Below are 58,087 nucleotides of genomic sequence, written 5' to 3'. Positions count from 1 at the left end.
CCCAATGCGCTAAAAAAATCCACGCGTTCCGGTGCTGTGTAGTCAATACACATCTCAAAATAAACGATTTAATATCTGAAAAATATTCATAGCTAATCGCTTATTTTTAATACATATATATATTATATTAAAAGTGATAATAATTGTAATTTAATTGCTGAAAACATGAAAAAACCATCGGCAGATGCTAAACAAACGTGCGAGGGATCCACATCTAACGACGGTCCGCGACCGTTTGGCTAGCGGCTGGCACACACACAGCTATGCGGTCGTAGGTATCGATGGTCTAAATCAAAATACAACTGCGGACGTGTGGATTTCTCATGTTCCCACATATCGAGCTGGACATCAATAGCGTGTTGATTGTATTGGTGTATTTGTTCCCGATTTTTAACAAAAATCTCTGATTTTTAATTGCATTTGAAAACTATGTAAAATATTATTTTGTAAGTCAGTGCATAAATGTATAACGGAGGAATACCTAAAATCTGAAGCCAGAATTTATTATATTTTTAAAGTTATTAAAGTTATTAGAAGCAATGTGTAGTAAATACACACCACAGATAAGGAAAGGTTAAAGTTTTTAAGTTCCTAAACAAATATATGTTATTTTTAAAGGTTATATTCATACATTGTAATACCGAAACGGTAATTGTATGAAATTCCCTCGGTAAAAAAATGCAAAGTAAGCTCCGAAAATTAATAAAACTCGTCTTGTTCTGTTATTTAACGTGTTGTAGATATAAAAAAATACAGTGTATCTTTAAATACAACTTAAGGATTTACCAAGAGATTTTTGCTCTATTTCAAATTAGAAAAAAAAAAAAAAAAACCATAGTTCTTATTTGTTACATTTACCACTGGATGTGTGTTGTATTTTCATTAATAAAATTTCAAATGATGGCCTGAAAACCTTTCAAGAAAACTGGGAAACTGGAATTAAGATTTCCATAAAGATTTGAAACGACGTCCCTAGATCTTCAACAAGTTTTAGCCATCATAAAAATCAACTTTACGACTGACTAGCTAAAGTCCCCGGCGTTGCCCAGGCTTTAGTTTTTTAATCCAGATGTCGACAGTGACCTTCCTCTTGTTTTGTAGGTCAAGTGTGCAAATTTCATCAGTCTTTATATAAAACTGTAGATATGTATAAAAATCAAATTTCCCGGTGTCCAACCGCCGGCCGCAGACACTCTTCTTTATATAAAGAGATAGATAAATTAACTCTTCGATTTTCTTCATAATATTCTGAATGATTTCAAAGGGATTTGAATTCCTTTATTGGCTTCCGCGTTACAGGGAATTATCGTATTATCGTATCATGAAGAAATTATTTATTAAGAATCTATCATTGAAAGAAATATGAAACAGAACAAGACACAGAAAAAAAAGAAAACGGTTACAACTTGGTATCGAACCAATGATCTCTTGTATTTATTTATTTATTTAAACGCCCATAGGGCTTTTACAGATATTAATGTACATCTTTATTTATTATATATTATATAATTTTTTTTAAATTATACAGATCTTATATCTTATATGATAAATATAGGTTATATAAAAAAATATCCGAGTTAACAAAATATAGGTACAAATAATTGAGATGAAAAATAGAGAATCTGCCAAAATCCTCCAAATCAATGATAATTATTATAGGAAAGTATAAAAATAGTTTGCAGAGTAGTAGAAATAGTTCGCACATATTCATATACACTATACATATACATATACTCATATACATACTCATTACCCACACAGCCGTCTTAAACCACTCGACCATTGGTATAACCTTCAAAATAAGTTAAAAATAAAAAGTTGTTCCGGAATATTAAGAATCTCTTCAAATTATTGGTGATCCACTTAAAAACGGGATTGCAGACCTTAACAAATGAATTAATAGGTTTCCTAATAAACTTTTAGTAAAATAAGAATATATATCACGATGTCGGAACATTTCATAATCATATATTATCAAGACAGATTCGGGTGCATGTACGTGCAGGAACACAAAATTTGATAAGTACAATTATATGTTGATTTCCGAGTACTGTGTCGTCAATGTGTACCATTTTCACAGCATCCCCAAAGCTGACGTACTATGCCTCAAGGAACTTATTTCCTATCTGGGCCTCCTGTGTGGAGTTAATGCCGTGCATGACAATAATATTATTGAGATAACGTGTTATGTTTCATGTTATCTTTTAATTTATTGCAGATCTGTACCTTAATAATAATTTGGTTTTCTTAAAAATAAAATATCTCATCTTTAAGTATTAGGTAAGTACCTACTGAGATTGCTTGGGCACCGGGCACGATGATGTATACATCCCTGAACCCACTCTCGCCGGCCCCGTCTGTACGCATGAGTTCCGGGACACTGAGTTCTCTCATGGGCTCTGGTCTGGTGCCTCCCGTAACAATAGGTTAAAGACGGATCTGCAGGGGGGATTTGCTGAAATGCTGACCGTTAGATCCGCCCTCTGATCTCAGCGTAGGTCTAGCAAAAAACTGGCAAACAACGCTCGTATATTTCATTATTCGACTGTCCGCAGAAGATAGCAAAATGATAACATTATACGGAAGTTTACCTCTCGATTATCGGTGATGTCTCACCATAATATTAGAAAATCTAATACCACATCCTTTCCTCTCCGGGAAAGAATAATATCGTCGATTCCAAACACCCGATCATGCCAAAGGGGATCGAAATGACAATTTAGTGTCATTCAACGGAAGTAATCTGCCCAGTAAGCCTTCCATTGATATGCTCGATGTAACCTTAAGTGACGCTTAAGACACGGGGGCTCCATCGAAGCTAGAGATCAATTAACCCTTCATCAGGCCTCTGCCATATTGACTTCTTTTCTTGCAGATACTGTCATAAAGTCGGATATTTTGAGTGCATTTCCTCTTCTTAATAAAATCCAAACAAATTGGATATTTCAGAACATATCCGGAAACTGTTTTTGGGAGGTGATGAAATACGCCTTTTTATTTTTATAAATAAAAATATAATTTTGTTAAATATTCAAATTTTTAAATCAAACGGTAAAATTTTTTTTAAATTCTTCACTTTAGGTTATTTCATCTAAACACTGAACTAAAATTAATGATAAAAAAATACAAATTTTAGTAGATAAATGTATTTTGTATTTTGAGTTTCGTAATTTTTTCTCAAATTGCGGCCGGAACCTTTGGTTTCATAGAGGTGTACATTTAAATTATTCTCTGGTTAATTTCTATATTTTAATGTAACCTTTGGTATTTTTTCTTTCTAACACCGTTTAGTTGATATTTCTAACATTCACGGTAAAGAAGATTTCTATGAGACCATTTGAGCTGTTCTGAAAAGCGAACAAATTGACTATACGTATAATAACTGTTTATTAAAAAAAACCGAACAAATTAGCCCGAAGAGTTAAGTACTTAGAAGCAGGGCATATTATACAGACTCGTGGAAACTAAACGCTTACAAAAGACAATAAAAGCACCACCTGTGCCGAAGCTGGGACACGGTCCAGTACCGTCCGCATCCCTAACGTAGCAGTGAAAGAGAAGGTTCCCTTCGACCCTGATCTCCAGTTATCTTGTGGTCCTGTAAGCTGGAGTGAGTTACTTAGTCCCCAGGGTTCTTCAGAAATCTCTTCTCCACTCTCCCATCACTCGAAGGACCGCCTTCCCGTCCTTCTGCCCACAGTCTCTCGTCGGGACTGCCTGTGATGCGCCAGAAGCTGTAGTTGCTAGTCCTGTGTTGGAACCATGGACGAACTAACGAGCCAACAAACTATTTTTTAAATCCATAGTATTTTTATTTAAAAAAAGTACAGAAATCTACACTAACATATCATCGACTACAAAGATAAGTGTATTGTCGATCCGTAGTTAGGTACTTTAAAGCTGGGTCCAGACATGTTCTTTTGTCCGTGCCGTACCTCCGTTTCGTACCAGCGTCGCGATCCAAAAACTCTGGACGCATCATCTTTTGTCCGTACCGTACCTCCGTTTCGTATCCGCGTCGCGATCAAGAGCCCGTATCTCCGTAACGTCGCTGCGATCATCGCGTGTTCATTTCCTCCCACCATGTCGTCGACTGCGGAAGTGTTTGAGAATTTGACGATTGCTTGCGCGTCCTTCATTGTTATTCACAATAATATAGCGAAAAAAAAACAAAAAAGGCGACGTTGGTGGGAGTTAGAATTGTTCAAAAACAGAGAAAGATGTCGCACGCCGCGAACACGTCCAGACTGGCGCAGACCCGTACCGTATCGCCTTTGAACGGGTCGAAAAACCGACTCGCGATGGATCGGAGCGTACCTCTATCCGTATCGAGACGCCGTACCACCGTACCGTACCGAACGGGCGTCCAAACTAGCGTTCTTGATCGCGACGCTGATACGAAACGGAGGTACGGCACGGACAAAAGAACATGTCTGGACCCAGCTTAGGGCGATGCCATACGTAGTAATGTAAAATCATGTGTTTTTGGTTTGAAAATTTAATCGCCTAGAAATGTTTCAGACGCTTTAATTAAATACTGTGAGTAAAATACATCTTGGCCTTTGAAATAATCGAGTATTTTTTAGATAAGTCTTTTTATAAGCCCAGAAAAAATAATGTATAAGTCCTATGAAAACTGCTTTAAAGTTCAAAATCTCCTACTTACAAACCCATTTTCGGTTATGATTTTGTTTTATAGTGTGGCAAATTAAGTTATTTATAAAATGATCAAAAAAAAATATTTATGCCTGAACATCCACAAAATAAAACAAAAGGCACTTTTTGGCCATGTTTTTTTCTTGCATAAATCAAAACAGGCGGATGGTGTTAAGCGGGAAATTAAACCTTATCGTTATCTACGTAAGGGTTGTTATTGATAGCGGCTCAATTTAAAATATTACACTACGTAGTGCATCGCCTTAATTTATTGATCAGCATACTAAATGGTAAGTGCGCACCTTGCTAAAATTATATTTTTTTTTTTAAACAAAAAAACTTTAAAAAAATATATTATTACATGAACATACTAAGTAGTGTTCGAATATTAAAATGATTTTTCCGAAACAGTCAATTGTTTTCAGTTTCGATTTTTACCAGTCAATTTATTGATTTTGATAAAATAATAATTTAGCATTGTCTTGGTGATAAAATGAGTGAATATTTCTGTTACCTGGACGTTGAAGACGATGACGTTTTGGTAAACAGTGAGTTTTCGAGTCCGTTGAATCCTTCCAGTCCTGGAAATCCATTTAGTTCTCTCAGTCCTTCTTCAAGTCCTTCAAGTTGTAATGAGATTGTCATTGAATATTATGAAGGTAAGACAATATTTTGTGAACGAAGTATAAAGGGTAATTTCATTTCGAATATTTAAATTAATGGTAAACTTGTCGAATTCCTCTACATGCAAAGGCTCTTTAAAAAAACAACGCTCGATTTCAACTTAAATAACTAATGGAGACAAACTATTTAAATCGGGGGTTTTAGTAAACAGGCACAAAATAGAATCGTAGGGTGTTGGTTTGGGTTATTTTAATAATTTACGTGTATTTCCTAACCTTAAAACATAACTTTGATTGAGAAAAATGAGACTTCAATGAATCTTTTACCATCTCCACCGACATACATAGTTATTTCTTGTAGTAATTAAGTTGATACCAAGTGCTATTTATTTCTATTTCGTGCAGCGGAATCCGACAAGCTTATCAAATTAATAAATATTATGATTTACTTACTATTCATGATTTTTACAAAATAATTAACAGACCTATTTGCTTTCATTTTGATTTTTGGGGTATTAGCCGTATTGCACTGTTTCCTCTTTTAGCCAACCTTTCGGACAACCTATAATTTCAACCGTTCCAATTATTGCAATTATTATTAAGTTGAAAAATAATCATTGTTTTCCATCCCACAATATAAATGTGTACCTATTATAATATTGGATAAAGTTTCCGAATTCCTTGTCACGCTTAGTACGCAAAAAAATAGTACTTGGTATAAAACATAATTATTTTACAATATATTCACCTCACCCCAGCCCCGGGTACCTCTTCCTTAATTTTGTCAGAATCGTTTCTCTTCGGGGCCTGCGATAAAAGAAGATATTCAAAATAAAAAATTCATGTTAACTTTACAGTTGGTGGCATCTGGCTAGTTAAGATTTTGTAGATATACAAAAAAATCAATGGATTTAAAAATAGACATTTGGTCGTTAGTTCCTCCTTTGACCACCTGCGAAGTTAACCGTGTCATGTGTGAGCTATTTCGAATTTTATAGAATTTATGAATATTCCGAATCGGACGGGACCCCTTATGTTGTATGATAATAAGGCATGAACGATTAATTTATACATTCACTTACAGATCTGATATTATTATTATATTTTTTTACGTTAACTCCACACAGGAGACCCTGAGGAAAATATTTTCCTCGGGGTAGTTTTATGGGAAGGAAGGAGAGGACGTTCTGGGAAGGAAAATGGTATGAGGGATGAATAGGAATCCGGGGGTCAGTATGTCCAGGAGTGACGGAGGTATGAATCATTCCTTCCACTGCGGTGCAAGGCGATGGGACGATAGGGTCCGGCTGGAGAAGTCAAAGGGTCTCCCACAACCGACCTCTCCTGAACCGGCCCGCCACGCAAATGGTGGGCCGACGCATCCGCAGCCGAGACCCAGACAACCTCACCCCATGAACCCAGTGCATGGCAGTGGGCAACTTTGCTAAGTCACTTATAAATTGTTGAATAATACTTATGTTTACATAATGTATAACATTTATTTATGAATTTATCATTATTGAATTATGTTCACGCTCTGGTGTTAAGATATTATACAACCGAGGCAAACAAAAATTCCTATTTCTAAAACCGATATCTCCATTAAAAAGGCGTATTATTTTATTCGATTGTGATTTGGAATTATAAAAGACATTTTACTTTTTGCATTAAATTTGTGTTATTGGTTCAATGTTAGAGATTTTGACAAAAATAAATTATAAGCAAGTATTTGAACCAGGAAGAACAGAACACGGAGCATTTGAAGTTGGCGCGCATGCGTCGCCGGGCGAGCGTCGGCCATTAGACGGTAGCCTAGGCGACTGGCGTAGCAACGAGTCAACAACTTGGGTACATGTTGGGTACATTACACATTTTTAATAAATTTAACCAAGAAAATTTGCTGTTAAATACTCGTTTTCCAGTCAAATAATAATGAAATGAACTAAAAGCCCGCCTTTGCATTGTGTCTTAACCAACTGTACTAGTTTTTGTGCCGTTTTCGTATTTTGTCGTGTTATTTTTGTGATTTGACGTACGGGATCATCTAATAAAATGGCTGACAGGTATATTTATTCGTCAATTTTATGTTTATTCCACTTTCTTATCAATGCAAAACAATTAGCCATGACTATCCTTCCAATATCTGTCGATATTTTATGTGTATTAGTATTTTAATCAGCGTGACATTGTCGCCTAATTAATTTCTCGTTGTGGCTTAGTTCTGGTGCTTTTGAAGATTTAAATAAAAATGTTGTCGCTGTCTAATTATGAAAAATGCGGCAGGGCATGGAATTTGTCGTCACTTAATTTAATAATTTGTACAAGTGTTAGATTAACCCTCTTTGGGTTCAAATAGTCTAATGTAATATTGGAGGTCATTGCTATAAGATTGATTTATGAATGCCTACCTACTCAAAATGTTAAAATTTTAAATAAATCTTTCAAATGAACTATAATATTTTTACAATGATCAATTTATTTCCTTCTAATTTTACAAAATAATGCATGCCATTGTTGATTTGTATGTGTACATATTTAAGTAGTAGACATATGCTCCTATGTACATGAACACACTTATATAACTGAACACTGGAGCTAATCAATCAATAATTAAGTCTACCTGTTGGTGCTCTCTCTTTAGTTTAATAAACGCCACACAATGATTCTTTGTTTAATTTATAACTGTACCTATGCCTACTTCTACACTGACCTCCTCCATCATTAAATCTGTAACTTTCTTTTTAATACAATACAATTCTTTAAAAATGCATGATGTAGTAGTTCTTTTACACATTCTCAATATATAATAATGAATACTTCTGCTAGTTTTCCCTATAATGTAACGGATTTGCACCCTCAGCTCTTTACTTAGGACACGTCGATGTAAATAGAGCATGACCAACAGCACGCTATAGGTTTTATTAGTTAAGGCGAAGCACTCGGAAGTATTGCAAAATTATGTGTTTCTTGTTGAAAATTTAGTCGCTTGCAAATATTTTAGATGCTTTAATTTAATGCTGTGAGCAGAATACATCTTGACCTCTGAATTAATAGAGAATTTTTTTTGATGTGTTTTTTTATAAAATTGCTAAAAAGTTCAAAATCTCCTACTTACGAACCCCCTTTCGGTTATGATTTTATTGCATAACTAGCTGTACTCCGCCACGCGTTGCTGTGGCTCAGTCTGTCTGTGCAGATAGAGAAACAATAACGCATTTTTCTTTTACGTCCAACAGATAGTGCTGTTTTTCAAAAAATGTTCATCTTCTATTGAGTATTTGGTTATATTTAAGGTCATTTCGAGAAATTTATCTTTTATTTAGTATTTGGTTATATTTAAAGATCATTTCGAAATGTCAGTTGATAAACAAATAAAATGATGCAAGCATGTCAAAATTGTGTTTTTCTCTAAAAATTAAATGTATATATTTTCTCTAAAAAATTTATGTTATTTATTTTTTTGAATTAGGCAATTCACCCCAAACAGAGTGCTTTGTAATCTATATTATTTTTGACCATTGAAGAACCGATAGAAGTATGTTGTGGGTTTGCCGGGTGTGTCTAAAGTAAGGTCAAATTCCCTTACTTTGGATGAAATTGATGTTTCCTTTGAAATCAGTAAAGATAGCACCTCTATAGATTTTCTGTTCAGTTTTTTGTAACCTGTCTCTTATTTTTTTAAATTTAACTCCTCAGGCTTATTTGTTCAGTTTTGGGAACAATCAGCTATTACTCGTAGAGTCAATTTGTTTGCTTTTCAGAACAGCTCATAATGGTCTCATAGAAATTGTTGTGTCTCCCTTGCCGTCAAAGTTAGAAATAGACAACACCAAGCTTTGTGTTAAAATAAAGAAGTTAAACACAGAATAATTAAAATGTACACTTCTATGAAACCTAAGGTTCTGACCTCAATTTGAGAAAAAATATGAAATTTTTTTTTTTAATTATTTTAACATGAAACAACAGAAAAGTGATGTGGCAATAATATTTATAATACATTTGTCTAAAAAAAAATGTGTTTTTTTTTATTATGATAATGAGTAATTTTAGTTCAGCATTTAGACAAAAGACGTTTTTATATTTGATTTCAAAATTTAATATTAAAAAAAATTATATGTTTATTTCTAATAATAAAATATGAAAGTATATTTTATCACCTTTCAATTTAGTTTTCGGAGACGTTCAGAAATATCCCATTTATTTGGATTTAATTGAGAAGCGGACATGCACTCAAATTATCTGACTCTTTGACAGCATCTTTAAGAAAGTTTAATGCTAAATCACTATTTTGATTAATCTTTGTAACGAATTGGTGTACATTATGAATACCAAAAAATATGCTTTAGATAAATTGAAGGTTTTCCTATCGTTTCGCTTTAGTAGAATACAAATTAAATAATAAATTACTCAATAAAAAATATAAATGTAAACTGCTAAAAAAAAATTTTTTCAATAGTAATGTACGAACGCGTAAAGGAGACAACTTTTTAAAAATACAGTATTATAGCCAAGATTATATGTGACAGTTTCACTTGATTAACTTTTTTGCTTTCTTATAAAATTATTTACAAAATAAATAAAAAAAAACAGTTTTGTTCTTGAAATTGAATGTTTCTAGACACCGTTTGTCAAGCGATTTTAATGCCTATTACCTACAATATAAGGTAAACCAAGAATATACACATTTTTGCTTTGTAGCTTCCTCTTAATAATATTTATTTGTAATATAAATAAACAATGCTTAATCAAGTCAAACTCGCTTTGGCATTTTCTGCACAAAACTCATTACAAATAAAAAGAGCCCTCCAACATGAAATGTAATGCCCTGTAGCCTCTAAAGGTAGGTAGGTTTTACCTGTCTGGTCTAGTTGTATCTTGTATATGAAATCTGTCAACCTGCGCCAGTATAATAGATGGGGATAAATATTAGATTGGGGTGTCTACCCCTCGTGCCAGGTCGTCCCATCCCTCGGTTCAATTGAGATTTTCACTAAGCATTTGAATGAATCACTTATTTAAGCTTCTCAAATGTTTAATAATTCACTTTGATTTTAACCCCATATCCTTTTTTGATTAACTAAATATTGGACTAAAAAAAATTACATTAACACACACGGAAATACTAGTCTTTTGGAAATGAAACTTCAAATACCAACCACGTTTATTTCATTTGCCTACCTACTTAAATGAAATTTTAAAAAATCTAACCTTTTCTCGATTCCTCTTTTTTTCTAGCATTTAGGACAGGTTGTTTCACAGAATTTGAACAATCCATCAAATTTCAGAGTTAAAATGTTTTTATTTGAAATTTTTAGTTCTGTTATTATTTCATAACTGAACAGTTTGGATAGTAATATTACTTGACAAAACATGAATTTTAATTTTGATGAATTGTTCAAATTATGTGAAGCAACCCATCCTTAGTTTATTAACACTTAGCATATTATGTAGATCCAGAGTGAAAGTTACTCTATAGAGTATCATTGCCCCAGTGAGAAACTACCGTTCAGAATAGAAAAATTAGTTGAAAGTTCAGCTAGGTTTAGCGACCAGATCTAATAGCACAATGCTCTTCTAACCTTCATCTTAATCTTCTCCACATACCACTGATTCCAGGCAGTTTGTGCCGGTATTACATAGATATTGACATTAGGGGTGTATTCTGCCTTGATAACTTCAGTCTGCTAGCTGGTTTTATTATTTATTATTCATCCCTTTTAACTACATTATATCCATATCCCGAAACTATAAAAAGATGAAATTTTAATAATGTTGTATTTTTTGATAAAAGATGAATTTGATAATATATATTTTTTAATTAACAGTTTAAACTCTTTGTCAATTCTTTACTTACTTTATTATATCAATTTTTTTACTGTTTTCTCAATAAACACTAATTTCAGTTGTAAGTGCGTGATTTGACATAGTCCAGCAAATGATTTTAAAAATTGGGACTGACTACCGCCATCTTTTATTAATACAGTCAGTCCTGTAGAAAAGATCTGTTTTCAAACTTTTGAACTGGTTAGTATATATAGTATAGGTTACTATCAGAGATTAGTAGCAAACCAAACTCTGCTAAACCCAGTGCAAAATTCTGAAAACGTAATCCGATAATTGTCAGATCATTTTCTTTAGCACAGTTTGTATTAATTCAGACAAGCGATAAAGTAGGTACTCAAAAAAATGGTTTTATTTTAATAATTATTCTATACTAGCTATACCCCGCCACGCATTGCTGTGGCTTAGTCTGTCTGTGCAGATCGAGAAACAATAGCGTGTTTTTGTTTTACGTCCAACAGATGGCCTTGTTTTAAAAAAGAAACATGTTTTTACCTGTCACAGGTGACATCTGCATATAATATAGGTATATAAAAACAAACACGTATTTGAATGCAATTGTTCTAATTTCAAAGTTAATTTTCAAGTTCTGTTATTATTTCAGTTCTATCAAGCAACTAGCCTATAATGATATAATAACAGAACTTGAATAGGATTTTTACAGAAACCGAAAATGAATGTTGAAATTTGATGAATTTTTAAAATTCTCCGAAACAACCCGTCCTAATGATTTTTAAAGTTTACTAATGGTGATCATTCGAAAGGTAATTCAGAATGTCTATATTTATTTGTCAAAAAAAAAAAAAATTATAAAGAAAATTGACAATATTATTTATTTTTGATAGGAATCCTGGGCCAAATATTTTATAAATACTTTTGAGCTTCACAAATCCTGCAATTTTAACATCCCGTGATTTTTCACAGGTCTGCGCTACTTTTTTAAACTTGTACACTCCATTGTGTGCGTGAGTGTTTCTTATGCAAAATATAGGTAAACAATGGTTGGTCACTTCTTTTTTTAGATAGTACACCAAGAGCAGGATGCTTTAAAATATATTTTATCTAAAGAAATTATGCATACATAATTATAATTTGAAAAGTACTATCATATAAAATGAAGTAATAAAAATATTTTAAAAAAATTTTTAGCTTTAAAAATGTGTAATGAATTAAAAAAGTCTAAAAGTCATATACCGTCATACATATTATTTGAAAGCAGGTGTGTGGTAGTTTGGTAATGGTGGGGGACCCTTATGAATGTGCCATGCCACTGCACACCCATGCAAGACCATCCACCCACCCCCATATATCTACAGCCAACAGCTTGCCACTAGCTAGTTGCCGGTTACCTATGACGAGGCAATTATACCTCAGATAGTTAAATGTCAGGGATGCACAACCATCTTATATTGTTACTTAATGAAATTATTCATCACTACTATTCATCAGATTATTATTAAATATATAACTATTCATCAGATTATTTTTTTATGTTTCTTTTTGATAATCAAAATAAAGGCTCATATAAACAAAGAATCAATGACAATTTCTGTTTATATTTATCTTTACTTAGCCCACTGGTTTTCTAAGCCAACAATTAACTAAAGCAGATGTTTTCCCTCGTCTTACTGGTTGGTTAAGAAACCTGTCCGGGTAAGACGAGAGTCTGGATTCGATTCCTAGTTGTGACCGTTATCTGTGTCTTGTACTGTTTCATGTTTCGTTTAAATTTATTAATATTATCTTCTTCTTCAATAAGAAAATAATTGACTGAACGTATTTAAGTTCTGTTTTAACTGGACACTTCATCTGAATTTTCATTGGAATTTCATCTTTCTGTAAATTTGTTTGTTACTTTCCGGTTCCGGTTGAAGATGGTAGCCGTTTTAATGGTTCAGTAATGATCCTTTTTTCAAATGTGAAATTGTCATGTTTATTTATAAAGTAGTTTGGTATTTAAGTACCTACTTACAATTCTTATGATTTCAGAGGAAATTTTGGTTTTTATAACAAGAGAAAATTAAGTAACATACTTATTTGGACGTGACGCCTGCTGTTCACGGAAACACCTAGTTAATAGCAACTTTGATTAAGCAAATGAAAACTAACTTATTAAAAGGTGAACATGAAAACTTTGAACATTAACGATTTGCTTCATTAAAAAAACAAATCATTTTTCTAACTATCAAAAGGGGTTTGTTACCCCTGCAGGACAGGTGCGTAGCCAGGAACAATTCGGTACCCTTTGCTTTGCTGCAGCCCCTGGCATACATTATTGTTTAGTTGCAAACGCTATCAGGTCCGTGAAATGAATACAGTTCTAATCATAAAGATTATTTGATCAATACGGGGCGGGTAGGTGCACTTCGATAGGTAGGTCTCACTCCCTAGCTCTGTGAGATGACTGCCTTTACTATCAGTGGGCTGTGTTGGCCGGCGTGAGTTCATTGTTGTACGGGCCTATATGGGAAACGAAAACATGAAGCTAGAAAATATTTTTTATCTAGAGAGTGAGTTTTTATTTTGGGTTTTCTATATGTGTAATTATGTGTTTTTGCACTTTTATCATTTGATGTGATGTATGTAATATTTGTTTATTTATCTATTTGACTTGTCTTTTGAATGGCTTGAGCCATGTTTGGGGACTAGATCTGAATACCCCGCCTCACCTTTCTCTTCTCTGTCTTCTTCTCCTCACCACTCCCTGGAGTCTCACAACATACCCCGATTGGCGATGCCGTAGTCCCACTCGCTCCGCTTAGTAGGGAGCAGATGGGACTCTTGTGCCGTATTCACACAAATAATATTTTAAAAAAACAGCTGTAAAGCCAACATTTTGTTACTCTGTGAAAACAATAATTACATATTTCTGTTGTCTGAATATTCTCAGCCAGTGTATTTACAGACATATTGTGTCACTGAGTTAACTAATATGATATTCATTTATACAATGAATAATGGTATGTGCTTAGTTACAATGTGAATTTGAATCTCAACCCGTTGACTTGTTTTGCTTTGTGTTAAGCGAGCGTTTTAACGTTAAACAGTTTGCTCGCGTATAGTACAGTGGTATAGCGGCGCCTGTCTGTGTTGGTTGGGAGACTGAGCGAGGAGGGGTTTCCATGGAGACCAGCCTGCTCCGGGGGCTGCCATGGTTACCCCACCCCATCTTCTCAACCCTGGGGCGGTTATCTTGCGCAGTGCCGCATTCTGACTAATCTCACTTCGATAATCTTCAGCTACTGTTCAGACATACTTTATATATTAATGAAATTTTTCCCGATTTTTGGGCAAGATGTTTTTTTCTGTTGCATTCGATAAATACTTATATATTTTTATTATTTAATCCTTAATATAATAATGCATGAAAGAGACCAACAGACCTAACATACTGAACTATGTCAACCGGGCAAGTTCTGACCCACAACTAAATGCTCCAAAAGACTACTTACTGTCTCGAAAGATCGAAAACAAGGAATATTAACACCAACCAAAATTAACAACCAAAACCAACCAACAAAAAGTCTCCCAATTCGGCTGGTCCCCGCGGGAGTTATAGACCACAACCCTCTAACAACAAGAAGAAACAAAATACTCAATATTGCAACTTTAAATACGAGAACCTTTAGAACCGAAGAAAGCCTACACGAGCTAGAGATAGCTCTCGAAGAAATAAAATGGGATATCCTGGGCATTAGTGAGATGCAAAGAAAAAAAGTTAGAGGAGGCCTATGCCAAGAGGCAAACTGAGCTTCGGGATATATTATAACAAACAAAACATTTATAATATTAATATACCTAACAGAGGTTCAGAATAAAAGGCTTATTATTATTATTATTATTATTATATAAATGTACTACTGAGGAACACCTAAAATATGAATTCAGTGTTTAGCATATTTACAGACATTTTGAAATTATTATGACATGTCAAATAAGTTAACAGCACCGGCAAGGAAAGGTTAATACATATTTGATTTCCAAAGAAAATTTGTTCCTTCAGCATACCCCAAGAATTTTTAAGTTCACTAGAAAAATTCTCAGTCACTTACCACTGTTTGTCTTTTAAAATGATCATTCTCATAAATATTTGTCCAATTCAAGCCTGTTTTATCCTAACCTCTTCCGATGTACACAATGAAGTGGCTCACCTCTTATTATACAGGATTACCGATCCGCCAAATGATTTGTCTACTCGGGAAACCAACTCAGAATCATTGATTTTTCCACTGAAATATAACTCTCACATTTTATTAATGCTTTTAATATAACACACATTAAGGAGGTATATTTAATAACACCTTTCTTAATTAATGTCATGAATTATTTAATTATTGGTCTCACGGAAAAAGATTTTATTTTTAAGACTGTCTTTGAGTATGTGTATTATTTTGTATAGAATCGTGAACTCTCATATTGTTACTAAATGTCAGCATAGCAAAAAATAATCTAATGATTATTGATACTTGGTTGTATACGGTACAAAACAATGATCCGCAAATGGTTTGCAGATCAGAGACGGAAACATAAACAAGAGAAGCTTATAGTAAGCAAAATATAAGAGTGGTGCTAGGATTTGTGCTTAGTAGTAGTAAAGATCGAAGATTTCAAACATGGCTTGGCCTATGTTGATTGTTTGGAAAGCGGATATTTCTTCTAATGAATATGTTTTTGTCTTGGTACTGATATAGGTTATTTTAATTGCAGATTTTGACTGTCCTACGGACGAGATAATCGTGAAGTCCTCGTCGTGCACCGTGGTGCGGCGGCGGGATGGGGGGCCGCCGCCCTCCCCTCCCTCCCCACCCCCCCTCGCCGCGGCACAGGACGAAGTCATCGTCATCCCCGCCAACGCTGACAGTCTGCAGCAGGCCATCCAGCAGGTAACCCTCCCTCAATCAGTCACTCGTGCTTCTCTTCCAATCCAGTCCCTCTTGTTTCTTCTCAATGGAGGGCTGCCTCCCTCCAAACCCCCTCGCCAAGTCATTGTAATCCCCGCCAACATTGACTGATTGCAGCGGGCCACCCACCAGGTAACTCTCCCTCAATCAGTCACTCTTGCTTCTCTTCCAAATCCAGTCCCTCTTCTCAATGAAGGGCCGCCTCCCTCCAAACCCCCTCACCAAGTCATTGTAATCCCCGCTAACATTGACTGATTGCAGCAGGCCGTCCAGCAGGTAACCCTCCCTCAATCGGTCACTCTTGCTTCTCCTCGTGAAATGGAAGGCCGCCTCCCTCCCAACCTCCTTTGGAATGTTTTTTCCGGAAGAGTCAGTCAGAGGTCAGTTAAGCAGAATCACCCAATGATACAATGACTGACAAAGATCCCCAATATTGGGGAATTGAGACACCACCATTATTATTTATTAGTCACTTCTGTTTGAGTACTCAACGATGGTTTGTTATCTTATCTTGAAATACAGCCATCTAGTAACTGGCTATTGAAAAATCAATATTTTCACACTGGATACACTGCTTATCTTGTTTTATGAATAAATTATTAATTTTGTCAAATATTCAGTAATTAGTGTTAAAAATAAATTATTAAGGCCTGTTTTCTTTCTAGATTCAAGCCAGTTCATTTTTATCTGAATGCATTCAGTCATAATAAACTTTTGAAATTAATATGTTAATTGTTGTTTGTGCTGATTTGAAACATCCTGTAAAATGCACGATTATCTCGTCTGTAGGACAGTCAAAATATGCAACTAAAATCACCTATATCAGTACCTACATAAAAACATATACATTAGAAGAAATATCCGCTTTCCAAACAATGAACATATGCCATCGCCACTATTTGTATTTTTTATCATTTTACGAATAGATTCAGATACATATATGCTAAAAACATGGCTCATAAGTAGAAATATGTTATACATACTAGTAATCACTATCAATAAATAGTTGTTATTCATTGTGCCATTAATAATAATAAGTAGTAACAATATTATGTATATTGATAATTAGTAATAATGTTATGTATACATATTTACATTATAATTGAACATGTACATCCTGTTGAAAAACTGCTTAATTTTAGTTTAATGGGATAGTACTTTTATAAAAGGGATTGAAAAATTCATATACATGTGCATTTTTTAACCACCAAAAAGATGTGTTTTCGCACATTATTTATTTATTTTTACAAGTTTTGCACTGAATAATTTTTTTAACATACAACACATAACGACACTGGTTCCTCCTTTGAAATTTGACATTTAAAATCAACAAATGGCGCTTTGGCAGTGTTTGCTATTAAAATAACTTTTAATGAAATTGTAAACTAATCATTGATTATTTCTACGATTTAGGACCCTATAAACGTTGGTCATATTAAAAATAAATATAACTTATTTTTATTTACATCTCTCGACAATTCACCGACTAAGTAATTTCTAGGTGTGAGTCTTCGCTGTATTGCGTACAAGAATGTTACAGAGCCGAAATTCATTTGTAAAAACTGCCCAACCGAGTGGCGATGTAGTTCTCCTATCTTTGCACTGGGCGTTCTTATGCGGTGAATCATAAAAATATATTAGTTTACCTTGGGTAAGGTTAGAAAGCGACCGACTTGTCTATGAACATAAATAACAAGGGAAAAACAATACAATTATACTATTGCCAATATTACGAAATGAAAGCTTCATTATATACCTATATGAGCGATTGGCAATTAAAATTTTATTCTTAGGTGTCACTCATATGACTGTTTTTCATTTTAGGCTGACCTGCTACTGGGCGTCCCAGAGCCAGGGTTTGTGGATATGCACTTGATAAACGCACCCGTCTCTTAGCCGTGGTTTTGGGGGCCAGTGGGTTAACTATCTCATTAAATAAATAGAATAAACATAAATATTTTATTATTTTTTTTGATAAATTAATGTTTTAAAGACAAGATTTTATTTATGCATAGCACAAAGGATAACAATTATTTTTATAAGCAATAATTGTTCGCCTGAAACACTCATCCACATTGAAAAAATCTCCTGATAAAAAATACATGACGACACGGGTTCGAGTCCCGTTGGCGTCATGTATTTTTTATCAGGAGATTTTTTCAATGTGGATGAGTGTTTCAGGCGAACAATTATTGCTTATAAAAATAAATATTTTGTTAGAATGTTTGATGTACAAAAACCCATTGCTTGTTAACCTAAAAATGATATTTCGCTTTTGAGATTTGCGTCCAGTTATGTTGCACTGTATTTTGTATGCATTGTGTTTTAGAGAATTTATTTGCTGATGCACAATGTGTTTTATTTTCAATATAATTTAAATTGACAGTGTCAAAAAAACATTATTTTAAATTTATTAATATATTTTTTAAATCATTTTTCGAAGAGAAAAAGTACCATCTTTATTTTTTAAGTTTAACATTCGAACACGCCTTTCATAAACATATATTATAAAGATGTTAACTGTGACAGGTAAAAACATGCTTTTCAGAAAAACAGCACCATCTGTTGAGCATAAAGCAACATGCGCTATTGTTTCTCTATCTGCACAGATAGACTTAACCACAACTACGCTAATATAGTATGTGGATGTCACCTGTGAGAGGTAAAAAGATCCAGTTTCTTTAAAACAGCGTAATCTGTTTGATAAACATTTTTTTTTAAACCGCCAACTCCTGAACGCAAAAGCAACACGCGCTATTGTTTTTCTATCTGCACAGACGGACTGAGCCACAGCAACTCGTGGCGGGGTACAGCTAGTTATAAATATAAAATATAATTTTAGATATTTTAAAATTTGTAATGCGAATATAAAAATAAATTAAGAATGGGTCACCTTACATTTTTGTAACTAATGTTACTGATATTGAAATAATATATAAAAATGCGCATTTTATTAGACAAAATTACAAAAGTTATTGTCACCTCATTTTTTTGCGGTTTAATGCAAAAATAATTGCTAAAAATTCATAAAAAATTTTTTTTCAAATTGCCTTCGGTACCTTTTGTTTCATAAAGGTGCACATTTGAATTCTTCTGTGGTTAACTTCTAGATTTGAATATAAAACATGTTGTTTTCTATTTCTAACACCGTTTAGATCTTATTTTTTACCATGACAGTAAGGAAGATACAAGGATTTCTATGAGACCATATGAGTTGTTCCCAAAAGCGAAAAAATTAGCATGAAGGGTTAAAAATAAAAATATAATATTAATATCAGGTGTCCGGGGGTGCACTAACGTCGGAGGGTGATTTATACATGATATTACACGTAAAAAACGTGAATAACTTTTTTAGAAATTCCAACATTGTAAGGTAGTTTTTACTTAAAATAGTTGAACTGTTTGGAAAATAAATATTCTTCAATGAGAAAAAAAATGGGAAATTTCATAAAACATTATTTATCTTTTTTACTTCTACCATTATGTAGAATCGACTCCCAAAGTTAGCGCACTTTACCCCCGGACACCTGTATTTACTGGTTTCACGGTCTATGTCAATAAAAACATCCAATATTCAATAAGGGAAGGTTATATCACGCATTGCGAAGTTCAAAATCTCCGCCATTGGCTGTTGGGATTGGGACCGCCTCTTCCGAAAAAAATGTAACAAGCAGTAATTGTTGAATGAAACACTAGTATATATTGAATTATTTCGCGGATAAGAGATAAGCCGCCATAGCTCAGTGGTCAGAGCTGTCGACCAGAAATCGAAAGGACACGGGTTCAAGTCCCGTTGGCGTCATGTATCTTTTATCAGGAGATTTTTCAATGTGGATGAGTGTTTCAGGCTAATAATTATTGCTTATAAAATAATTGGTAAAAGGATCATGTTATCGATGCACAGATCAAAAAATCTGATACAAGCAGATGTTACAGTTAAGTACATCTCATACCGCTAAGTTGTATTTTTTTCTGTTGGGTAATATTTAATTTTGTTTATATTAACATTGTCCCAAAACAGTTATTTTGAGTTATTTATGAATAGTTAAGATATGGATGCTTATTTGAGCAAGGTTTACACAAATAATGATCATGTAAAATATGTTTGAGCATAGCTTTAAAAAGTATTAATGATCGGACAGATGAGATGAAAAAATGCACTGTGTGGAGCTGATATCACCCACACATTTGGATACAGCCTGAAGGTTAATGGGGCTGATACATTGGTCAGGAATTGATATACTGATTGTAGGTTGTTTGTTTGTGTTTGCAGGTGACAGCCAACGGGGTGACGGTGGTGGATATGCGCAGCCTGGGGGGCGACTCGGGGCGCTCCAGCCCGGGCTCAGGGGAGCAGCAGGTGGCCGTGGTGCAGTCAGGGGAGGGCCAGCACTATATCGCCGTCACTGGTAACAACACTCATCCATTTACCTACAACAATGTACAAAGTTCCCCTGACCTAACCTAAAATATTATTCTCATTTTTAATATGATGAACGAGGTGTATTGATTGTTGATGTTTTTCACATAATATGATTGGAATGTGATGGATATTGAAATTCCAACACCCATATTTAAACAGGTTAGAAAACCTAATCCGGGTAGAAGGCCTAAAAGGCTTATGAAGTGCTAACCGAATCCTAAGATTGAAGAACTGTAAATCTCCATGCTTCACATTCAAAAAATTCTTAAAAATATATAAATTTTATTTATTTAATTACAAAATATTATAATTGTTAGTACATAATACTTTTTTTTTCCAAATACAGTAGAACCCCACTAATTTTAACCCCGATAATTCAATTTTATTTTTGTCCACCCACAAAAATTTGTTTGTGTAATTCGAAAAAATTCGATTTTTGCGAAAATAAATCACAAAATTACGTAAATCTGAATCTGAAAGACAGCAGCGGCGATAAAATGCCGAAAATGTATTTTTACATGGTTATACATCGTCCTAATTAGTATCATTATTTTGAAAATCTGAATCATTTTACACTGTAAATTCGTATTTTTAGAATTTATTTCGAATATCCGAGTTTGAAGGGCTGAGAAAATTCGTTTTACGCATGTAATATTATGACAGTATGTTTCATGAATTATGTGAATGTGGCTTTATTGGTCAAACTTAATGCAACATTCCAACGTAAAAAAGGTTCTCTACCCCCGGTCTAGACACTGATCACTTTGTACAAGAAACACTGAGTGGTTTATTTTGAGTCCGCATTACTTATTACTGGCAGTTGATTGATTGTTTATGCAATAATTTCATTTGTAATTTTTTGTGACTTATCTTTATGAATGAAATGCTGGTATTATAATGTCTGATTTAATGCTGCAAAGGAACTGTTTCTCCATCTTACGCTCCTCTTACAACTGCCCTTTCAGTAGGTGAGTAAAAATCAAACAAAAAATTGCTATTAAATATTCCTTATATATTCTGAGTCGAGGTATCTCTGATATAAGTAGGTAAGTAGTATAGTATAATGTATGTGCACAGGTATTATCTCCGTAATATGAGTTTATTTGGTATTCAGAAGAACCTTATTAATACTGACAGCCGTCAGCAGTAATCATCCCCTATCAGTGTGATCTCAGTGTTTAGTGGTGCAACATGATACCTGGCACCCTCCGCCGTTGAAATGGAGCTGCAACAGGTTGTATGAGGCCTGGAGGATGGCACGTGAGATACATAATATCCGCTTGGGGGGATGCCTTTTACAATGGCTAGCTGGTGGCATACACCTGTAATATTAAATCAGGGACCCCCTTGCATTGTACCCCTACTGCCCTGTAGATACCCACCCCATGGGGAGATTTAATAATGTAATGTAGAAGCCCTACGCTAATTAATTGCCGCATCACTTACCTATCCTGTTTGATGTGCACTACACTTGCAACATGCTTGATGGATTATCTCAATTATATTCTTTGGTATCAGGAAGGAATCCATAAATTTATTTCATTTGAAAGCATGTCTGATTTGAAGTTGGCTTATTATGAGATTGTTTGCCGGTGAACCTGAGCACCGTACCACTGTAATTTATCTATTTCCAGTTGTTAAGTGATTTCAAAACATACACTAACATCTTTTGTTTTTCCTGATACCACCCCTTATTTATGAGCTTTTTTGAAAAATATATTTTATTTAGTTACAAAATTTAACATTTTATATCTAGTTTACTTCTATTCTAAAACTACTAAGTATAAAAATATTCTATTACCTATGTACTAATATTTGGACTTCAAAACATTGAGACATAATCCACGAAAAACTGCAAGACTTTAGTCTTTTTTAACATTTTAAGGGAAGTTCATTGATCATTTTGAAACCTTTGTAATAAATATTGTTTTTTGTTACCGATAAATTTGTCTCGGGAAGTAGATAATATATGCAGTATGTAATGTACTTCTCCATAGATTAGAAATGTTTTTTTGTGTGTACGTACAAAAATTTTAATACTGTAAAAAATGTAATTTCATATTCAAAAAAATAAATAATTATTTGAGTATAATATTACATGATGGACATTGATCTGATAAAAGTGCACCCTTATTTCCAAACTAGTTGTATGCAAGGGGAGGGCATTGGGTGTATTTCATTAATAAAGGATTTTTTCACCTGAGTTGGCAGAGGGGTTATACCTCATCTCCCCACGGCCACCTGCAGGGGGGGGGGGCTTATTTGTTGCTAAGGATTATCTCCTCCAAATTGAGAGCAACAATACACACCCCTATTTAGTGCCAACCAAAAAGCATTCGACATAATACATCTTTATTGAGTATTCAACATTTTTTATCATCCCATATACAAGGTAGACTGTGCCGGTTTTCAAAAGGCTAAACTTGCTTTGAAGTTATATTCTCTTTGATCTGATGTTTATAAGGAGAAAATACTTCTCATATATTTGTTATCTGTTAAATAATTCTTTTTTACATTGACCAAAATTGTTAACCATAAATGACCGAAATTACATATGTAGTAGGTACACCGAGTGTATAAAATATATTTAAATTAGTATTTTTTTACATTGAAGTATTTAAAAAAATCTAATTGTGTTTTATTTTTAAAACTTGCTATATTCCGCCACGTGTTGCTGTGGCTCAGACTGTCTGTATCGATAGAGAAACAATAGCGCATGTTGCTTTTACGTCCTAGAGATGGTGCTGTTTTTCAAAAATGCATGTCCAACAGATGGCGCTTTTTTTTTCAAAGAAGGCATGTTTTTACCTGTCACAAAAAAGCATGGTTTTATCTGTCGCAGGCAGGTGACGTTTTTATAAATAGGTATATAAAAACACGTGTATATTTGAATGCGACGTTGTGTCAAAATTTCAAAGCAATCGGTGTAGAACTTTGGGAGATTTATGATTTTAAACAAATGAACACTTACATTTTTATTAATATAGATTATTAACCTTTTAATGAAAGATTTATTCTGAAAACTTGGTATGAATAGAGAGTTATTGGATTATCAAATTTAAAAAAAAAAATGATCCAATAAGTGCATTTTACAGTAAAAATGTCTAGCATTTACAATAATTCATTGTAAATGCTAGACATTTGCTAGACATAATGCGTTGACGGCCGGCATAGTCCAGTGGTAACGCATTGGACTGCCATTCCGAAGGTTGCGGGTTCGAACCCGGCGTGCGCAAATAAATTTTATTTGATTAATTTGTGTTATTTCACAATTAATTAATTAAAATAATATATAGTATATTTGCGGCACGTTCCAGAGTGGAAGATACTACCAGTATCGCCCTGGTGTAAGACCACCATTCAGAATTGAAACGTTGCTCCAAATGGCTTTAGCCGTGTTTAGTGACTAGATCTGAATAGCCAGGTACTTCCCCACCTTCCTCTTTCCCTTCCCCACTTAATAATAATAATAATAATTGGATGACTTGTATAGCGCCGTTTTTGTGCAAAATCACCTCAAGGGCGCTGGTCAGCTTCAGCCTCACAACATCCCCCAATTGGGGATGCCATAGTCTCACTGGCTTCAGGCGGGAGCAGTTGGGACTCTTGTGAGGTATTCACTATAAAAAATAAAAAAATATATATATATATTTTTGAATTGTTTATGTAATATTGAGAAAAATCGCCTTTTTAAGTTTTATTTTTAAATACAATCTGCATTGACCCTCCATTGAAAACAACCACAGTTAATCTGCAAACTTAACGAGGCATTTACCTGCCGGAAAACATAATATCCGTAACGGGTGAGCAAAGATCAATTCTCCCCCCTCCCTACGTAGGTGGGGTGGGAGGGTATTGGGGGTGGGAAGCAGCAGGGAGGGCAGGAGCAGCGACGGCTTGCTCCTGTTGCTATCCAGTCTCTGCGTGACAGTCGTCCGGGTAACATCCCTAAAGGTGCGTTCTCGGAAGAAATTGTTTCTCTCCTGTCTTCCCGTCGCAGCAGGCTGGGGTGTTTCCATGGAGATGGCATGCTATAGACAACCGTATTCTGCAAGTGCGTATATATTTTGGCTTTCATCCGACGCGTGACAAAACACTTTCTCTGTACACTCCGCCCCCACCTCTTTTCACACCTTTTCATTCCGTTTTCCAACAAATATGCCCACACTTTATTTTTGTAATAAACATTGTTGATTTCATTTCTCGAAATCCTGACAGCATGTCCGATGTTGAGCTCTCAAGTGATTTTAAATTATTTCTTGCTAAGTTGTATCGGGTTTTTATCTATGTGGTTTTATGTCACCTTGAAAGTATTAGACATTATCAAATCAGGGGTGTGGCTATTTGCATCGTTTGTATTGATTCAAAAACCTATGTTTTATTAATATTTGTGATCATTGTATTTTTTTTTTATTACATATTCCAGTACTGCCAAGTATTTTCTCATGTATTGATTCTTTAACATTGATTCAACCAAGTTCTGTTGTACTATTGTTTTACAGTCCTTGAAAACTGAACTTGTCTGGAAGCCATCGAGGCTTTTCCACACAAGTATTTTTCTAGTCCCTTGAAAACCTTAGTTTTACTATACGTATTACATAATATAGTGATAGAATCAATACTTCTACACGTTATCTCGATGTTTCGAGGCCACCAATCTTCATTAGTCTCCCATAAGTTATGATCAGCCCTCGTGCAGCGACTCTATTTTAGGATGTAGGTAGATGCCATGATTTGGGATGTAAAAACCAGAGTGTTTTAAGTGAGTGTGTTGTTGGTTTTCAGGTGACGGGGGTGGCGTGGGCTACCATGTGCAGTATGTGGAGTCGCAGGAGCTGTATTCACAGCCACAACAGGGGCCCAGCCAAATGTAAGTTAGAAAGATAAGTTCTCCACGGGTAAGAGATGTAATTTCACAACTATCTGCTATGCAGCTGTTTTGTCATTTTTTATAATTTATTTGCGTAGTTTCACAGTTTATTTTCAATAATATGACTAATCAACCATTTATTGTCATTTAAATTAAAGGTATTTTACAATTTTACAGTTTCAATTTACAATTTCTAATTAGCACTATTAAAAATTATTTCCCATTTAAAAAATATAATATTTATATGATCTGGGTATGAAGTAGCAAATAACATTACAACAAAATCATTGTTTTAATTCTTTGTTTTTATTTTTATTTTATTTTATTTGAGACACAAACAGGACATTTAAAGTACATTCTTGTGGTTAGTATAAAATAAATTTACATACAAATATAAATGTCCCTAGACTAATGTGTCTGCAGCAATCACATTTGCATATTCACTGAAGGAAACAACAATATCAGTATTTTTTAATTCAAAGCATAATAATTTTAAAAATATGTTTAAATTAGGTATATAATAGAAAATATCAAACCATCAAAAATCAACAAACAATATTTGTTTGTATTTTTTTTTTTTAACAAGTTATATTATTTACGAAAATATCTTTGCAAACATGTGTTTTAGCAATATCGTTGTATGATCAAGACATTCTAGACATAGGATTAAAATAACAAGTGTTATAATAATAAGTGGTAAAAATTTCGGTCCAAAATATGTTAAGGTTTCTAGTGAATTTGGGCCTGGCGTTTAACTTGATTAGATGTACTATGTTACTATCTACTTGATTATTCACAATTTTGTAAAGCATTAAGAGGTCATTTATGTTTCGTCTTTTAACTAGACTCTCTAATTTGAAATATGTAAGTCTTTGTTCGTAACCGTCTAGTAGATGGTAGACACCTGATCGATAAGACAAAATCCGTGTGAATTTTCTTTGGACAGATTCAAGTCTAGATACCTGTGTGTTTGACTGCTAAATATGCAATGCGCAACCATATTATGTATTAGAATTAGCATTTACGTTTTTAATAATTTTCTTTTTTTATTTTATGATAATGCCTGTGACAGACCATGCTATATTTTCGTGGCTTGGTCTATTTCAGCATATTGCTCGCCATACATTGACATTGGTAGTGTATGGCGAGCGATATGCTCAAATAGGTCAAGCAATGATGGCATAGCGTAATGTGTTGCCTACCTAAAACATTAAATTAATATGTAAATTGTCGGTGTAGCGCAAGAAGTCATCAATTGATATTTTTTGGTAAAATCGAGTTAGCAAACATTATGGGTTATTTTTTAATGACAACTATGAGAATGAGAAGACATCTATACGTTTTTGGCTTTAGAACAGCTGCTTTGGGATGAAAAAGTCATTTATTGCATAAAATGTAATTTTATTAAAACAGAATCAGATCATCAGGTCTGTCTTTAAATTTTCTTTGAATGTTACTTAATGACTTCTTGCTCTACACAGATAATATAACTTCAAAAAACTCTAAAATCGCCTTGCACTTGCAACTCGCAAATATACATTTAAACTATGCACGAAAGTAAATTTTTGAATTAGCTATGTATAAAGTTTTTAGATTGTTGCCTTCTGTATTTGCTGATTATCTGCAGTCACGGGTGAATCAAATCATGAATGTGTAACATAATCATCAACTTGTATATTCCAGGGCCTATCCTGTATATACGGTTGGCGAAGGGGCATCAAACTACAATGGCACGGGTCCCGGGGGGCAGTGGTATGCGAGCTCGGGCAGCGGCGGGGGCCAGCAGGCCTCGCACCACTACCTCATCTCGGGGGCCCCCGCCGAGGAGGCTGTGGGGCCCATGCAGCGCTCCTCCCCCCAGACGGTGGCCGCTGTGAGTTTAAAATCAACCCTTTCTCCCGTGTGCTTGCGGTGACAGCTTTCAGAGTGCCTAACCCAACCAGTGTAGACGAAATACCGTACCACTCGATATTTTATACGCCCCTATCTGTCACCGTGGGTAGTCATTTTAAATGGTGGAATTAATGCCTAGTGGCAATTTATTTTTATACCAACTTTGTTTAATATTGTAAATTCATTGGCGAATGGTTTTTCCTGCCTTCTGTTTAAAAGAATTCTCATCAAGTGGGGAAGGGATTGGGTAGGGAAGGGAGTTAAGGTGAGGTGATAGTAAAGTATTATGAAGATGGTGGGAATAGATTGTGCTTTTTAGTTTTGAGTTGGAGGTGCAAAGAGGGCCCCTTATGCATTTGTTCAGTAATGCAATTTTCAGAAAAAGAGGCACAAATGTGTTACATTTACACTAAAATATATATTACCCGCGCATGGCGCATGCTTATTTACTCAATATGTAGTAATAAATAGCAGTAAACAAAGGTGACTCCCCAGCAAGTCAGCTTTTCCAACAAGACATTCTGGTTGATATTCACTGTTGTTGTCTGTTGAGTTGCAAAAGGGAAGCACCCAGAGGCCTGCGACGGAGACAACTCTTTGAAAGGGTAATGATTAATGATGCATGGTAACTCTTGTAAGGTATAAGTAATAGCGCTTTCTTTGCCTCTAGTAACTTCAATACATAATACCTTCTTTCTCCCTGGCTTTTAACACATTGATTTGGAATGCTACTTACTATTTAATATTTATTAGTCAACCATAATATTATTAATTATGCACAGCTTTAGTTACAGAAGCATGTTATAGTGCATTACAAAAAAATGTGTGACTTGGCATTCGATTTACAGTTGTGATTGACAAGATTGAGCTGTGAGGCCAGCAGTTTGTCTTGTGCCATGTACTAACCCATATTGTGTGGCTTGTGCCTTCCTTGTGGTGTGTGGTTTAGGAGGCGAGCTACCTGGGGGCCCAGGGCGGGCAGGGGAGCCCCGAAGAGGGCCGCGAGGGGGCCGGAACTGCGCACGCTGCCCGCAGCTCGCCCGCCACTGTAAGTCAGTTCACAGTAAGTCATGTCCAACAACAACCAACCAAACCAAAGAACCAACCAACACTTAGCGTGCATGCCCTCTCATCCGCTTATTTTAGATCTCGTTTAAGATTTATATATAAATCCAAAATCATCTTGATCACTTATATCTATGTATTAATATTCTATCTTGACTTAATATATTCACCGTCGATCACGTCCAGAGTTGTGAATTCAATCATAGTACCGGCTTTGCCCATTGAAGTGTTTTTTCTTATTACCATTATTAAGGTATGCCAATTTTGCCATACATCATCTTTTGTTTTGTCAAGGCCGGCGGTGAATGTGTTAAACCTTTAATATTATTATCATCTCTTTCCTTGATTTTAAGCAGCTATACGTTTCTCTTATAGCAAGTTACTTATTATTATCATATTCGCTTTGGCACCCTTAAACTAGACAATCACATGAAGACCCCTGTTCACATAATATCATGTTTGGCGCTGTGTCTATTTTCACCTGCAACTTTTTTGGTTTCACATATTTGGCTACACATGCCTGTCAGATTGATCCCCTGCTTTGGATAATGTAATATTGTATCGCTTAAACTTTTGTCAATCATTACATTCAATAATTCAAAAGAGAAATTTACAATAATAGAGGACCTTCGCGAAAATCGTCTTGAAATCTCGCAAAAAACCATTCTGAGTTGCTCACTCATTTATTTTTTAGAATTTTTTTCTACCGCTGTAACGAAAATGAAACTTCTTGACCGGTATAGGTCCTGAATTCTTCTTTATTTTAAGTAAATTTAACAGAGGCAACAAGAGTTGCGACGTTTCATAATTGACTTTTATGAATTGCTAAATTTTCGAATATAATATGTAATTAACTTAATACATTTCCACATATTTTAAATTTATTTTTCGGATAAAATTTTGTTTACCGCTATTAGTGTAAAAATTATAAATATACATTGTATGTGTATTGCGATCACTATCGATAAATAGCATCTCATATAACCGACTTCGTTTGAATGCATGCATTATTAGCTTTTTTTACGTAAAACAACATTAGACTTTTATGGAGTTTTAGTTTGAGATTCTCTAAATTCGCCGAGAGCTGAAAGCTAATGCATGAGTATTTCTGGCAGATCAAAATTTTAGCAAAATCGTCGCGAAAAATAAAATTACTTTATGTGAACAGGGGTTTGATTCTAAGAAAATATTGTGTTTGCTAAGAATGGAACTTTTTCAAACATGCATGCATATTTTGTCAATTATTTACTTAACTGTGACTAAAGACATAAATAATAAGTTCCATTCCCTGCCTAACCGCAATCTTTACTTTCTTTGTAAATAATATTATGCAGTGATGAAATAATTATACAATGTAAAATAGTTAGCAAAATACCTTTCTTATATTCATCTAAGGGCGCCCGTAAACGAGAAACTTTAGTTGCAGTGACAGTTTGAAACTTTCAAAATTCATACAAATTCAAAAAACTCCCGTGGGCACCTTCACATATATCGTAATGGATTTTTATGCCCGCAAATGTTGCAATGCAACTGTCACCGCGCAACTGTCGCCGCAACTAAAGTCTCTCTTCTGCGGGCGCTCTAAATGACTACAGTGAAACTCTCTTATAAGGTTTTTCAAGGGATGGGAAATTTTTTTTTTTTAAATTAGTTTTCAAGGGAGCGAAAAAACAAAACATCTTAAGCATAATAAAGGTGGGAACTTCTTAATCGATTTTCACTGTATATATATCTACTAAGTACATTGCAAATATAGAAGGTACCTACTTAAATGTCCAGTAACAACTGAGCATGTAGCACTAACACATCCAGGTCACAACTTCAAATCACAGGTAAATTTTCCACCTGCACCGAGTTCAACGTGAGCACTGAGTGATTGTGCACTATGTATGGTATGACCATCTTCACAGTAATGTTGGAATGTCTGGTTTAACATAAGCACTGACTGATTATGCACATTGTACAGTATGGTATAGTGATGTCAATTGCGTGGCAAGTTGCAACGGCTGGTTTAACATAAGCTCCAAGTGATTGTGCACATTATACAATACGCCTATACGGTGTAGTGATTGTCAATTTCGTGTCCAGTTGCAAAGACCGGTTTAACATAAGCACTGAGTAATTATGCACATTGTACAGTACGCACGTACGGTGTAGTGATTGTCAATTTGCGTGTCCTGTTGCAACGGCTGGTTTAACATTGTGCACACTGTACAGTATGCCTATCTTCACGGTATAGTGATTGTCAATTGTCAATTCAGTTGTCATGACTGGTTTAACATAAGCACTGAGTGATTGTGCACATTGTCTGGTGCGGCCATTTGCCCAGTGTAGTGATTGTCTGTTGTATGTCCAGTTGCAATGGCTGCTGGAGAACTACGAGACGGCAGAGGGGGTAAGCCTGCCGCGTTCCACGCTGTACAGCCACTACTTGCGCCATTGCGGACAGAGAGATTTGGAGCCTGTCAACGCCGCCTCCTTTGGGAAGCTGATACGATCCGTGTTCATGGGCTTGCGCACTCGCCGATTGGGCACAAGGTAAAGGTTCAGTAATAAACCCCATCCATTGCCATCACACCCGCTGTGCGTACATAATGTACAAGTTGGAACTTCAGGACTGATATAATATTTTGCTTTTCTATTATAAATCAATGCAATGTTACACCCAGATACACTGAGAAATTTAAGGGCTTTAAAATGTCCTAGCTTTGTGGTAGTCTCACGGGGTAAATTAGTTGGACGTCCTTGGTAGGGAAGCTCCTTTTTCCTTGCATGATTGCAGTATTCCGTTTATATCGGACGGGGTCTCCATGCTCAAGTCTTTTGGGTGTCATTCCCAAGTGGGATTAATTTATTTTTAATTTAAATGAACTCAATTACTGTTAAACTTATTGTGAAATCAGATATGAGCGCATCAGCAGAATGCTACCTGCTTATTAAAAAATAATAATAAAATGTAAATAATAACTTTGCAGCTCACCCAAGTGACATGACATTTGCAAAAAATAATAATAAAATGTAAATAATAACTTTGCAGCTCACCCAAGTGACATGACATTTGTAAAAAATAATAATAAAATGTAAATAATAACTTTGCAGCTCACCCAAGTGACATGACATTTGTAAAAAATAATAATAAAATGTAAATAATAACTTTGCAGCTCACCCAAGTGACATGACATTTGTAAAAAATAATAATAAAATGTAAATAATAACTTTGCAGCTCACCCAAGTGACATGACATTTGTATGAATCTAGCATTTTTCTATATTCCCTCATCCATTGTTTTCCCGTATTCATTGTTTTTTCAATAGGTACCTTCAAAAACGATAGAAAGAAGGTTTCACTGTTTGATATTATGATCATTTATTGACTATGAACTATAATAATACAACTTCCAGGGGCAACTCCAAGTACCACTACTACGGTATCCGAGTAAAGCCGGGGTCCTCGCTCAGCGGGGCCGCCTGCCAGGGCGAGGGAGGCCCCGGTGTGGGGGCCAAGGGGCGCTGCGGCAGCGGAGGCGCCTCAGGGGGGCGTGCACACGCCCGCCAGGACCAGCTAGAGCAGGGAACCAACTCGCACATGCATCAGCATCATCAGGTCAGCCACCAACTAAACCAATCATCATTGATATGTGTAAACAAAAAATACCCTTGCCATATTCTAGAATCATCCAACAATGTTTGTGATCAATTATTCTTGTGTGTTCTATTTGGTACCAAAAAGCTTGTACTTGGTTGTGTTTACATTCCCCCGTCTTCCTCGTTAGAAGTCTACAAGTCACATACTGCTTTAGTTGAGCATGTATCTAGAAACGCTGGTTCATTGTTTATTTGTGGTGATTATAACTTGCCTAAAATATTGTGGCTAAATGACAATAATGGTGTCAACACTCTCACTAGTAATCTTTCCTCACAAGGTATTGAAATTGTTAATTGTTTTGCCTATTTGAATATGTTTCAAGTAAATGCTGTCACTAACTGTTTGGGTTCTTGCCTGGATTTAATTTTCACTAGTATACAAAATGTCATAGTAAGTGAAGCTGATATCTCTTTGTTACCAATTGATAGATATCATCCACCTCTCTCGATTAACATCTCAAATTTTTTCAAACTCGCTTCATTGAAACCAAATGTCTCATATCACTACAAATTTCTCAATGGTGACTATTCAAATTTTAACAATTATCTTTCTCAGATTAACTGATCAACACTATTTTTAAATTCTGATATTAATGACGCTGTATATAAATTTAATGAATGTTTATCACATGCTATTGATTTGTTTATTCCTAAGGGATTATACTGTCAACCCAAGTTTGATTATACTGTCAACCCAAGTTTCCTAATTGGTTTAGCTCGACACTTAAACAATTAATAATTGAAAAAAAGAAAACCCATAAGTTATTTAAAGTGACTGGAAACTTAAACTTTTATCAAAAATTCTCTCAGCTAAGGGAATTGTCCAAAATCGAATCAGCCAAGTGCTATAAATCCTTTGTTGAAGTTACAGAGACAAAACTACTCAAAAATCCTAAACAATTTTGGCAATTTGTTGCGCAAAAGCGTGCTGATAATGATCTTCCTTCAAGTATGTATTATAATGAAACTCATGCTACTAATGGTCATGACATCGCCAACCTTTTGGCCAAACATTTCTCCTCTGTACATTCTGATGCGTCATGCACCATCCCTCCACTTAACTTCAAAGTACCACCCAGAGTAACAAGGCTTAACGACTTATTCCACATTAGCAGGACGCGTACAAATGCTGGTGTCAGGGATCCAATCAGAAGAATGTGCGAATCACTTAATCAGAATCAAAACCTCAAAGACTCTGACTTATTTTTTGATACACACACTACTTTTAGTAGAAAAATGAAGACTGTTTTCCTACAAAGTTCAAAGTAAACAACTTAGACATACTTCGTTTAAATATATTTATATTTTTTTTAATTTCTGTTTAACATTGTTTATCTATTTATAAATATATTTTTTTTTTGTTTTACCCTCTAAATTTTTTCAAAAATAATTTGTAAATTCTTAAAAGGTTATTGCGCATTTCTTTCATTTCTCTATTTGTAAAATAATATTCTTATGTATATATTTTTCCCCTATTTATAAGTGAAAATATTTGTAAATGTTTTTAACTGCTGTTTAAGTTAATTCGTGAGAAATAGTTTGGATGCGGGTGAATTCTCTAGTTGATGTTTCGTATATATTTTTGTCAATTGATATCTGTATCTGTTTTTTCTCCTTAAAAAAAAAAAAAAAAAAAAAAACTATGACCATAATATTGACTTAAATGATTGTCAAATATCACTTTTAGAGGTATACCAAGCCTTAAATAATCTTTCTCATAAAAAAACTTCCGGACCTGATGGCATTCCAGAAATCTTACTAAAAGAATGTAAATATACATTATCTAACCCAATTTGTATGTTGTACAACGTCTTATCACTATCATCTGGAACATTTGCAGACTCATGGAAAATTTCGTATATTCAACCCATTTTCAAGTCTGGGAACAAATCAAATATTGGAAATTACAGACCAATATGAATTATATCTAATATTCCGAAAATATTTGAGTCAATAATTACAAAGAAAATCACTCCTATTTTCAAAAATGTTCTGATTGAGGAACAGCATGGATTTAGATCGGCGAAATCTACAACAACTAATTTACTGTCTTTTACAAACATCATTGTTAAAGCTTTAGAAGACAACTCTCAGGCTGATGTCCTTTACACCGACTTCTCTAAAGCCTTTGACAAAGTAAATCACTCAATCCTCATGGCCAAACTTTATGCTATAGGTATTAGAAACCCTTTGTTATCATTTTTTCAATCTTACTTGAGTGATAGAAAACAAAGAGTTAAAATATATAACTTTGAATCCTTTAACATTGATGTAACGTCCGGTGTTCTCCAAGGAGCCCATTAGGCACCGCTTCTTTTTAACGTTTTTATTAACGACTTAACTAAAGTTTTTTCGCACACACGCTTCTGACTTTTTGCTGATGATAATAAGATTCTTAAGATAATTAAATCCTTTCTTGACTGTTTACTATTTCAACTTGATATTGATTCATTTAATGATTGGTGCAAACTAAACTGCTTGGAACTTAATGTTGATAAATGCAAAGTTTTGTCCTTTTACAGAGCCAATAAACCTATTCAGTTTGAGTATAAACTAAATGGTGCTTGTCTATCAACTGTCACATCCATCAAGGACCTTGGGGTCACTCTTGATTGCAAACTCTCTTTTCGAGATCATATAAATAACATCATAAATAAATCACTTAAACTACTCGGGTTCATTCATAGAATTACCTCAGACTTTAAACATTTAAGAACACTTAAAACTCTATATTGTTCGTTGGTTCGCCCTCACCTTGAATATGCCAGTGTCATTTGGTCTCCTTTCTATGCTGTCCACATTAGTCACATCGAATCTGTCCAACATCGCTTCCTACGGCGAATTGCTTGGAGGTTAGGACTCGAAAGAGGCGATTACTCATATGAGGAAATTGAACAAACTTTAAACCTATCTTCTTTAGAAAAACGTAGAAAAGACTCCGATTTAATTTGCATATTTAAAATAATCAACAGTATAACCGACTCACCTGAACTGTTACAACTCATTCAATTCAACATCCCATCACGTAGACTCCGAAATAATGAATTGTTGTTCCTCAATCACCACTCAACTAACTATGGGTACCATTCTTCTTTGTCCAGAATGTCGAGACTTGTAAACTCAAGTCAGAGCATTGAATTTTTTGGTGTAAGTCTAAATGACTTTCAAAAAGCGATACGTAATGTGTAATTTTTCACAACTTAATCGTTATTGATGCTCTGACTTGTAGTTATTTTCTATATGTACTTTTTCTATTTAACATTGTCTTTTGCCCTTCACATACATGTACTCTCCATTCACTGTCATCTATGTTTTCTTATTCGTGTCAATATTATGGTTTTAATGGACATATTGTCCGTAAATTAATAAATAAATAAATCACAATGCTACATCCTATGATAGAACTTGGCCTCCTCTGCAAATGTTCTCCGCTGGCTGCGGTCCTCAGTCCTTCCTGCCCTGCTCCAATCCTCTTCCACCCATTCCTAGATCTGCCTCTGGGTCACTTCCCTGGTCATAATTTTTAGCATAACAGAATAGAATGTAGTAATAGTAATAGTTTTAATAAATGTTTTGAATGTAAATTAGTAATTGGTGGAATTATAACTATTTTCAGTATTTGGGAGATGGGAATGGAGCTATTCCGGACTTTCCTGAAATCCAGTTCAATGAAGCCCTCCCCGGAGACTGCACTTTGGAAGATGTTGACACACTCAAGTTAGTTTTCATACTTATTGAAGTTGCAGTGAAACCCTCATAAGGGAGTAAGAACTTGTCGTTTTTAACCTGTAGAAAGCCAGAGCAGAAAATCCTCAGAATACATTCGATTGATTGTTTTCAGTTTACCAGATAATATATCTTATTAATCATATGTACTTCATGTTTATATCTTAAGGTGTTTCTCCAGAATAGTTAACTTTTTCTAAAAAAAAAATCTTCCTCTTGGGAAACTGTCAAAATATATATATTTATGGGAATGTATAAACTGGTTTTATAATTTCTGAATAAAAGAAAATGTGAAAAACAATAACCAGAAGGTATTTTCACAGAAATAATGATCTTAGGATGGGTTGTTTTGGAGAATTTTAACAATTTTCAAATTTCAAAGTCAATTTTCAAGTTCTGTTATTATTTCAGTTCTGTCAAGCAAGTAGCTTATAGTGATATTATAACAGAACTTGAATAAGACTTTCGCAGAATCCCAAACTGAATGTTAAAATTTGATGAATTGTTCAAATTCTCCGAAACAACCTGTCCTTTGAAAATTCAAAAATTTCGTTTTTGGGACACCGTTGAGCGAAAATGAATTTTGACATGCACGGATAAAATGTTTTCTAGACAAAGAGGCTACATTCATGAAATAGAAAGTTGTATCTGCAGTGTTATTAGCGATTCTGATGTTGTCCTCTATACAGTTTTCAAAGCAGTAAGGTTAGAATCGCATCACAAAACAATTTTTTCACTCCCTTGAAAACTGAAATTAAAAATAGTTTATTCCATATACAAGGTTACAACCAAGTTATACCACATTGAAGAGAGTTTAACTGTACATATTTTCAATGTTAGATTAACCAATTTCCGGGTCACAGCATGGACTTCAATGAAATGTTTGAAATTTTCAGATCAATATACCGAGAGCATTGTGAGGCATTTTTGGATGCCGTCCTGTCACTAGAACTGTCCACTGTGGAATCTTTGTGGCGGGAGTTTTGGAGGCAGAACAACAACAATGATTCCGACGAATGCGAGGAAGAAAAATACCTTTCCAAGTAGGTTACATTATTCTTTTAGTTTTCCATGTCGTTCCCTCAACACATATACATAACTACAAACTTCCAGACTGGTCAGATCATATTTAGGCAACTGGCAAATAGATGCTATGCTATTTTGCGCTAAACTAAATAAGTAGTCCCCTATTGGGACTACCTTTAACTAGATGTCACGATAACAATATAATAAAATTGGTATTGAAATTACAATATAATGTTTTTTAATATATATCTATTTGAATTCCACTTTTGTTTTCATTAATGAATGAATGAATGCAAATCTCGGAAGCGGAAATTAATCCTCTTCCCAACATCCGATCAAGATGAAATCAGCAGATAGACTCGCTGTCGATGTCAATGTATTCTATCAACTTTTGGTGGCAATTATGCACACACATGTGTTCCGATTTCAAATCTCCAAGAATAAAATCTCCAGTTAAAACGGCGAGTAGATTTGTCAACCATCAACCAAGAGAGTGCCCTGAGCTACGGGCTGCCGTGCAAGGCATGGATTGTTGCCTAGGTTCGTAGTTGTTTCGCAGGTTTGGCAACCGCAGTGACCCAAAAATCCAGGGTTGACAATGTGGCCAATACACAATTGTAAATGCTTCAATGATGGAAAAGCCACACACCAAAACCATAGATAAAGTACATGTAAAAGGATCCACACACCTTGTTACAAAACCCTTTATGTAACAGTCATGTCATATTTGTGTGCCCGTAGGACCAAGCTATACCAGCTGTGCGGCCTGGTGGAGGTGCAGAGGTGGGTGCGTGCCGTGGACGTGGCCTTCTACCAGCGCCTGGTGCAGGTGCTGCTGCCGGATGTGTTGCGCCCCATCCCCTCACCCCTCACGCAGGCAATTCGGAACTTTGCCAAAGGTACCTAAACTATTGAATACCCACTACTTCAGTAGCCTCTGTACATTGCACTACCCCTGGGGTGAAAGCGTGTTTCATCACAGTTTTTAGTTTTCGGACACATTCAAAAATATACCATTTATTTAGATTTTATTGAGAAGTGGAAATATGCCAGAGGCCTGAAAGTTTAATACATGATATTTGAAAAACAAACTGTAAAGAAATCTATATACAAGATTTATGTGCCAACAGATTTTTAGTGTTTCACACTCACGGTTTACCACTGAAATGCCGCGAGTATGTTTTGTTTGAACTATTTCTTAAACAGAAAGTCCCATTGTCGCTGAATTCATAACGCACGTATGAGATTCTTTTCGATCTCCCTCTCGTACTGACTGGTGGATATTATAGCACGGAATTCGAATAGCACGCTGTTTAACCCTTCCAGCGTTTGAGGGCCATATATAACCGGGCGTCCATATTTTATAAAAGTATTTTTATCTTTTTTTCTATCATGTGGAAATACATAGTTTTTTTGACGTTAGAAAGAGAAATAATAATTCTTTGCAGTTTGCCTCAAATGTTTATACTGGAATCCAAATAAAATCCTAAAAATAGCCAACATGAATAATTCATATTTCGCTATCGTAACAATCGGTTTAACTGTAAAAATTATTCTTATTTTTTATTATATGAATGAGATAATAGTGAAGGTACAGTTTTCTTACAAATTCTCCAAACAAAACGGACCTGTTTTAGAAATTTCGATTTATCTCAATTATTCTATGATTGGAGTAAAAAATGTGGTTTTTGACAACATTTTTCACTGATATATATATTTTTTTTTATTCTTAAGAATTTTACTATTTAGTAATAATAACGTTTATTTTAATTTCATACATCGGCAATATATTTTGTATCTAGTTGTAGAAAATTAAAAAATAAGATGTATATAGCGAATTTGAAATACAGTAGAACCCCGTTAATTCGAACCCCGATAATTCGAAAAAACGCGTAATTCGAAATTTTCGCAAAAAAAATTTCCGCTGAAAAATTTTTTCATACAAATTTTTTTTTAATTCGAAATTCGTTAATTCGTAATTCGAAATTTATTTTTGTCCGCGCACGAAAATTTGTTCGTGTAATTCGAAAAAATTTGATTTTTGCGAAAATAAATCATAATATTTCGTAAATATTATGTTATACAACAATAACATTCAATGACAGCTGTCGTGTTTTTATTTCACTCTTGAAATATCTCAAAATAAAATAAAAATTCTAGCTAAAATCTAAATATCTATATTTTAATAGCTTTAATAGTGAAGTGAAGTTATACTAATTAATATTTCGTGCCAAAATGACTACACGAGCAACTGCAAAAACACTAAATACTACGGACACCCAACTCCTCCAACTTCTTGACAAAAAGTTTGAAGAATTTAAGGTACAATTTCTGGAAATCATCAGAAACGAGTATAAAGAAGAAATCGAGGAATTAAAAAATAAAATATTAACTCTAGAAAAAAAAATTGATACGAAAAAAAACAACAACCTTGAAAAAACTCTGGAACAAAACGCCGTAATACAAAGTGAATTTAAAGAATTACAAAAACAATTAGATGCTAACGAACAACACGCACGCATTAATAACATAGAGATCATTGGGATACCAGAAAAAAAACAAGAGAACCTGACGGAGATTATCAAAAGGATCTATTCAGAATTAAATATAGTAAGCGACGACATTGAATACGCCACCCGAGTCACCCCCAAGGAGAAGATTGAAGGAAGACCGCGGAATATTATAGTAAAACTAAAGGGCAGGAATCAGAAAGACGAAATCATAGCAGCAATCCGGACAAGAAGGGGCCTAACAGCAGAGGATATTAACTTTAATGGAAAACAACGGATCTAAATGAACATTTAACTCATAAAAACAAAGTACTCTACAAAAAGGTCAGAGAGTTTACCAAAATTAATAAATTCAAATTCTGTTGGATCAAAAATTGTAAAATTTATGTAAGACTTAATGAAAACACAAATCACCATTGCATAAATAATTATAATGATCTAGAAAAACTAAAAACATACAATATTTCCATCAACTAACTTTCCAGCAACTTTATATTAACTGCACTATATACTTAATACAATGGAATCTTTAGAATTATACTATCAAAACTTAAGAGGTCTCAGAACCAAGACACATATTTTTCTTCAAAATGTATTATTAAACAACTATGACATTATATGTCTCAGTGAAACATGGCTTAACAATTCAATCTTTAATGATCCACGGTACCATATTTATTTAGTAAATATAAAATGACCTTAAAAGAGTATTTCACTGATGTTTCTTGAATTGATGTTTCTGATGTTTATATTTCTAGTATTTATATATTTATAATCCTGTTATGGTATGATTTACATGCACAATTGTCTTCTTATGGTTATGGTTATGATATGATTTATATGCACAATATTGTTTGTATTCTTATGGTTACCAATGTATCGATAATCTTTTATTTTATATAAATTTTAGTTTTTTTTTCTCCTTTATTTTTTATATTTTTGTTGTATTATTTTGTTCTATTATTTTATACAATTCTTTTATTTTATATAATTATAACTTCACATTTCTCATAAATTTAATTATTTCTTCTAATGCTGTCTTACGTAAAGTCACAAGGAGGAAATCCGTAATTGGTTTTATTTTGGCTATTTTACTTATGTACAATCTGTAAAAATGTAAACTGTTGATTTCCAAAAAATGAATAAATGAATAAATAAATAAATAAATAAATAAAAAAAAAATCTGAATCTAAAAGTCAGCCGTGGCGGTAAAACGCCGAAAAATGTATTTTTACGTGGTTATACATCGTCCTAATTAGTATTATTATTTTGTAAATCTGAATCGATTTACACTGGAATGTCGTATTTTTTCAAATTTATTTCGAATATCCGAGTTTAAAGGGCCGAGAAAATACATTTTACGCGGATATATGTCGTAGTTTTACGAGTTTCCGCCAAATATTTGCATTTAAAGGGTCGGCCGCGACGAAACTCGGCCGCGTAATTTCGATTTACGCGTAAATATATCGTATTTTTACTAACTTTACTTCGAATATCCGCGTTGAAAAAATACGGCGCGACGGAAATCGGCCGAAAAATTTCGATCCATGCCGAAATATGACATATTTTTACGAATTTACTTCAAATATCTGAACTTAAAAGGCCGGCCGCGACGAAAAACTGCCGACAAAATTCGATTTACGCGGAAATATATCATATTTTTACGAATTTATTTCGAATATCTGAATTTGAAGAGCCGGCCGCGACGGAATACGGCCGCGAATTCTCGTTTTACGCGGAAATATATCGTATTTTTACGAATTCAAATTCAGATATTTGAAATAAAGGGCCGGCCGCGACAGAAAATTACCGCGAAATCTCGATTTACGCGGAAATATGTCGTATTTTTACGAATATCTCAATTTAAAGGGTAAGTTGCGACCGAAATCGGCAGCGAAATCTCGATTTACGCGTAAATATATAGCATTTTTATGAATTTATTTCGAATATCTGAATTTGAAGAGCCGGCCGCGACGGAATACGGCCGCGAATCCTCGTTTTACGCGGAAATATATTGTATTTTTACGAATTCAAATTCAGATATTTGAAATAAAGGGCCGGCCGCGACGGAAAATTACCGCGAAATCTCGATTTACGCGGAAATATATCGTATTTTTACGAATATCTCAATTTAAAGGGTAGGCCGCGACCGAAATCGGCAGCAAAATCTCGATTTACGCGTAAATATATAGCATTTTTACGAATTTATTGCGAATATCTGAATTTACAGGGCCGGCCGCTACGGCAATCGACCGCGAAAATAAAGAAATAATTGGTATTAATACGAATTTACAACTAAAATACCACCCGGATTTGAAGAGGCGGCCGAGAAAATCGATTTTCGGCGTATTTTTTTTTTTTTTTTTTCATAAAATTTCGAATTACGTGGGAATTCGTTAATTCGAAATTTGATTTTTGATGTCCGCTGGATTTCGAATTAACGAGGTTCTACTGTACACAGAAAACATAGCAAACTGAACAAATGTGATGAAAGTACTGAAGGGTTAAAGTGTGTTAAAATTATAATACAATTTTATGGGAGTTCACTAAAAAGTTAAACTGTACATAAGTACATACAATAGCTTCTCATTTTGACGCTAGATGGCACCGGTACCCTCTATAATGACAGGACTTGTTTGAATTTTTCAAATGAAATAATAATATCTACTTGGTTAGGTCACAGCCATCTTTGTCAGTGGTTAGGTACAACCAGTTGATGTTTTAAATCACATTTTTAATTAATATAATTGTCATTGTATTTTTTTTTGGTGTCAATGTCCAATTGACCTAGGCAAGGCCGCACTACACGCTGCACTAAATGACGTACTAATATGTATTGTAAATGGTTAAGGTCTAGAATCGTGGCTGGTGGGCGCCATGGGTGGGTGTCCACAGGGCATGATACGCTCCAAGGCGGGACCGGCCGCGGCGCTGGCACAGTCCCTGCGACGCTACACCTCGCTCAATCACCTCGCGCAGGCGGCGCGTGCCGTGCTGCACAACTCGCAGCAGATCCAACAGATGCTGGCTGACCTTAACAGGGTGGACTTTCACAATGTGCAGGTAGCTAAACAAACAACAATTATTATTATTTTAGTCAAACTAGCTGACAAGCATAACAACTTGACCATTCAGGAATCAAGCGTAACATCACATTTGAAAGTACTATAATTTGTTCCAAAATCGGTACGCCACACCTATAAAAATGTTTGGTTCCACTTTCTAAAATCTCAACATGTTTTTGTCTAACTATGGAAAATTAATTCTTTTGCATTTCCATTTGAAATGGATTTATTTGAAATAAAGCACATCTCTGGTTATTTCACAATTTATTAATTATATTAACAAAAAAATAATTATATAACAACTTTATGTTGATTAATGTCGGTGAACACCTGGTGTGGGCAAAGTCTGCCGAATTACTGCTGAATGAACTCTGAACTCAAGCCTGTCCTTCTTAAATAAAATTCGTTTTGCATCAACTTCAGATGGGAAATTGTTCCAATTAAATGGAATAGTGTTCCAGATAACCAAACTAGATTAATATAAATTTCTTTATTTGGTTTCTGTTCCTTGAAATAACCGGCTGTCTCGATAAACCTGAGTATCAACTAAGCAAAAACGACTGTGTTACCTTTGGAATAGGGCACTCCAAGTGGTTCTCTATGTTTGGTGACTTAGCAGGGGTGCCCGGGTTCATTGGGTGAGGTGTGTCAAGCTCTTGGCGGTGGATGGGCCTGCCCACCAGTTGCGTCTCGGGCTAGATCTTGACCTCTCCAGCTGGTCTCTCTCAACCCATGGACGTGCACTGCAGTAGGAAGGATGGATTCATATGTCCGTCACTCCTGAACATACTGATTCCTACAGTATATTCAATTGATGGGTTGGTACCTTCCAGGAGCAAGCGTCGTGGGTGTGCCAGTGCCCCAGCGGCGTGGTGGGCGAACTGGAGGCAGACTTCAAGCGAACGCTGCAGCGCCAGGCCTCGCTAGAGCAGTGGGCCGCCTGGCTGGAGGCTGCCGTGCGCCGCGCCCTCCGCCCGCATGAAGACTCGCCGCACTATGCGCATCACGCTCGCCAGTTCCTGTTGAAGTGGAGCTTCTACAGGTGAGTAGGACTTAGAAGCGGACTAAGGTGTTTCCTTTTGAGGTAAAAATGTTTTGCAAACCCAATTAAGTTAGTAGCTGAGTAGACTAATTCGTCAGGTTCCCACCCATTTGTTGTGGGTTCAATTCCTCTGTGACTTGTATCAGCATGACAAGGGGATTGGTGCTATTGAATGAAAATTCCAAAACAGTAGATACATTTAATTACTTTTTACCAACTTACACATTACTTAAAATTAATCTGTCATACAATAATTTTTAAAATTTTACAATTTTTCAAATATAACAGGTCATTTGCAAAAAGTTCGTCTTTCTTTAAAAAATGTTGTTTATAAAAATTGTGTCTGATTATGACTTTTTAGTCCTAATCATCCTTTTGGATTGAAACCATAATCAGGCGTCTTTCAATGTAAGCAAACTTCCCGATTTCCTAAACTTCCATTAACATACCTATGACTTGGAGATCTCCTGTGGGGAGTTAACATAAGAATTAAAAATAAACTGTGTTACTTCCAGTTCCATGGTTATCCGAGATTTGACTCTTCGCTCTGCGGCTTCCTTTGGCTCCTTCCACCTGATCCGCCTTCTGTACGATGAGTACATGTTCTATCTAATTGAGCACAGAGTGGCGGCCCACCAGGGCAGTGCTCCCATACAAGTCATGGCTGAGGTAATATGATAAACTCTCATTTGATCATTGTGTTTATAATATTTATGCAAAAAAAAATCAAGCGTGATGTAAAACCACTATTTTAATTTTCTTGACGGTCTCCGTGGTCGAGGGGTAAGGCTCTCGACTGGCAAGCGAGAGGTCGTGGATTCAAATCTCGGCGTGCGCAAATAAATTTAATTTGTGTTATTTCACAAATTACTCATTTAAAATAATATATAGTATATTTGCAGCACATTCCAGAGTGCAAGATACTCTTAGTATCGTCCTGGTGTAAAAGCACCATTCAGAATTTAAACGTTGCTTGAAATTTTGCCGTGTTTGGTGACCAGATCTGAATAGCCAGGTACTTCCCACCTTCCTGTTCCCCATCTCCTTCCCCTCCCTGCTACATTCAGCCTCACAACATACACCAATCGGAGATGCCATAGACCCTTCTGGCTCCAGACGGTGTAGGGTAGTTGTGACTCATGTGTGGTTCCACATAAAAGTTTTTAAAAATTCTATCTCTTTAATTTCCTTGAAATGGTGAATAATTAAAACACAATTTCAATCTTTTCCTTGTGCAGCGAGTTGCCCTGGCCATATAAATATACTTTGTCTGTTTGTGTTGTGTGAGGAGTGAGAAGGTGTGGGTTATGGCCCATGTTTAGTAGTTCCTCCACATTTACCTATGGAAATAAGTAAAACATTATTCAGAAGGAAACGTACGCTTGTCAACTTGGAACAGAGCAGCCTTCAGTGACCACGATATATGAAGTCCTGCGTTTTGTGGTGTGGGTTTTTAACGGGAAACACATGGCAGTGCTGGTCGGAGGAGCGAATAGTATATTAGGAGTTTGGTTCTGGGAGGTAGCGGGCTTCTCCTGTTGAAAATTGGCTTCAATCGCCTTCCACGCTTTCCTAAATCCATCAATTTACGTCATGCATTGATTTTATTCATTTTTTTTATTTCTTTTGGTCAAGAGTAGCAATGAATAATTCAGAGGTTAAGTATGACAGGAGTTAAATAGAGAATGTTTCTTGCTTTTGGCTCCTCTTTCAGGTCAGGGTGCAGGAGGCGGCAGTAATTATATATAAAATAATTACAAATACATACCTACATACATATAAAATTCTAATGTTGGTCTATTCAATGAAGTTTTAAATGATTTCCAATGTTTGTTGTGAACAGAAAGACCTTATGAACGGTACCCTGGAGGAGGAGGAGGTGGCGGAAGAGGACTACGAGGACCTGCTGCTCCCGGGAAACCTGAAGCGGGAAGCTCCGTCCCCAGCCAAGAAGATGAAGATCAGCTAGTGCTCCGGTCCCTGCCCCTAGTTTAGCGTACAATTTGTTATTACCAGCAGAGAGTTGCAGATCATTCAATCTACCCGTTGTGTCAACATTCAGAGCATTTGGGTATTTGTCTGTTCTTTGGCCGCCCAGACCATTGCTTGCGGCTAAATGGGAAACTACAATTATAATTTTCATACCCGGTAAAAATATTTGAATATAGGTATGTTATTAGCGAAATTCCTGATTCTACTCTGGCCAATCTCTCAGTGGGGCCACTAAATGTTGTATTATCCCCAGTGCAAGAAGGCCTAAGCTATTTGCATGCAGTGGTGTAGGGACTAAATCCCGGACCCCAGGGCAAGTTTGTAAACCACCCCATATGCCTTGAATGACAAAAATAACATACATTATTTATTTTTTTACATGCCGATACAATATTTTTTTAGTACGACTCACTACACCACTGTTATGCATATTTAATTCCCTTTCTTGAATGGTTAATAATAACTGTCATTGTAGTGGTGCATTGAAGCTCTGTCCCTTATGCCTACAAAATGAAGCTTGTAAAATGAACTGAGTTTCCAATTTAATTGTGCCTGTTTCCTATTGCTGAGCCTAATGACCATATTTTTATATTGCCGATCAGCAATTAACGTCCATTTGAAAATAACCTATATATATATATTAAATGAACTTTATAATTTAACTTGTAATAAATATCGTTAAAATCTGCACGAACCTAGCTTACTAAATTTAATAAAACAAACTCATCGAATCAACATAAGCTGAAGTACCCTTGTATTTTCTTATAATGTAGGTATCTATGTAATATTATATTGAATGAATATCGTTACAGTGTAACTTGGATATATAATTCCTAACATGTGTATGTATTTATGTTTGTTATTATCAATGTGACCATTTAAATTTAAAAACCACCTTGTAACTGTATGTATGTGTGATTCTCATAATTCGGGCAAAATTGCCAGTCATCTCTTATTTAGACAAATGACTTATAATTTAATAATCTGAACCTTTATTTATTATTTTATTTAATTTAAATTTTTGATAAAACACTGTTAGGAGTTAAATAAGAAATTGTTTTGTTGATTTGTTTTAAAAGGAATGCGGAGTACTTAGAATCCTACGAGCTTATAGAATGTGGAATTACCCAAGCACAAACATGTTTAGGTTAAGTGGTGGTCGCTTGGTTGGCAACAGGTAATATTAGGGCAATGCTTTGGAAGGACGTGGTTACGTAGTAAATAAATGTCTACAATTTTATCCAAGTATTTAGTAAATAAAAATATTTTTTATATATGTATACCATTTAAGAAAATTTTAGCTTTGGGAGTTTCACATAACACTAAGATGGAATCCTCCACAGATCTCTTGGACTTGTATTGTAATTCATGCCTATTTATTATTAATTTGCATTATTATGTAAATACGTTCATCGGTGGCAGCACATATTGTAAATTCAGTCTCTCCTCAAAAATGTGTTTTGTATAAAGGTACAACTAACAGTTGATTCTTCCAACGTCTGGGTTTGTTTACTTCTCATATCATCTGAAGTTTTAGTTTATAAACGAAGAATGACCTTCGATCCCCCGAGTGGTGATTTTCTAATCACTTATTACAAGCACCTATCAAAACGAAAAGTAAAGGTCACCTCAGTTGATAAATAATGGCGTCTTTTGAAAGAACCAGACTGCCACTCGTCACTTCCACGTAATGCACTGGCTTCAACGTAAAATAATATAAAACTTGCACATGTGCAGTCGTCCCCAAATAAGTGTTGTCACCATCATTGGCAATGTGGCCGCCCACATTGTTGGCATTAACTACTAAATATTATTTTATTTGTAACCCAATCTATGTCTGTTGCTACTTTTAACTATTTAATCTGCTTACAAATATGTAATTGGCAAACTAATAATATAATGGAGTGAATTTGCAGGACATTTTCTTTGGTAAAAATATTAATTTCTTCTGCCTAGTAAATAGTATTTTTCAAATATTTCAAGGTCCAGTAATTGTAATGTTCTTCTAAGGTGATAAATGTATTTATTTTAAGATTACACATTCTGCCTTTTTGTACAGAATATACCTGCAAATACTAAACTATATGTGTATATATTGTTAAACCCAGTCTGCTAACTGAGACCATGTACCATGTATCATGTTAACTAACAAACGATAACTAATTCACCCTTGTCAGCAAAAGTTGTTTGTAATTCCTATCCACGTGACACGACAGCCAGATCTCAATGAATCCTCTGGTTATTACCTACAAAATGTATTTACTGTCTTTTAAATGTATTAAAATTATAAACTAATATATTATAACATAATGAAAAAGGAAGGAATCAAAAGATTAGCAGGGTAAATAATGACGTATGGGCAGTGCGTGTGTACGGGAATATTGGTAATTTTTCAATAAACTTCTTAATGTTTGAAATTTTAGAATTGTAAATGGATGTGTCCTGATTCCTTAACAATAGGAACTTAAATTGTGTCCTACTTTTATTTGATTAAAAGGTTAACGTCAATAAATTTGAGGATTTTTATAATTTTTGTATTTTTCGGAATTACATACACAATCTTCATTTGTGAAATTCAGAGTTTTGACATTTCTCTCCATATTTTTGTTAGTGTTCACTGAAGAAACTGGTCACTACACACTGTAAACTATATTATAATATACTTCCATATCAAGTCTTTTTTATACTGCAAGCTCATGATCCTAGAATATATTTATTTTGTACTCATCATGCAGCATGACATTGTGGAATTAAGGAAAGACCAGAAAATGACCATGTTTTGTTATGTTAGTGCATGAATGTTTAAAATGATTGTTGTGGTTGTAAAAGTGGTCATATGATTGTTACCAGCATTATTTATGTACCCAATACCACCAATGCCAAGCCGAGCCAAGCAACTGGTGGTTGATGAGAATATTAAACTAGTCATGTGTTATTCCTGTTTTATTTATCACCCTCCTCTCTCTCACCTCTTTTCTCTTCTAGCCGTCACAACACTAACTCTTGTCAAACATTGAGGAACAGATAAAACTAGTCAATTGTATTTTACAAACATTATATTTTATTGAAAACAATTTTGTCCAGGTTAATGGCGCCATCATACATTATATATTACAAATAAAAACAACCCGACTTTGATTCATCTGGTGCCTTAAAAACAATTTACATAAGCTATTTCAAATCAAGATGTCTTAAAACATAAAAACAACTCGGTCGCATTTCTAATAAATATACTTGAAATTTAGAAAAAAAAACACTTTTCTAAATGTCTGTAAGTACACGGATCTGTCAAGTATAATTTAATTAATTACGACTTGAATGCTGCACAAACACATAGTTATGTACATCTTAAAATTATTTCGTAAAAATGGTAACCATTAGTCCAAATTCAATTTTTGTTTGTAAATAGGTTTTACATAGATTAAACTAAATAACTACCGTTAGATCATTGATATATATTTTTTCAAAAATACAAATTAAAATTCCACATAGTTGGACAATGATTGTTATAAGTTAAATACCATTAAGATACAAAAATCAACAGAAACAACCAAAAGGAGATTATCAACAGTCCTGTTTTAGTTTACAAAATTGCCTATGTAAAAATGTTAATTTATGTTGCAAGTGGTATAACAATAGTATAAGTTGAAGGTTTTTTGAAAAGAAAACAAAAAATAAATATGCTAATAAATGTAGATTTAACCCCTAAAAGATAACTTTTAGAAGGTGGAAACAACTGCGGAGCGTTTATCTCGGTTCTTCCCTCGAGTGATGGTCCTGGCCTTGAAGTTGGCTGCATTCTGCAGGTGCTGGAATTATAAACATTCATTTAGAGTCAAACAATAATTAACCCAGGGGTTTTACATTAACAGCTGGTCCAATTGCACCAACCTCACGTGCTGATGAGAGCCATCATTATTAGAACCATGCAGAGGTTAAAATGGATATATATAATGTTTTGGATTATAATAAGCATTAATAAGTACCCTGAGCAGCTTATTATTGGTGCGTGCGGTGGGAGTGTTGGTGGAGAGCGTGAGTGGCGGGGGTGGCAGCAGGAGCGCCGCGCGCAGCGCGGGGGCGCAGGCCAGGTGTAGTGGCAGTCCGGCACACAAGGCTGAGCCCAGTGCAGCGTACCGACGACGCGCGCACCACCCTTCCACGTGCAGGGTCTCTCCCTTGATACGCACCACTATGTCTTCCATGTCATCCTCCTACACAAATGCAAGCACATTATTAACCCGCGAGCCTCTTTTCTTTCACGCTTTCTCATGTTGCCAGTCAATTCTACGTAGAGAATACATAGAACAAAAGTCGAAATCGATTCAACATTGGGCTTCTTTTTCTATTGGGCATTTTAAAGCATAGAAATCCTGTTTTAATAAATCACAAAAACAGAGTACATGAGGTGGTAATCCACCTTTACACACGCACACTAGGCGTAGATGACCAACACGAACAAGGAGAAAATTGCATAGAAAGACAGGCAATGTAATTTGACAACCGTGGCACCTATACCCGGATGGCCAACTTCAATAAACAAGAATGGCAAACGAATTCAACATGTTGTATACATAATCAATCTAAAATCACTACAGCATATTTGACTTCTATTTATCAATTGGAGCCTGTTTACGTGGCTCTTAACTTGAAATAACTAGAGTGTATGACAATCCATATGATAGTGTGACATGTACATATTCAGGGGGCATTATTAATTACCTCTAAATAATGCAAGATGTCACGGAAAGTAGCGCGCTGCGTCTTCCTGTCCTTTTTGGCGCGGTACTTATGAGAGTCAGTGGCGAGTTGCTTCATGTCCTCCACCAGGTCGGGCAGCGCCTCCTCACCAAACATGTCTGAGTGTTCGCGACCGAGCTGGAAGGCTAGCGCCAGGCACTCGCCGGCATTCAGTCGTACCTCCAGCCCAGGGGAGGACAGCATGCCACCCAGTTGACGGAGGGACCTGAACAAAAATATTTCTAATTAAAAATACTAATTTCGATTGCGCCTGTTTGTAACTCGGGTTCAATGAATTCTAGACTTTTGAATTTGCTTAATTTTCAAAATTAAAAGTGTTTACTAATTCAGACAAGCGATTAATACCAACCCATTACATAATATTTTGAACAGAAAACAGCCTTTTTCAAAAACTGGAACTGATTTGTCAAGAATTCAGAATGTCCCTATTAGATGAGACACAAAGCGAAAAAAGTTATTTCACTTTTTACCTCAAATTAGTCCAAATTTCTCAAATAGACTCAAATTTGACCTCAAATGATTCCAATGCGCTAACGCAGAACGACCGGAAACTACCGAATCCAGTCCCCAAGCGACGGTACTCACGTGAAAACGGTCAAACAAGTTTCAACGAGGTATTTGTACGCACTAGCGCCTCTATAACTATGCCGTGATTTTTCCATGCAAGCTAGTTAAACATATTTATCAGAAAATTCGCAGTTAACTTTGGTGATTGAGACTAAAGAGATAAAAGCTGATGTGTCATTTCAAATATCGAAATTGTTTTTTAAACAGATAATCATTGATCTTTTCATGGTCTACGGGTCAAAAGGTCTGTTAATTCAACGGTTGAGCATAAATCAAATGTCTGGGGATTTTCTGACTAGCGTGCTATTAATTATCAACTGTTTTTACTAACGGTGCAAAGGTGGTTGAACCGCCGAGCATCATGCAGACGTCTCCAGGGGCGGCCAGGGAGAGGAGGAGGGCCCAGGAGGCCAGGGCCGCTGCGTGCAGCGCCTCCATCTCAGTGCTGACTGTGGTCTTCACGCTACCATCACCCTGCAAATCAACAATACCATTTAAAATGTCTGTAGGTCAACTTGACAACCCTTATCGGCATGACACTTTATTTTCCCCTTAAGTGCGGCTGGCTTGTCGATACATAGACTGAGCCATAGAAAACGTATTGCGAAACTTGGTCACCGCATGAGGTATACGTATCCCTGTCACCTGCTTATTTGACATTGGAAATATTGGTAATAACTTTTTTAAATAGTTAAATTAGCTGTATAATCAATAAAGTAGTCAGATCTGTTTGTCAGTTTAAAGCTAATAAGCATCAGGTTCTCACCCCGGCGTTGCAAGTTCATTCCATTGCTGGTCAAGTCTTTCATCATCACACAAGAAGCAACATTTTACGCTTATGGTACAATGGTAGTAGGAGGAATTCAAATATTGTCAGGTTATCAACAACCTCTGAGAAAGTTTCCTTATTTTGAAAAAGAAAGAACTTACTTTGAGGTAGCTTCCACTGAAGATAGTTTCGAAGTGGCGCATCATTTCAAATATGAAGCCCATGTCATCTTCTCCCATGAATGTTAGCATGCCCAAAGCTGTCACACACTGAAAATAAAAAAATAAAATTATTAAATCGGCTTCCTCCCACGGTTACATAAGAATGAAATTGTCAATTTTCTTCAAATGTCAACTAGAGTCAAACTACGTTATGGTCTCCCTTTTTCAATATTCATCCCAACATTAAAAAAGATTCAATACAAGGTCCTAAGGTACATAAATTATAAATTGCATTTATAGTTATAAATAAGATATATACAAATAAGAATAAGCACAGATTTGATACAATTACATAAAATACTGCTTTACAAAATTTACTGTACCGAATTAATTCAATTAATCAATATCCATGTTCTCAAAGACCTTGCTAACATTTAATACCCTTTTCCTTTAGCAACACCAGGACACTGGCTTATGGAAATTTTCCGATTCCGAGACTTCAGTCTCGGAAATAAATATTCTGATCTGGGAGAGATATCACCTTCCTGTTACTATTTTTGTTATATGAATATCAGAACGGCGTGATCTTTTAGGTTTTATTTTTATTCTTAGTTTCTGTTCACATTTTTCTCAGTACTGAACTACATAATAAAATTGTTTAAGGACGGGTTGTTTCGGAAAATTTGAACAATTCATCAAATTTCAACGTTAATTTGCGAGTTCTGTGAAAGATATTTTCTAGTTTTGTTATTATTTCAGTTCTGTCAAGCAACTAGCCTATAATGATATAATATCAGAACTTGAATAGGACTTTCACAGAACTCGCGAATTAACGTTGAAATTTGATGAATTGTTCAAATTCTCCGAAACAACCGGTCCTAAGTTAGGTATGTATGTACCATAATCATTTCATAGCTATTGAACATACATACTGAATTTTAGATATTAATGCAATTATCATAACTATTATTTTTAATTTGCCATATTAAAAATAAATTAACATGCTATTTATACATTATTTTAAAAGAATGATATGTCTTTGTTTTACCTTAGTTCTGGCGTTGGCATTAACTGATTTATCGAGGGCGAGAACCAGCAGAACTGGCTTCAAGGTCTTATTCAGTTCCTCACAGTAATCAGAAGCGGCAAACTGGAAACATCAAAAACAATAATCAATTAATCTACCATTTTTAATACAAAGACAAATCTTTTGATTTGAGATATTCACGGCCAAAAATATTACCATGATTAATTTTTGGCATAGTATGACGTGTTGCTCTTTCTCCTTCTTTAACCAATGATTCGGACGGCGTTACAGTGTTCAGACAGAATTACATGGTAGATGTGTAAATTGTGGTGAAATGTGTATTTTTGTAAATTATAAATATATTTTGTACCCATATGTAATTAATATAACACCACTGTATCCACTTATATCTATATTAAATATATATTTTTTTTTTAACTGTATGTTGAAATAGTACAGTGTGGCGCGCATTAATCCTCGCAGGTATTTATAATAATTATTGACATTAATATGGTTTTCGGCATTTAGTTTCGATGTAAGTACATCAAGTACCGGATACCAAAAACTATTAAGCTTAAATTTAAGCCTTGTTCATCATCCGAATTAGGTGACCGTATGTAAGGACGGGGTGATACTTGGGAACCCTGATAACTTGGTCTATTTACTTGTAGGAATAGCTCTGCTTTACTTGTATAACATGAATGAGTAAATAACCTGAATGGCGATGAGAGCTGCCAGATCAGCGGCGGCCGCCTGCTCGTCGGGCTTGCCCCTTTTCAGGCATTTCTCCACGTGGTCGGTGAGCGTGAGGCGGTGGCTGGCCAGGATGCCGGGAGCCCAGCGAGCTCGCAGCGCCCCCGCGGCCCCCATCAGGCACTTCACGCGTCCCGCCGCCGACTTCTGGGAGAGCCCATCCACGGCACTGCACAGCTCCTCGTCCATACGGTCCACATCCTTTAGAACCTCTTCACTGACTTCTTCTAAAAAAGTGTATTTAAAATAATTAGGACTTGAATAACATTTGTATCAAAAGTGGGGCAAAAGGGGGGTATCGATATGTGAAAAATTCTAAATGCACCGATTGTTGATTTTATTGTCATCAAATGAGATGGAGTAACACCCCATGCCTTTTGAGGTCATTTCATAAAAATTCTCCAGTCTTTTTAAATAAATATAAACTCTACTTTTGCCACTAATAGTCTAATAAATGTAAAATCAGTAATAGAGGGCAAAATAGCAAATTTAATGTAAAATCATGTAATGTCCAGTGTTTTTAATACAGTTCCTTCTGCGTGCAGTCTTGCTTAAACTTACTAATAAAAGTGTGTTAAACTTATTAATAAGTGACCTGCCAGGTAAGTATTTTTTCAGTATATTTTTGTAAATAGTAAAATTAGAGAGCCTAGGAAGTCATACAGCACCCCTGCAATGATTTTTCACAGAATCTGTGCAAATTGTCCAATTGTGCATATTTGATTGTCATCAAATTCTATGGAGTTTGAAACACCTCAAGCTTGAGCTCAATGAAAAAGGATTACCAGTGAAAGGTTACTGTTTCTCTTGAAAAATATCAATCAATATCAAAAAATTCTATCTGAGAATTTATGATAAACAGATTCACTTGGAAACGAGGAGTAATTGAAGTAAAGACTGATGCCAGGGCAGCAGAAGCAGTCACAGGGCGTGCAGTTTGTAATGCCCGCAAAATTGGAAGGAAAAAATATGAAAATTACTGTTTTCCTTCTTTGCTTAGTGCACAACAATGCTTTACAGCCTCTAAGAGCTACACGCCACTGCAAACAGTACCAATGTGCTCTTGTACACTCCAGCACTGTATTCTCTGTAAACTTTGACTCATATTTACCTCCTTCATCTTGAACACTGCGAGCTTCCGACGGGTTGGACCACTCTGACGCATTGTCGTTCCCGGATTCATCATCGGATGCAGAGTTGTTAGCCGCCTCAGTCCTCTTCCCCTCTAAAAAATAGATTAAAATAAGAAATATAAAGTTGTACTTCATGGTTAAATTTTTACTATAACGTATTATCTTTGATTACTTCATATAACTTGGTTCTCCATACAATGGGCACTTTTAAAATTCCTATGGCAACAGAATGGCGACGGCACAAAAAAGCATAAAACATATGTTTCTTATCACAATAATGCTGCAGCTCTTTCTTACACTAAATAATAGTGAGACAAACGATGTACATGTGTCTGCTCCCCCAAAGGGAAATACAATCACTATCATACATCTCTGTTTATAAATTTTGCATTTTTCGTGCTTATCTTTTTTGTTATTATTTACAATTTTTTATTATTACTTACTTACATGATTTTATATAATTCAGCTAGTATTCTCTCACCAAACACAAGAGCCTTGTCTCTTTACGATGAGGAAAGGCTATTTTTATTTTCCTTAATAAAAATGTACAACATGTAAACATTGTAATAAAATACAAAATAAATCACCCTCACTCGTATTAAAGAAATGAAACAAAGTTGTCATTGCAGTCGCCGTGCCGTTGCAGTCACCGTGCCATTGCAGTGGGAATTTTAAAAAAGCCCAATTGAATAAGGTACAATAGTATTTTAAATAATCAGATATTTGAAATGATGGATAGAAATCACACATTTTAACCATGGTTACAATGTCAACCATTATCTAATGTTTGTGTGGTAATTGAAGAGATAAAAAATAAAGTTAACTTTCAAAAGATAAGCATTCTTACAATATGATGTTCCATAATACCAATCAGCTGTTTGCGTGCTTTAATTGTGATCAATAATATTCCACTGAGATCAAAGGTTACATTACCCATACTTTAAATATTAGATTCCCAGTCTCTTTCAATGTTTGTTTAATTCTCGAGATCCAGAAGTTGCCTACGCCAGACTGGCGACTTGATTTTGCATTGTATAAAATATTCACAGGTTACTAAAATAAATCTTATTCGATTGGCAACAAAATAAACAATGAGATAAGAGTTCTGGCTTTTCGTTTCGTAAAGAGCAGCAATCTACATGAATAAAAATATAAATGTTCGTTTGTTCAAAATCTTAAATCTTTGAAAGTTCTTCACCACTTCAAAATTTTAATACAATGTTGCATTCGAATACGCCATTGTTTTATAAACCATCTGTTGGACGTAAAAACAACATGCGCTATTGTTTCTCAATCTGCACAGACAGACTGAGCCACAGCAATGTGTGGCAGGATACAGCTATTTTAAAAATAATAACAAGGTTACTACTGCGTCATTCTTCAACTAATGCATAGCTTGTTGTGTTTTCTTAATTTTTTATTGTGAAATACACTTACTTAGCTTTATGGAAAATATAATAAAACTTCAAGAATATTTTCGTATTTTAATATTTTGTTTATAAAATGAAAAAAAAGAATACACCTCTCTCTCTGAATATAAGTAGCTATTCTGGGGAAAATATTTATGGAATGTTAAAATATACTATTTTTATAAATACATGAACACATTATCTGGTAAATACGGTACAATTTACAAAAACATCATTTTGAAAAAAACAACCAAGTTATTACGAAAATAGATTCAGCGTTCCAAAGTATTTACAATGCACAAAGTTAAATGCTGCTGGCGTGAATCATACGTCATACTGACATAAAAGTTAAATGCTGCTGGCCTGAGTCATACGTCATACTGACAGAAAAGAAGAATTAAATTTGAAAACAAAGAGTGAAAGGCATTCTGCTATAAAAAAATAATCCTAAAAAATATATATATATTTCACAACATCATGAAACTCATTTGAAATTTTGTATTGATTTCAGCTGTCAAAACATTTTGTGGAAATTTTCAGAGCATTACACAATGAATTAAAATGCTTTGTTTTTCCGAATTTTACATTGACAATAAAAAAAATAAAAATAGCAGTACCTATTCTTCTTTCATTGCTCACTACAGTGAATCGTATAACTGAATAATAATAAACGCAGAATTATTCATTTTGTGATCTATTTCTTATTATTTCATAAAACAACATTGCTAAGATAGTGAATACTGTGTCAAGGTAAGTTATATATTTCCTATAATTACTATCGAATGGTGAATGGCCTGGTAGATTTATAATAACGATAATACTATTTAGAGTGCGTGATGTGACGGGTCAGCCATATGGACGTTATAATATGCAATAGGTACATACTTCTACTTACTTTCAAACCTTGGAGCGACTTTGCAAGGCCGTTAACGTTTGTAATTAAAAATAGAACAAATTCTTGCGGAAATAGACTAAAACTGTAGTCCGTTGGTAATATTTAGCAACATAATAAATATAAAACGTGGGGGTGTTTCGAAGAGTTACAGATATATCGATAAAACTTTGGAGGAAAAACGTATTATGAAGGCACCTAAAATAAATCAAAGGAAGTGTGAACACGAGATTATTAGCGTTATTAGAAATAAAAAATAAGATGTTTGACTCACCGTGCCTTCCTTTTCTTTTTCCTTTAGGCATGGTGATGGATGAACGAGAAAACACAAAAATTAAACTAAAATAATTTATTTATCACTAATAAAAATACACAATCAAGAAGGTGAGCACTGTGGTATATTAGTTTTTAACACCGTTTTTGAATACCAACATGAATTTAAAACTGAAATAAGTGTGAAATTATTTAACATGTTTAACTCCCTGGCGAGCACAGACGACTTCGACCATAGAAATTAATATAAGATGTGCAACTACAACATTTCCGTTTTATACCAATTGAGTAGAATCTAGATAGAGGTGAGTCAACAATACACAATCCGTTGAAAAGATATTTATGTAGGTATTTCACAATATTTTGAAATAACTTAATCTGTAAACAATATATCCTGATTAATTTGATATGATACTAGCTGAACTCTCCGTATTTTTTTATGTAAATACCGCACAAGAGTCTCAACTGCTCCCAATCGTCTGGAGCCACTGAGACTATGGCATCTGCAATTGAGGTATGTTGTGAGGCTGAAGGTAGTGGGTAGGGGAAGGAGATTGAGAGGAGGAAGGTGGGGAGTACCTGGCTATTCATATCTAGTCGCCAAACACTGCTGAAGCCATTTCTCAATTCTGAATAATGGTCTTACACCAGGGCGATACTGAGAGTATCTTCACTCTGGAACGTGCCGCAAGTATACTTTATATTATTTTAATTTAATAAATTGTGAAATAGCGCACATCAATCAAATAAAATTTATTTGCGCACGCCAGGATTTGAACCCGCGACATTCAGCTCGCTGGTCGAGAACCTTACCACTCGACCACACTTGATTCGCTTCATTGTACCGGGTCTTCTTCAGGCATCCCGACTTCTTCTACCATTCACTTCCACGTCATATAATCTCATGACACTCGTTTTTTCGTTCAGCTCTATATGCCAATTTTAAAAGTTTATTGTAAGCGAAATGGATTATTAATCTTATCCATTTCACTTACATCAGCCTTTTACACATGCTTCACTTTACCACTGGTAAGTACCTATTTTTTCATTTCCTCGGGCCTTGAC

The 58,087-nt window shown here is 35.0% G+C and overlaps 2 protein-coding genes and 1 non-coding gene across 5 annotated transcripts; 2 read left to right on the top strand and 1 right to left on the bottom strand.

The window, feature by feature from the left end:
- The first annotated feature begins 7,095 nt into the window (after nt 1-7,095).
- Nucleotides 7,096-48,167, top strand: Rfx (regulatory transcription factor Rfx). Of its 3 annotated transcripts, none has more exons than XM_089630942.1 (15): nt 7,096-7,138; nt 15,828-16,003; nt 20,295-20,430; nt 25,230-25,314; nt 26,998-27,187; nt 28,157-28,270; nt 30,629-30,810; nt 31,674-31,875; nt 35,533-35,633; nt 36,539-36,685; nt 37,410-37,567; nt 42,030-42,241; nt 43,077-43,285; nt 43,801-43,954; nt 45,129-48,167. In XM_089630942.1, exons 1-15 carry the CDS (start codon nt 7,132-7,134, stop codon nt 45,252-45,254), a joined length of 2,199 nt encoding a protein of 732 aa, XP_089487068.1. In that variant the 5' UTR covers nt 7,096-7,131; the 3' UTR covers nt 45,255-48,167. The 3 variants fall into 3 exon arrangements, with proteins under 3 accessions (XP_089487068.1, XP_089487077.1, XP_089487086.1); XM_089630960.1 differs by having other exon boundaries at nt 7,101-7,342; XM_089630951.1 differs by lacking the exon at nt 28,157-28,270.
- On the top strand, nt 19,751-19,823 carry TRNAS-AGA (transfer RNA serine (anticodon AGA)). Its single transcript has one exon. It is a non-coding gene; the product is annotated as a tRNA-Ser (tRNA).
- Nucleotides 48,168-48,315: 148 nt separating the features above from the next.
- On the bottom strand, nt 48,316-57,259 carry Ifrd1 (Interferon-related developmental regulator 1). The gene is made up of 9 exons (XM_089630971.1): nt 57,024-57,259; nt 54,427-54,540; nt 53,277-53,542; nt 52,584-52,685; nt 51,536-51,643; nt 50,937-51,079; nt 50,000-50,243; nt 49,264-49,491; nt 48,316-49,086 (listed from the first exon to the last, which is right to left on the bottom strand). The coding sequence occupies exons 1-9, from the start codon at nt 57,052-57,054 to the stop codon at nt 48,997-48,999; spliced, it is 1,326 nt and encodes a 441-aa protein (XP_089487097.1). The 5' UTR covers nt 57,055-57,259; the 3' UTR covers nt 48,316-48,996.
- Nucleotides 57,260-58,087: the final 828 nt, after the last annotated feature.

Source organism: Hesperophylax consimilis, chromosome 1 (assembly GCF_061612785.1).
Source record: "Hesperophylax consimilis isolate HC1 chromosome 1, BYU_Hcon_1.0, whole genome shotgun sequence".
In the NCBI taxonomy this organism is placed as follows: domain Eukaryota; kingdom Metazoa; phylum Arthropoda; class Insecta; order Trichoptera; family Limnephilidae; genus Hesperophylax; species Hesperophylax consimilis.
The sequence above is the reverse complement of the archived record's forward strand: the minus strand, read 5'-3'. Positions and strand labels throughout refer to the sequence as shown.

Coding starts and splice junctions, on each gene's coding strand:
- Rfx (XM_089630942.1), top strand. Junction 42,242..43,076: donor TGGACTTTCACAATGTGCAG/GTAGCTAAACAA, acceptor GGTACCTTCCAG/GAGCAAGCGTCGTGGGTGTG. Junction 43,955..45,128: donor CCATACAAGTCATGGCTGAG/GTAATATGATAA, acceptor TGTTGTGAACAG/AAAGACCTTATGAACGGTAC.
- Ifrd1 (XM_089630971.1), bottom strand. CDS start 57,054: ATGCCTAAAGGAAAAAGAAAAGGAAGGCACG. Junction 53,543..54,426: donor CAGTGTTCAAGATGAAGGAG/GTAAATATGAGT, acceptor ACACTTTTTTAG/AAGAAGTCAGTGAAGAGGTT. Junction 51,080..51,535: donor TCAGTGGAAGCTACCTCAAA/GTAAGTTCTTTC, acceptor GTTGATTTGCAG/GGTGATGGTAGCGTGAAGAC.